The sequence below is a fragment of the Cornus florida genome, unplaced genomic scaffold (assembly GCF_030987335.1).
Source record: "Cornus florida cultivar Cherokee Brave unplaced genomic scaffold, ASM3098733v1 CherokeeBrave_3.0.0_Hap2_Chr07, whole genome shotgun sequence".
Classification (NCBI taxonomy): Eukaryota; Viridiplantae; Streptophyta; class Magnoliopsida; order Cornales; family Cornaceae; genus Cornus; species Cornus florida.
This window is the reverse complement of record NW_026775577.1, coordinates 72,135,753-72,207,841: the sequence shown is the minus strand read 5'-3', so window position 1 is coordinate 72,207,841 and position 72,089 is coordinate 72,135,753.

Here is a 72,089-nt window from a genome sequence, read left to right as displayed (position 1 = left end):
CCAAATGCACTATTCACTCCATTAGATTTCTGAGTTGATATTCTTGATATGCATGCCATATACATTCATATATATTATTTTGAGAATTTTTGGACAACTTTAATTTCTAGAGAAATTAATTAATCAGGTTAATCAATTTATACTTAGTGTTCTAATGAGTTAGACTTGTATTTCATGGAGCTTTTGTCTTTTTATCATGTATCATGACTTGTTGCAACTTAGCTTCATTAATGTAATTGATGAACTTACACCCTTACATTAGAGTGATTTAATTTTTCAAGTGTTGTTAAACAAATCATTAAATCATTAATCTTATATTAGTGGTGTGTTTACATAATGGATTCTATGTGCTATATATTCTAGTTTGTAGTCTATGTAGATGCATACTATGATTCCTTGACATTTCACATGCCATAATAGTTGAGAACTTAGGCAAGACTTGTGTGTTTCGAAAATCTTGGTTGTGCATGAAACGTGTTTAATGCATTACTTGTCTCTTAATGCTATCTTGACTTCTATAACTTGTTGATTTTGGAAACTCGGTGATATCAATCAAGAAGTGACATGGCTAGGACTTGATTCTAGTACAGGTGATGAGCGCTGAAAAGTGCGTATTTAAACCCCTTAAGCTTAGGCATTCTAGCACCTTTATCTATTTTACTTTACCATTTTAGATTGATTTCATATTATTTCCATTTTCAGGCACTTATTCCAAAAATAAGCTAACTCAGCCAAATAAGAGCTTAATTGAAGCAATTCTGGGATTAAACAAAGAAAGTAGCAAAGTAGAGAAAGAAGAAAGCAATGAAGCCAAAGGTGGGAAGCAGCAAAGTTCGATCGATCGAACAATGATCGATGTCAGCACTTCAAGATAGATCTAAGCCTTGGCCCAAAAGCATAAAGTCCAAAAGTTAGATCGATCCAACACCACCCTTCGATCGATCGAACATTATTGTCCTTATTCAAATGATTGATCCTATCCACAGCTGTACCACCCACTAACCACTTTTGTCCTTTTCCTAAAAATATCTCCCCAAAATATCTCAGATTTGTCTTTTCCCAAAAAGCTCAACCAGTTGGATCAATCCAGCCTAAGTTCGATGGATCTCAGCCAGTTCGATCGATCCAAGTCTAAGGTTCGATCGATCAAACTTCCTCCAGTGCGAAAAGGTTAAATTCCCATCTAATTGAAAGTTGTCCTTTATCCAATCATTAGGGAATATTGTGTGCACGACCCCAATTCATTTTGGGTGTCATTTGACCTACTTATATAAGGATAAGGATTGCTTTTTACAAAAGGAGGCTAATATCATTTTTCATATCATCTCTTGGAGAGCAAGCTTAGAGGAGGAGGAGGCTAGAGACACCATTGAAGACTCTTCATCAACCAAGGAGTAGATCTCTTCCATGGAGTTAGCCCTTGAGGGTTGGAGCAACATCACCATGAGTGGCTAGACATCCTCTTGGGGCTAGAGTTAGCCCCAAACATACTTTTTATATCTTAATCTTGTGTATTATTGAGGGATTATTTTTATAATACATGTTTTGACACTTTTATATTTATAGATCTTGTTTATTCAATGATTTGTGTGGTTTAATGCTTCTAATTGATCATTTCATTCTATCCATATGTCTATGTATGCTAGAATAGATGTTCATGTGCTTGTCTCTAGATTTTGTGTTATTGATGGATGTCTATGTGTATTGATGCTATAGATTTGGAGATTATCAAAACATAGTGCTTAAAGGAATGCTCTTGTGATTCTCTTGATGGTTCATACTTATTGGTTGATGGATTGTGTCTCTCCCCTAGTTTATTTTCATGCTAGTAGTGTAGCTGTAGTGTAGTGTTAAATGGGAGGACAATCCATGCTTGTTGTTTGATGATCCAAGCTTTTGAATACAAGTAGCATATGTCTCTATCCTTGTGTTGTATTTGGATTGTGAGCTTAATGAAAGGATTAATGACTTGTTTTGATCTATTGTGCCTTTTACATGTTGTTTAGATAATATATGCTTCATTGCTTAGATATATTGTGCCTTTCATATGATGTTTAGACAATACATGCTTAACTAGTCATCCTTGCTTGTTGAATCAACCAAACACACACACACACCAATATTGCAACACACCATTTGCCCTCATTAGTCACTTGTCAAAGGTATAGAAGTGCATTGCTTGGTGGTGATCTCTAAACCCCAAGATCTCTCTCTCTCTCACTTACTCTTAATTACATTCTTTTGTTATCACTTAGTTTAATTTAGTTGTTCTCTAATCAACCAACCAACCAATTGTTTGATCACTCAACCTACTAGCCCTAATTGCAATTCCACAACCAAGTACAACTCCAATCCCTTGGGACGATCCCTACTCACCCTTGCTATATTTTTAGTGAAGGTAGTAATGGCTTCTATAAATGTAAAACTCCTGGCCCTTGCCTAAAATGCACACTCTTAAGCTTATGGTGCGGCGACACACCATAGTTTTTGGCGTCGTTGCCGGGGATTAGGTAAAGTCGGATTTGTGGAATCGATTAGGATTAGTACTCTTTTGATCGTGTCTTTACTTTACTTTTATTTTTCTTTTTGGTTACTTATTGTGTTTTTCTTACTTAACTAGGTGTATTGTTGGAGAGGTAGCAAGTAAAGGAGCATTCAAGCAAGCAAAGAAAGTAAAAAGCCAAAATTTAAAAAAATTTGCTAAGCTAAGCTTTAAATTTAAAGTTGAAGTGCTAAAGGACCTTTGTGAGACTTTCTTTACTCAATCCCTTAGTTAAATCGTCGGCCCACGTGGAGGCTTGTTTTTAATTGTTCTTTGCATTATTGTTGTTAAAGCATGAGAGTATGAATTAAATGTTTGTGGAAGAAGTTTAATTGAAATTGTTGTGAAGGCATAGTGTTTGTCATTCTTTGTGTTTGTTGTGTTTTGCATTATGCATGCATGGACGTCATTCATTGAGACCAACTCTGGTCCCTTTAGATTTGCATCTTGAATCCATCGTTAGAAATCCTAGGGGAAGAGGAAGTTCAAATAGAACCAATCTATCAATGGATGACCATAATAATGATCATGTTAAGGACCTTAGTCACATAGACCAACAAGGTATCCTTCATCCTAATGTGCACAATGAGAACATACAAGTACCATTAGGCATACCTAGGCCATTCATTAACCAACCACCACAACAATAAGACCAAGTTCCATATGAAATGCCAAGGCCAATGTATGCTCCACAACCTCCCATCATCAATTAAGGAATTCAAAACCAAGGTGTTCATGTTCCACCTCAAGTAGCTAATCCACCTCTTGCTGTAAGAGACCATTATGTGCCTAACGAGTATAATGCACCTACATGCATCCAATTGCCTCCATTTAGAGCACATTATTATGAAATTAAGCCACAAACCATTCAAATGCTTCCTAACTATCATGGGCTTCCAAGTGAAGAACCTTACAAGTATTTGGATGAGTTTCTTGAAGTATGTTCCACCGTAAAATATACGGACATGCCGGAAGAGGTTTTAAGACTCAAACTTTTTCCATTCACCTTAAAAGACAAGGTAAAGTATTGGTTTAACAATCTTAGGCCTTTTTCAATCACTTCTTAGGCAGAAATGCAACAAGAGTTCTTGAAGAAGTACTATCCGGTTTCTAAGACCAATGCCATGAGAACCTCAATTCGAGAATTTTCACATGGGGATGGAGAAACGTTTCATGAGGTATGTGAACGATTCAATGAATTGCCTAGGAAGTTTCCACATCATGACATGCCCAAATGGCAATTAGTTCAATACTTCTTTGAGAACTTATCGGACAACTATACGGATATGGTTGATGCTTCCATGGGTGGCTCATACATTGATAGGCATGAGGATGACGTATGGCATCTTTATGAGAGCATGAGTGAAAATTCTTTGCATAGAACACTGTTGACCTTAAGGATTTCATCCAATGACAATCTAGGTGTTTTGATGATAACAAACCATTAATGGTGTTTAAGGACTAATGTTTACATTGAGTGTTATATAGATTATTCACATTCAAAGAATGACCTCAATGAAGCACTAAAGATCATTCAAAGTATTCCATTATTCAAGATCACATCAAGGAAAGAAATGGATACAATGAAGACCTGAAGTTGCAAGGAACAAAATGCAATGTCCAAAGATAGCTTGAACTTCAATGAGCAAGAAAGCAACTCAAAGGAAGAAAGAAAGCAATACTACCTCAAGCCTAAACGATCATGGACAATGCATGAAGAAAAGGGGTAGATAGGATGGTGAGTGTTTTGGATTCAATGTCAAAGTATTTATGAATCCATTTGAAGCTCATCTCTATAGGATCATGCATATTATCATCATTCACATATTCCTATATCCTTAGTAATAGACTTTGCACTTCATTCATAGATATTGTCATATGAAGTCTTTGCTAAGAAAGGGTTAGTTCAAGCTTGTATAAGCTTTGAAAGAACTCACAACTTAAGCTAGAAATGCTAGGACCATGCACATTAATCATAAGATTTACTTTGGTGTCTAGAAAGAAAAGGAAAAGGCATTGAACTTAATATTTCATCTTTAAAGCCTTTGTTGCCATAATTTGGTAAATGACTCTAGGACACAATGCACTTGAAATTTATCATCTCCATATGTCCCTAGACTCTTATAAATAGGTCTTGAACAAAATTGAATCATTCATCAAAGTCCTAGGTGCTAGAAAGATGGATATCTCAAAAGAAGCTATTTTCAGCCTAGAAAATTTCAGACCAGCTTGCACTAAAACTGCTATAACTATTTGTGTAGTTGGAATTTTTACACAAGGTCAGTGGCATTGGAAAGCTGACTTCGAGCCCTTGAGTTTAGACTCAAATTTTACCTAAATTGGATTAAAAATGACTGAGATATGAGCTTCACAAAATACATAATTCTGCTCTGCAAAAATTCTGACCAGGTTGCACTTAAATAGCCATAACTTCTTCTGTGTTTGGAATTTTTGAGCAAGGCCAGTGGATTTAGAAAGCTGACTTCAAGGCAATAAATTTAGACTTAAATTTCACCTCATTTGGAGTTTCATGGACTGAGTTATGTCCATTTGAAGTCATGCCATTTTCTGTCAAAATCCAAAACAAGGTGTTGCCTCCATGAAAACTAAAGCAAGCACATTTTAAATTGGAGCCGCCTCCCATTTTTATTGGAGCCGCCTCCCAATTATTGGAGCCGCCTCTCATTTTTATAGGAGCCGCCTCTTTGCACTCCAGTAGCCAAAACTTATGTCGTAGAATGCATTTCATGGATTGGAGCCGCCTCCCAGTTATTAGATCCGCCTCCCATTTATTGGAGCCTCCTCCAATTTTTTGTAGAGCCGGCTCTTCTAAGATATTTGAATCTACAACGGCACTTTTCTGCATTTAAGTCTTCCAACTACTTCTAACAGACATATTAAGCTACGGCTGTCTATATAAGGAAGGCTCATTTTGCTGAAGCATACAGACCACCATTTTAAGAGACATAATATTACATTTCAAGAGAGCTTTTGTTCTCTCATCTTCTCATCTCTCTCATTCACTCTTATTCTATCTTGAGAGATTCTAGCAAAGATTAAAAGGGCTTTTGCTCTTACTTTAATCTTCATAGAGTTTTTGCTCTATTATTCACTTGAGAGATTATAAAAGCTTACATTGTTCACTTATATCATCTTCTCTCATTCATATCATTTATAGAGTTTGAGCTTCACTTATATTCATATATATTCTAGTTGAGAGCTAAAGTTTGTACATCAATCTTTGAGAGATATTTCTTGTGAGCTTGCACTTGTATATCTATCTTGAGAGAGATTCAATCTTGTATTTCAATTACAATCTTTTCTACAAACTTGTAAGGGTTGGTGTGACCCAAAAGAAGCCTAGGAGAAGGGTGTTCTCCTAGCAAGGAAAAGAAGCAAGGTCTTGCTTCATGTAAAGGTTTGCTCTCCACCCGCAAGGAGAAGCTATATTGGATTGGGAAGTCTCAAGAGGGATCTTGAGCCGAGGAGTAGGAGTTTCCGAACCTCGCAAAAATCGCCGTGTTGTTGTTTGCAATTTCTCTTCCCTTATCTCTCTTATAATTATGCTTTAATTGCTTATTCCATATCTTGATCTCATATCTTGATTATTGCATAATTACTTAAATTGTTGAATAGAAATTGTATTTCTATATATTGCGAAAATTATCCATTGTTTGGCATTGACTCTATTCACCCCCCCTCTAGAGTCAATTCTTGGGCAACAAACACTATCATCCAAGAATGGTAGAAATTCACAAGGTAGGAAGAGTGTTGGCTTACATCAAGTTGACCATTCAAATGAAATAGCCGCCGAAATAAAGTCTTTATCTCAAAGGTTTGATTAATTTTTTATTAACCAAAACTCGGCGAACCAAGTATCTTCCTTCCCTAACCATTCTCATCGTGCATCAAATGAAACATGTATGACTTATTCTAGTGTTCTTCATTCTACTTCTCATTGTCCTCACGGACAAATGCAAAATGAACCTAATGAACAAGTCAATGCAGCTTTTGTGAACCAAGGGAACAATCCTTATGGTACTCATTATAATCCAAGTTGGAGGAATCATCCGAATTTCTCTTGGAAAAGCAAAAGAGAGGGCTCAAACCCTTCCCAAGGTGGTTTTCAAGGCAAGTATATTCCACCTCCACTTCAAAACCAAGGATCCCAAGGTTATAAACCTTATCAATCATAAGGGAATCAATTTACTAATTCTCATTTTCCCAACCAATCTTATTCCCAAGGAAATACTAGAAGTCCTGCCTTTGAAGAAAAAGTTTTGAATGCTTTAGGCACTTTAGAGGCTAACACTCAATTACTTCATTCTCACTCTCAATCTATTGCGAAGCTAGAAACCCAAGTAGGGTAAATAGCAATCACTCTCAAAGCAAGAGAGAAGGGAAAGATGCCCATTAATACCCCACCTAAGCAACAATGTGTTGTGGAAACCCATTCCTCATCGGAAGGCCACACCATTGAACATGTTAATGAGGTGACTACCTTGCGGAGTGGAAGGATTGTGGACAATCAAGTTGGAATGTCCAATGAAGAGAGTGAACCGGTGCAACCTCAAGTTGTCACCCGTCCTGTTTCACCATCCATTCCTCCTTCATTACATGTACATGATCTTGTAAATGAGAAAGTTTTGAAAAATGTGTTTGAAAAGAAGTTTTGAAAAATGATGTTGAAAAAGTTTTGTTGAAAAATGATTTGAAAACTTCTTGTGTTGAAGAGAGTTCAAAAGAAAATTCTGAAAAAGTATTTGAACCAAAAGTTCCATTTTCGGATGCCTTAAAAGGATCCATTTCAAAAGACAAGCAAAAGGCAAAAACCAATGAAATTATGGAAATGTTTAGGCAAGTGAAAGTTAATCTTCCACTATTGGATACAATCAAGCAAATTCCGGCTTATGCCAAATTCTTGAAAGACTTGTGCAACCAAAAGCGGAAGAACAAGAGCCAAGCACCAAGAAAAGTGGTTTTGACCGAGCAAGTAAGCTTAATTTTGCAACATAACATTCTTCCAAAGTTTAAGGACCCTGGTTCACCCACTACATCATGCATTATTGGTGATCAAATCATTAATCGGGCGCTTCTTGACTTAGGAGCAAGTGTTAACCTTCTTCCATACTCGGTTTATGTCAAATTAGGCCTAGGTGAATTGAAACTGACGTCGGTAGTTTTGCAACTTGCCGACCGATCTATTAAGAAGCCTAGGGGTATAATTGAGGATATTTTGATTAAAATTGACAAATTATTCTTTCCCGTTGATTTCGTTGTCATAGACACGGAACCGGTCCCCAATCCTAAGAGCCAAATTCCCGTTATCCTTGGCCGTCCTTTCTTGGCAACCGCTAATGCCAACATCAATTGTAGGACGGGGATAATGAAGATCTCATTTGGCCACATGAAGGTGAAGTTGAATATCTTTAATCCCACACTCAAGTCATTTGACAAATATGAAGGAGAGGTTAATGTTGTAGATAAATGTCATGATCTTCAATGTTAAGGACATGAGCTTTTGTGTAAGACCAAAACTTCAAAGGAATCATCTTCAACCTTGCATTCTAAAAGTCTTGTTTCGAATTCTTGCTTTGAAAGGGCATGGAAGCCCAAAGGTTGAAATTGCATAGACAAAGGAACAAAAGTTTATTTTAAGCTTAATCCAACAAGTTCTTCAAAGAACCATTTGTTGGGTGGAGTTTAAAGCATCTATCACCCCAATAAGGAGGGGATGCATTATAAGATCTTTGATCCGGGCTAAAAGAGCCCAACGTCTTGCTAGAGACGTTAAAGACTAGCAAAAAGCATTCGTAGGGTGTCAAAACCCTATTCCTCCCTCATTTCTATCTTTCATTTCATTTCTTGTGAAGTCTAGATACTTGTTTCTGGTTCATATGCATTGAAAGGAACTTTGGTGAAGATTGCATGAGCTTCCATGTCATTATTGAGCATTCTACATAGTTTGATCGATCGAACTCCATTCTGCATTCAACACTTAGAAAATTTTTCGACCTGCAGAAACCTGCATCCAAATCACCTCTCTGTCCCATCGTTCGAACTTATTCTTAGATCGATCAAGAGATCTTCGATCGATCCAACTTCAAAGTTTGATCGATCTCATGATTCAACACTTAGAAAAATTTTGAGCCTGTATCAACCTGCATATTTCACCTCTTTGTCTCATCGATCGAAACATTACAAGATCGATCAAGAAGCTCTTCGATTGATCCAACTCTCAAGTTTGATCGATCTTCAAGTTCCAACACTTAGCCAAATTTTCTGAGCCAAAATCCTGCATATTTTTGCTCTCTGTCTGATCGATCGAACTCTTGTTTCGATCGATCTCAGTTCTTCATTTCATTATTTTGACTTTGTTTTGACTTTTCGAATTTCAAAAATCCAAAAATATTTTCATTTTTATTTTATTTTCATTTTATTTTATTTTTCAAAAAGTTTTCAAAAATTCAAAAATATTTTAATTAGTTTTTTAATTATTATTACTTATTCAATTAAATTTAAAAAAAAAAAAAAAAAAAAAAAACCAAAAATATTTTATTCTATTTTATTTTTATTTTACAATTTTTAATTTTAATTCCAATTTTTAATTTTAATTTTGCAATTTTCAAAAATTTCAAAAATCCAAAAATACTTTGAAGAGAGTTCATCAAAGTTCGATCGATCTCAGTTGAAGTTCGATCGATCGAACTCTGTCGGGAATGTTTTTAAAATAGACCTGGAGGGTCTCAAGATCGATCATTTTGATTGATCTAACCCTCCAAACCCTTACTCCCCTCATCGCCGCCGCATCCAATCTCATCTTCCTCATCTCCGGCGAGATCCAAGCTCACATCTACCTCTCTCATCTCAGATTTCTCACCCACTTTTCGCATCCACTTCTCTCACATCGATTTGGGTAAGATCCGAGATCTCACTTATGATTTAAGCTTCAATATGATGATTAAATGCTTCATATGTTGCATCCTTGCTTTATACATGATTAAATCTCCATTTTTGAAGCTTCGAAGCATTGAGTTTCCATGTATATATATATGTGTGTGTGTATATGCTTCGTATATATGTGTATATGTTTGATCTATTTTGGGAGTATGGGCCATGATTGGGTGATGGAATTGATTGATGTGTTGTGTTGATGGGTCCATGAACACGTTCGTGTGGGCCCCATGCTTCCAAAGTCACAGATCTATAACTATTTACATTCGTCGCACAGTTCGATCGATCGAACTTGTATCTCAGATCAATCTTAAGAGATCGATCGAACTCATATCTCAGATCGATCGAAGTTGTGAGATCAATCTCACTTATTTTCGATCGATCCAACTTTTGTGATCGATCTCACTTCTTTTTTTGATCGAACAAACTTCACAGATCTCACACACACACTTCATTCATCATATCTTATGTTCATGCTATCTCATATAGGCCCAATGCCTGTGATATTCCACATTGGATGCATTTCATACTTACATTGTTTAGCATGTTTCATATCCTGCCACTTGCGTAGATTCATGTCATATCTGTTTTGTCTATTTTTACTTGACATACATGTTTCTATATCGTGCTTAAAATTTCTTATTCTAGCACTAACTCCCATTGCAAGTTTTTTTTTTTCTTTTTGCAGGCCATGGTTAAGAGGAAGACCATTGCCAACAGGTAACACGGGCCCCACCGACACATTAGACCACGTACAGAGGAGCCAGCAGAGCCCTCTCATGCATAGGAGGAGCCAGCACAGGCTACCCCACCGCAGTCACCATCTTATGAGGCTGAGGATGACCATATACCATCCACCTCTGCGGCTCATCCTGCGTTCACTCCAACACCATCTCCACCGCATGCTGGAGCTAAGCATTCACCTATACAAGCACAGCCAGCTCATCTGGAGCGTGATAGGCCCGCACCTAGATATGCGCATATGATGGTCGATCATGCTTCAGTGTTACACACAGCCTTTTTCTCCCAATCGGTGCTGACCCGATCCGCTTACTATGACATCATTTAGAGGGGCCTGGCAGCTATTCTTGCCCCAGTCATAGAGCTGATCTACCCGCGGCTGGTACGGTTGTTCTACCAGAACCTCCGACCATCCCCGCGTACCACAGCCAAGCTGGTCACTTATGTAGATGGCCATTAGATCACCATTACAGTGGACTTGCTAGCCTGCTCTTGCCACTGCCCACACCGCTATCCGCCGGAGCTTCAGGACACATATCCGAGGCTATACAGGCCTTCATATACCGATATGGAAGTCTTTCTTATAGGTCACCATGCTAATGGCGAGACCTTCGCCACTCAGACATTCCTTTCAAATGACCTTTGGTTTATCGATTCCGTGCTCTTCCGGAACATATACATGGCGGGGCACAAGATTCAGCGGAGGGGTGAATTATCTGACTGCCCTCTACGCCTTCTATACCGGGCACTGGGTGTCCATTCCCACGCTCATCTGGAGCGTGATAAAGAAGCTATATGACGAGTACATTAGCAAGGAGATGCTCGGACGAGCTAAGTCTCTTCCATTCAGCCACCTCATCACCCAGATTTTGATTGACCAGCGCTACCCCATCCATCCTCAGGAGCACCCCGAGAGAGGTTCATGTCACTTTCTGAAGAAGGACTGGACCAAGAGCTACAACGCTATTATTTCTAGACTGTAGGACCACGCAGTTGTAGCTGTAGAGGAGCTAGAGGCATAGGTAGAGGCAGAGGCAACAGCAACAAATCTCACAGCGGATGACACACCAGTCAATTTAACTGCCGATCATATAAATATTGACTTAGAGCGCCCTGCAGATGACACAGAGCAGTACTCTCCAGCTGGGTTACTCATTCATGAGCAGGAGTAGGCTCAGGAGTTTTCTTCTAATTCATCTATGCTTGAGGCTCCATATCTGACCCCCAGCTTTGGAGTACGTCTGCAGATGCTTGAGGATGCTGTTGTTGCCATACGAGCTGATCTCACAGCACATAGAGCTAATTTTGCTACCTTCTGCACAGATGTCACGACCATGTTTTGAGATCTATCCAGAGATATCCGCGGAGCCCGACCTGCCTGTCCTACCTCATCCTCCTGAGTTCCCAGTTCCTTCTATCTCATGATCCCTCTCTCCTATTGATACTTTACTTTTGTTACTGTACATTATTATTTTTACAGCCAGTCTGTCAGCTTTGATATTTTTGTTGTACCTGCACTTTATCTATTATATATCTATTTTTGCTGTGGATGTCATATATTATATTCTCATATCTGTATATTTAACTCCATCAGGTGCATCACAGTGACTTCAGTGAGAGAGTGCTACCCAATTTTCAGGACCACCCTTATACCTCTCTCATTTCTTTATTTGTTTATCCCATTTACACTTGCATGTCCACTGTGCACTGATTATCCCATTTTGTTATCTAATAAGTTTATCCAAGTGCCAATTTTTAGGACCACAGTTCATCTAAAGTTTGGGGGGGCCATGCCACCCACTTCAGATACTTCAATCTCGATCATTCTATGCCTTAGTTGCACTGGTATACTCTTTCCTTTGTTCTCTTGCACATTGAGGACATTGTGCCATTTAAGTTTGGGGGGAATGGTGTTTTGCAGTGTTACTTTTAAATTCAAAATTTTGAGCATGACTTGTGTATTTGAGGGATATTTCTATGATTGGTCCATATCTAGATATGATTTTGATCTTTTGAGGACTATATTGCTTAAAATTTAAAAATTGCTTGACTTGAGAGTCCAATACTCCTTGTATGCCTTATGGATGCCATTTAGGAGTAAATTTTTCGAAAGATTGATATCTTGCTTGCACTTGTGGTCCACATCATCTTGATTTTGTGATTGTTTTGAGATTCATTCTAGGATTCTACACTAGCACCGGTGCACATTAGCATTCATTTGTAGGGTACATGCTTTGTTGATTATTGAAATGGTTATATCCCAATTGAGCTAGTAGTGCATTGAAAGCTTTCATTCTTGATAAAGGTGGATAACAACCCCTTTTCACTAAGTAGCCAGGATTCTAGCCTCATCAAGCATTGAATTTCTTGCGCCGAAAGGTGAAGGGCCCAAACTCGAGGTTAATAATTGAACTTGCTTACAAAAAAAAAAATAAATAAATAAAAAAATAAAAAAAAATAAAAAAAAGAAGAAGAAGAAGAAGTTGCAAAAGCAATAAAAAGTGAGGACTTCTCCCAAAAGGTGAGAAGTGGGAAATGATTAGATGGTTGTTGTCTTAATTTGTAGCCTAGTTGATTTGAGCTTGTAAGTCCGTAGGGGTATTTGAATGCCTAATGCCCTAAAGTCGTTTGGTTTGGGAGTCATTGACCTAACGCTCGACCTCATGAATCGCTAGAAAGCTTAATAGATCAACACATTGCACTATGCTTCCATCTTTGATCCTTAATAAAAATAAAAATAAAAATAATAATAAAAAAAAAATGAGTGAAAAGAATAAGTGCACCTAGAACAATAAAGCTTTAATAAAAGGTCCACTTTTTGTCTTGATGATCAATACTAGATTTGTGTGCTAGTTTGAGGGTAAGGATGTGATTAATTTTTTAGTTAGCTTAGATAGCAACACATTTGATGCCGATCCACTCAAAAAGGATTCTAGAGTTGTTTTGATTTTCATGATCATTTTCTTGATGTGTGGAGGACCATACTTGCTTACTTGATGTTGAGATTTTGGGAGATTGCTTGGAAATGTTTGAAACATTGCATACTTGAGGTAGTTTTCTCCCAATGCTTGTTTGCAATATTGGTGCCTCTTTTGAAAGAATGAGCTTAATGTTTGTGGGTACCATTTCTGGAAACCCTCACGAGACTTCACTCGTCCACTAGCGGTAACCTAGGGGTCTAAAAGGCTTGTTGCATATGCTAAGTGCAATCGTGTTCCCTACGAAAGTGGCGTTATCCATTTATTGTTTTCTAGTTCATAGTTGTATAGTTGTTCATTTCATTCCTTTACTTTCTAGTTCATTGCTAGGGACTAGCAATATTTAAGTTTGGGGGTGTGATAAGCGCTGAAAAGTGCGTCTTTAAACCCCTTAAGCTTAGGCATTCTAGCACCTTTATCTATCTTACTTTACCATTTTAGATTGATTTCATATTATTTCCATTTCAGGCACTTATCCCAAAAATAAGCTAACTCAGCCAAATAAGAGCTTAATTGAAGAAATTCTGGTATTAAACAAAGAAAGGAGCAAAGTGGAGAAAGAAGAAAGCAAATGAAGCCAAAGGTGGGAAGCAGCAAAGTTCGATCAATCCAACTTCAAGGTTCGATCGATCGAACAATGATCGATCTCAGCACTTTAAGATAGATCCAAGCCTTGGCCCAAAAGCACAAAGTCCAAAAGTTCGATCGATCCAACACCACCCTTCGATTGATTGAACACTTTTGTCCTTATTCAAATGATTGATCCTATCCACAGCTGTACCACCCACTAACCACTTTTGTCCTTTGCCCAAAAATATCTCCCCAAAATATCTCAGATTTGTCTTTTCCCAAAAAGCTTAACCAGTTGGATCGATTCAGCCTAAGTTCGATGGATCTCAGCCAGTTTGATCGATCCAAGTCCAAGGTTCGATCGATCGAACTTCCTCCAGTGCAAAAAAGTTAAATTCCCATCTCATTGAAAGTTGTCCTTTATCCAATCAATAGGGAATACTGTGTGCACGACCCCAATTCATTTTGGGTGTCATTTGACCTACTTATATAAGGATAAGTATTACTTTTTACAAAAGGAGGCAAATATCATTTTTCATATCATCTCTTGGAGAGCAAGCTTAGAGGAAGAGGAGGCTAGAGACACCATTGGAGACTCTTCATCAACCAAGGAGCGGATCTCTTCCATGGAGTTAGCCCTTGAGGGTTGGAGCAACATCACCATGAGTGGCTAGACATCCTCTTGGGGCTAGAGTTAGCCCCAAGCATGCTTTTTATATCTTAATCTTGTGTATTATTGAGGGATTATTGTTGTAATACATGTTTTGACACTTTTATATTTATAGATCTTGTTTATTCAATGATTTGTGTGGTTTAATGCTTCCAATTGATCATTTCATTCTATCTATATGTCTATGTATGCTAGAATAGATGTTCATGTGCTTGTCTCTAGATTTTATGTTATTGATGGATGTCTATGTGTATTGATGCTATAGATTTGGAGATTATCAAGACATAATGCTTAAAGGAATGCCCTTGTGATTCTCTTGATGGTTCATACTTATTGCTTGATGGATTGTGCCTCTCCCCTAGTTTATTTTCATGCTAGTAGTGTAGTTGTAGTGTAGTGTTAAATGGGAGGACAATCCATGCTTGTTGTTTGATGATCCAAGCTTTTGAATACAAGTAGCATATGTCTCTATCCTTGTGTTGTATTTGGATTGTGAGCTTAATGAAAGGATTAATGACTTGTTTTGATCTATTGTGCCTTTCACATGTTGTTTAGACAATATATGCTTCATTGCTTAGATATATTGTGCCTTTCATATGATGTTTAGACAATACATGCTTAACTAATCATCCTTGCTTGTTGAATCAACCAAACACACACACACACCAATATTGCAACACACCATTTGCCCTCATTAGTCATTTGTCAAAGGTATAGAAGTGCATTGCTTAGTGGTGATCTCTAAACCCCAAGATCTCTCTCTCTCTCTCACTTACCCTTAATTGCATTCTTTTGTTATCACTTGGTTTAATTTAGTTGCTCTCTAATCAATCAACCATCCAATTGTTTGATCACTCAACCTATTAGCCCTAATTGTGATTCCACAACCAAGTACAACTCTAATCCCTTGGGACAATCCCTACTCAACCTTGCTATATTTTTAGTGAAGGTAGTAGTGGCTTCTATAAGTGTAAAACTCTTGGCCCTCGCCTAAAATGCACACTCTTAAGCTTATGGTACGGCGACACACCAACAGGAGATAGAGAGCTCCCTACACTATCTTGCGCATTAGGGGAAGGTACCCTTGGGTTAGTAGCCCTAAAGTGATCCCAAGGGAGCAATTTTCTATCGTGCGCACTAAGGGAAGGTACCCATGGGTTAGTAGCCCTAAAGTGATCCCAAGAGTACGGTTTTAATCCGGGCGATATCTGAGTATCCACATTGGTTGATTTCACTCTTTAAATTTTAAGTTGTTATTTCTTGAAGATTTAAAACTTGTCGTGTTATGTGAAATGCCCCACTCTTATTAATTGCATAGATATTATGCCTTGTTCTTGATTTCTTGTATAACTCTTGCTATGTTAATTGGAATGTCCCAATTATGTTAATTGCATTGATAATGTAATTCTTGTAAATTTACATCCGAGTATTCTTCTTGTCGTGTTCTATGGATTATTTCAAACCATGTTCAATTACATTGATAATGTGATTCATGTTTACTTTTAAACTTGTCATATTCCTTGGATTATCCCAAACTTGTTCAATTTCATAGACATCGTGATTCATGTTGCTTCATGTTGATATGACTTAGGAAGGATCCTATGTAAGCATCTTGACTTAGATTCTAGGTGGAATGAACCTCTTAAGTAGTTATCGCATTCTAGGTTAAAAGTTGATAACTTTGGATACCTATGTCTTGTTGCGTTACACTATGTGCCCCTATGTCGTTTAAATTGCATGAGTAATGTGGTTTATGCTAGAAATACTCTAAGGTAGCTTAGGATGCTCCTTGAGTCTCACTTCGACATAGACATTAAGTGCTATGTCCCTTTTCAATTGTTTCAAGTTAATGTAAAAATCTCAATAGACTTTGAGTCTATATATGCTCATTCTCTACAAGTATAATTGTTTACTCACCCCGAAGTTACTGGGGGTTTTGTTCAGGTACGAAGACTTGGTTTGTGATGCTCATCATTCCTTAGAAGATTTGTAGACTTGAAGGTTTCAATTCTTGTAAAGGTTGGCTTGAAATGCCATTTGTAGCCATTTTTGTCAAATGTGTATATTTGATTCCAAATTGTAATGTGTGCCTAAGCACACTTTTTAATGCTTATTTCATGTATATGATATGTGGCCAAGGGCCGAACTTCATTTGAAATCCATGTATATTGAGAAATGTAGAATTTTGCCTTTAATGAGAAAAGTATGAAAATTAGGTTTTAACATGTCATTTTTGCACCGGAGTGTGCATTGTGTATGAAATTCATTATTTTTCATTCATTTACCATATATGAGGTGTGACCAGGGGCCAAACACCATTTTTTTTCCACTTTTGTATTCTTGTTTCACATATTGCATTTTTGGGGCTAAATAATAAAATCCGAGCCTTTATGGGTTCAATTTCAAATCGGGTAGCATAGAGTGTGTTCTGGCATATCCACTAGGACCTATTTTATATGCATGAAGTGTGGCCAAGGGCCAAATGGTCATTTAGAACTGTTTCATAATTTTGGTTTTCACATTTTCCCATTTTAAGTTCATTTTTCCCTTTTTAGCCGTTGGGGGGTCGGATTTTGACTCGGCCATTTTTGGGAGCTGCGGACCATTCCTACACACTTAAAATCACCATTTACATCTACGTGCATGATCGTTTTCAAGAAAAACCTCTTCCTTGGTGAAATGAGCCTCCGGTGGACTCGTTTCACACTTTTTTTGAAAAATCATGTTCAATGGAATTTTGGGAATTTCCTTTGGAAAATAAATTCCATTCTTGACTTTGTCACATAGAAAATGTGATTTTAGGGGTGGTTTCTTCACAACATTTTCCCGAAAAATGTCATCTTGATCTCAAAAACTGCGTTGCAAATTCATTTTTCTGTATTTTTACTATTTCTGCTGCATTTCACTGTTTCTATCAAGGCTGAACTAGTTTAAGATGTCAATTTTGGTCTAGCATGGGCGTACTACCCATGTTGAACTGGTTCAAGGAGGTTGAACTGGTTCAAGTCCTCCAGGTCCTATTTGCAAGTTCATCTTTGGTCTTCCAACTTTGAATTATTGTAACTCCTTTGTTTTAACTCTTAATTGGTGCATTCTTAAGTCTAAATTGACCGCGATAAAGTAAGCTCTCCAATGGTACCAATTTCAACTTCAGATTCTTCTCCTAGCTTAAGATATCCTTGTTTTTGTGAGAGGGTGTCAGATTTGGTTCAAACCGAGATAAGGTTCGTTTTGGGATTTCTCTTCCTTTGGCCTTGGGGCCTCATGTGAAGTTATCAAAGGATTTTTTTTGGATGTTTTTGACCTTATTTGACTTTTTGGAAGTTAAATTTCTTCCTTTTGGGGAAAAATGACCATTTTACCCTTGGTCCTCTTTTCGGTAGGATTTTTATACCTTTGTCTTCATTTTGTTTCTGTTAAGCCTTGAAACTCTTTGAAAGTCCATTCTTGTGTCCTAGAGATAATGTACATCTCTATGGACTCGTTTCTGATCTCTTGCTTCCGCACTTTTTTCCCTTGGGTTCCGTGACCTCATAGAAGGTCATCTTAGGTTCTTAGAGGTGTGTTGTGCCTTGGGAAACCGTTGTCTTGATTCTTAATTTCGTATTCTGGATCCACTTCGAGTCATCATAGGACACACTGGGTTGAAAAATCCAGGGTCGTCACAATCTTGAGGTTTAATATACCTGCAGCAAAGATCCTATCAATGGAAGAAGGGCTTGATCTAGTATTGCTCCTGTCTTAGATAATTCAAACTATGGGCATTGGAAGTTTGGAATGGAGGCTTACTTAATGTCTCTATCTTATGATGTTTGGGATGCGGCTATCAATGGTATAAAATTTCAAAGCATAGAAGATTTTTTCAGCAATGATCTCAGGGCAAGACAAGTGTTGATTAATGGTCCTAATCAACTTGACTTCATAACAGTCAAGGATTACAAATCTTCTAAGGATATGTGGGATACTTTTAAGACAATTTATGAATCTGCTAATAACCTTAAAGAATCAGAAACAACCTATATTGTAAGAAATGTTATGGACACTCAGTGTACCAAGGCTTTTAGTTCCAAGGGATGAGGTTGAAGATGATATATGCATTAAAGTATTCAAGCTTTAACTTTTAATTCTAGTTTCATTCTCTCTTATGGTGTTCAACATAGTGAAGATTAGATCAAAGGAAATCTTAAAGAAAATTACAAAAGAAGGTATAAGTCTCGCACTGCCTTTTACCTATGAAAGTGATCTTAAACTCGAGACTACCCAAGAAGGTTGGAAGACTGTGAATCCTCATATTACAGAAAATCCACTCCTTATTATAAGGTTCAACAAGTATTTCTCTTCTATTTCTTTCTTGCATCATCCTAGTATCCTACAAGTTAGTGTCAACAAGAAGTTAAGTATGCCCTGGTTATTGAAGTACAAAGACAAGAAACTCTACATCAAGATTAAAATGATGAGACCTTCCTTGAGGTTCTTCTCAATAGGTATATTAATATGCACAACTCCCAGGATCTGTAATTTAAATGTTAAAAGAATTTGGGATGATAATGGTTTACATCTTTTGAAGTTAAGGATTGAAGCTCAAAATCAATATATTGGTGAACATAACTCAAGGCTATCAAAAACTAAAGTTTCATACCAAATGAAGTTCTAGACTCAAGTCTCCATCAATTCAATAACTCCCAAGTTTGGAACTGTCAAAGTATGCTCACAATTTGGTCTTTAAGAATGTGTCAATTCTGAAAGTGCTGTTAAATCAAATTGTCTCATTAAGTTCCAGCTTCAAAGCTCTACAAGACCACCTCTTCTCAGAGATATGATCTTTTATAGTCCTTATTTATCTTTGGTTATTAGCTTCAGTTCAATATAAGGCCACTCCCTTTCAGGGATAAACTATCTCATATTCATTAAAAGTATCTTGTTGTTGTTGCTGAATCTGAGGCTTGCTGTGAAGGATTAAATGCACTTGATGTAATTTCTAAAGTTTCTCATTGTAAATTCAAGTATTATTCATCATTTGACATCTATATTCTACATTTATTGAACCAGGTTCAAGGTAAAGGTAGCTTCATTATCTCAGACATGCTATTTTGATCTTTATCTATTTTTCAATCTGAGTTTGGGACTTATCCTTTATAATCATATTTCATGGTGTTTTCTCAACATTTGAGCATCAATATGTCACTGATGAAAACCCACAAAGAGTGATAGAACCTCTGAAAATTGCCAGTAGCTCATTTAGGTCCTTTTTGAATCAAAAAACACTTAGAATTTTCTGCAAAAGTGGTTTGGATTGAAGTTATGGGTCTTCATCTATTAATTTTTATGCCTATACATCATCTAATAATGGGCTCAGTCGTGAATCAATGTGTAAGAATTGAAGTCAATAAGAGATTTCATGAAATCCCCTTTCTTATCCTTCAGATCAGTGCTGTTTCTTATGAAGCACAATACAACCTATGATAGTGAGTTTAAGCACTGGTTTTAAGCATTCACCACTATTCTCTTAAGGGTCCCCCTAAATAACTGAATGTTCTTAAAGTATTCATCATATATATGCTTGGGAGAGTATTGTCCAAGTCTACAATGGTGTAAAATCCCAAACTTACCATCTAAATAGTTTTTCAGAAACCCTTTGACTGAAGTCTATTATGAGCTACTTTACAATTTGTCTTTGTTATACCTTGTCTTACTTCTTGATGTTATTTAATGAATAAGTATATAATGACTATTGAAGATTGAGTAAATCAAGGTTAAGCCCATTTGGAAGCTGTTTCACCATGACAAAGTATCTTCTTGACTTAAAATCTTAATTTCAGACTGTTCAGTACTGAAATCAGCTCTGATATTGCACTCCAATTGATGTTCACCCTAACTCCAACTTATGTGATAATGCTCTACTCTTAAAGGAATTTACTAGAAGCTGAATTGGATATGTACAATGGTGTTCTCATCTTGTAATCTAAGTTATGGCAAAGTAACTTCCTATCTTAACTCCTGAATTCAGGCTGTTTGTTGATGAAGTCAGCTCTGATAATGTTCTTCAATTGACAAGGATATACTCAAGAAGCTATTTATCACAGTGCTCATTATTGATCCCTTGACCCTTTTGAATTTCAATGTCAAAAAGGGCAGAATGTCATGGTTTTTGTCATTAAAAGGCAAAGGGGGAGATTATTGATCTAAGATAACTATCTTATGGTTTGTTCTTTTAATGGCAAAATGCAAGCTAAAGGCTCAAAGCAATTGGATATTGGAATTTTGATATATTTGGGTTTGATCAAGTGTATACAAGTTGTTATAAGCTCAATTATTAAGATCATTGCTCACTGAAATATCAAGGAAGTCAATGTAGCCCTTGTATGTTGTGAATTATGTGACAACACTTATATTCTGCCTACAGCACTTGTCAAGGGCATTTTGGTCTAGATACATATTTCAATATTTATACTTCATTTGTCTAAGAAGCTACATTGGTCATTTGAGCTCAATTATTCAATATGACAGAGTTATTCAATGTGATAGCAGTATTTTTAACCTTTCTGTCGAAAGGAATCTACAAGGGCAGTAGTGTAATTTTGTGTAATGCTACACGGTCCTGTCACGTACACAGTGGTCCTAGAGTGAGAGAATATGGCCAGATTTACATTTCTTGGAGCTCAAGATCAAAAAGGCACTTCTGATATTCACATATTCATTGATATTGTGAGCTATAAATGAAGGCTGTTCAAGGTGAGTTAACAAGGGGTAAAGTAGTACAATCATCACCACAATGTCAGAATACCTTCCCTCAAGGATTAGAAGAGCCCAGCTCAATCCTGTCCATTGATTTTAGGGCTGCATCATCAAGGGTTTGAATATAAAGGTAATGTTATAGTTGCTGCAAGACTTAAGCCCTAAGAATAGATTTTCATATGTGTGTTGTTCTTGAGTGAAATGTGAAGAGGACCTAAATGTTTAATTCTGAGCAGTGATTTAATCATGTAAACTCAGTTTAAATCTCAAAAATTAACTGTGTGTGCAATATCTCTTCAAGACCTGTAAAGAATTAAGTGTTGCTAGTGTAATTTGGCTATTGTCAAGGCTGGACTGAGGTATCAAATGTTGCTCTAGAGGTTGAAGGAGCTAGAAAAAGGTTGAATCAAGTTTAATTCTCTTATTTACATCTGCTGAACTCAGGTATTGACTCAAACACATACTACAGCAGAATATGATATCTCAAAGCTTGTTATTTGAGTATTTGTGATGAATTAGCTACAGTACTGATCTATATTGAATTAAGTTGCTATAAACCTTGTTTTTATCCACTAAGCAAGTTTAATCTGATGAAAATGAGCTATTGAAGTTGGCCTTATTTTAAAATATTGGTTATTTGCTGTCAAGACCTTATAGACCACACTAAGCTGAGTTTTTAACTTATTAAGCTGTGACTGGAGAACTGAATTAACATACCATGGTTTTACCACTGTGATTCACAATGGTACATGAGTATAATTGTTATATAAGATTGTGTGAACTTTGAAAAGTACTGAGCAAAGTCAAATTTTCATAACTGCCCTTAGAAACAAGTTGATGTGCGTACCTTGGTAGAAGGGGGACTCTGGACCACCTCGTGTGCGATTTTTCCAAGAGATACCCACTACACGATTGAGACTACCCTATTATCCAGTGAAAGTCTTAGTGTGTATATATGTATTGACTATGTAGTTATAACATGAGTTTAACTAAGGATGTATTGATTGTCAGTTCTCTGATTTGGTCGTAGTAGAAGGAACTTATTTGTGGGTCTGACCCACTATTTATTTTTTAAGTCCTCGGCAGTACCAGTCTTAGAGTTATTCGTGCAGATCAGAGATCATTCATCTTCACTCTTCCGTATCATTAATGTATGACATTACTTCAGATTATTCTTTTATCTATTAGACTTACTAGATATTCATTTGCTTCAATTATGGGATTTTATTAGGGGTCCTTGATATATGAATTCCCGAGTTGTATTATGGAAGTTTATGTATTATTGGATTTATTTGGAATATTGGTATCAGAGGATTATTAATCATTTGTTATTTAGTTTTCTTTTTAGTATTATTTATTTATTTATTTATTTTATTCCATTTTGTATTCCGTATTCGTTTATTATTTAATTGTTTGATATCCCCTAGTTTTGGGCTTGGACTTGATTAACCCATGGCTTTGAAATTAAGGGATATCACACCACCCTCTTTTGTTTGTTTACTTTCAATGCTTAAACCATGATCATGGACTTGTATGAGCGAGCTTACACAGCTGAGACCAACTTCCTTAAGAAAAAATAGGAATTTAACTCCGAGATGGACTCCCGTAGAGCCGCACATAACTTGGGTGAGACGGTGATTGAGAACGAGAGGAGCCGGCGAACTAGATCATAGGCTGCTGAAACATCCCTAATATAAGAGCTTGCAATGACCAAGGCAAACTCGACCTAATAACTGGCTCTTCTTGATGGGTATAAATTGTTACCACTTAAAATACCACTTGCAAGAGCACAATTCATTGTAGAATAAGGCTATAGTAAGGGTTGTCGAACCACAAGGATTGCTAATTTATGATAACCAAAATTGTAAAATTGCTTTTTAATTTAATAAAAAAGATGATAGTTTGATTGATTTGTCACTTAAAACTATGGAATGGAATTGTAAAAAAATAGTAAATAAAATGAATTCAAAAGGATTAAGCTTAGAGATAAAGGCGAAGGAATTGATTTCACCAAAACCTTATAAATATGCTAACTTGCACTCAACTTAGGGATAAACAACTATGTATATAAAATGTTGTGTAGAAGTATAAAATAACCACAACATCTTCTAGAAAATCGTACATTTCAGGACTAAGTATAACCCATCTTTGGTTAGCATGGTTCATCCACCTAAATTAGGTTGTGGTATGAACCATCTTTCCTAGGCAAGGCCTATCAAGGTCTTTCAATTGTATGTTGAAGCACATGAAACTCAATTATATATCATAAATTATCTTCAGTTGGCATGGACCATCTACCTAACTAAATTAATCTAAAAGTGTAGCATGGTCCATCTTCCTTAGGTATAATCTATACAAATCCTCAATTAACATGCCAACAAAACCATTTCATAAATTCATTCCCATTGTCACTATAGGAAATCAAGTGCATAATTAGGCCAATATGATTTCTAAGACAAGATAAACATATCAACATAACTATATATCCAAAAGAAAATCACATATATTAATTCAATGTAAAAACACATCAATTCAATGTAAACAACTTCTACTTTATGAATTAACTAATATATACAAGATGAATCCCCAAATTGAAATAATAATTACAACATATTTACTTGGTCTAGGTTACATCAAAGTTAGTTCCTCGTGGATATGGTAGTAATATCAAGGATTGAAGAAGAAGAAGATTCCCCTTTCAGCCCCATTGTTACAAAACTCAGCATAAACCCTAGGAAAAACTCTTTCCCTCTCTCTATATTTTTAAAATCCAAAACTCTCCCTTCAAATCCAAGCCTCTGCCCCCTCTTAATCCCAAAATGACTTTCAAAACAAAACAACTCGTCAAAATTCAAATTCCCACTTAAAAAGGAACAAACTTTGACTTATCCAAAATGGGGACCCGTAGGCTAGCATCTGGACTCAAAGCATAGCGTCTGGACGCGAGGTGTAGCTGGATGGCGTCCGGACGCGGGAAGTGGCATCCGGACACGAGACTGATGCTTTGCTTGGCTTTCTTCTTCTGCAATGTTGAATACATCCATTGAATATTTGGGCATCTCTTCTTGGAAAACAGTTGATATTTAGGCCCGATATGACTTGTTCTTCAAAAATCTTTAAAACCTTATTCTTATTTCTTTTTAGCAAATAAACCTGCAAAAACACAAAAACACAAAAATGAAGAAAATCTATATACAAAAATCAAATAATAGGCTTAACTAATGCAATTAAGGGCACTTGAATATGCAATATTTGGCGCTTATCACACCCCCAAACTTACATTTTGCTAGTCCCTTAGCAAAAATAAAATGAAACACATAATTATTTATCCACATTTCTCCTCTTCCGTGGGAGTGAGGATTGCATTTAGCATATGCAACAAGCCTTTTAAACCCCTAAGTATCCTTAGAGGATGAGTGAAGTCTTGTGAGGCTTTACCAGAAATGATACCCATAAACATTAAGCAACAAGGCTCATTCTAGTATAAATTGAAACATTTGACTTTGGGGGAAAGACTCTATCATGAAGACTACAACAAGTATGTATACAATGACGTCTTAAAACAATATTCAATTTCCAGCATTCATGCATCAACAACTAGTCCACATACATGAACTTCAACATTACATTTATAATAGAATTTCATCTCAAGTTCCTTAGAAGTGAACCAAAATTTCATTTTCTTTTAAAATGCACTTTTAACCCTTTTATGGCTCATTCAATGTCTTCTACATTCTTAATTTATCTTTTGAAATCATAATCTAAGGCATAAATTTATTTGAACACATTTTGTGTTTTTTTTTTCTTTTTTTTTTTTATTTATTATGTATGACCATGTGCAATGTTTAAGTTCCTTAAGCTCTCTAATCACCCCATGTAACAAGTGTTGAGCCAATGACTCCCAAACCAGATGGTCCTAGGGCGTTAAGTGTAAAAACACTCCTAAGGGTGAAATGACTCAGAATGGTTAGGCTACAATCTCAAACTAATTATACATCTTACATTTTTTCCTTGTCTTCCTTTTTAATCAATTAACATGTTGAAAGAATGCAATTTTATTCATTTTTTTTTTGTCAATGCCAAGGATCATTTCATTCATCCGACTTACTAATTCAAGAAGCCAATTAACTAAAACCACAAGGAAGGGAATGCATTTTTCGGTGAGTTCAATGTGCATTGTGAAGTTACTTAGAGATAAAAGACTCCAAAACAAAACATTTAAATCATGCAATGGACCTTTTTCATTTGAACAATCATGCTAGTAACTTTCAATCATTCCTTGATATCCTATATAAGCATACAAGTTGTATTAATCACATAGACCCTCCCCCAAACTTAGTACTAGCAACACCAAAAATCATTTGCCTAAACATACGATATTTTTATTTTTTATTATTATTATTATTATTATTTTATTTTTTTATTTTACAATTCAACCACATTCAATAATGACAATATGCATATGTAACTCTCAACACCCCCAAACTTACATGATACATTGTCCTCAATGTATAAAAACAAGTATAGAAAGATTAAGCATGCATATAAGCGTAAAAAAGAGAGAGACTACCGGGTGCAAAACAGTAACTCCAGTGCAACCAGTCGCATTGAAAATGCCAAAGTTCTATCCCCAAAAACTTGTACCTGATAATCTGTCCAAATACACTAGGCACCAAGCATAAAAGCATAGACATAGATAAAGATATAAATATGAAATAATATGTCATGCTTTATTAAAATACTATGAAAAAAATTAAAATCTTCGCACATCAAAAAGTGCACCCACAATTGTCATGCCAAACATGGCCCAAAATAGTAGCGAAATTCAAGACAGAAACAAATAGCATGAAATAAAAGTAGCAAATATAAAATCAACCGCCCTCAGAGTGGAGGACGAAGTGCTTTTTCCCCCAGGAGTGTAATCAATCAGTGACTGCATCATTGCGGGCAATAAGTGACTCCCTCTAGTTTTTGAAATTGTAAACCTTTTTTGAGGTTGCCCACTATTCATTGCATGGAATAACAAACCCTTGGTCCTTAATCATCTTTGTGATTAGATAGGGGAATGGGAAGGACCAAGTCAATGAGCCTGTGGTTTGTCTAACAATCAATTTTTTATAAACCTTCAAAATTTGATTCATAATCAAAGTGGGAACTGAAAACCAAAATTCATTCTCCGCTGAATAGAGAGAATCCAATAGTACACTGTTATGTTCCGTAGGTTTGCTAATTGGAAAAACATTCTTAGCTAGTATAACCTCGATGAACCAAATTTGGGGTGGCAAAAAGGACTTTTTAGTCAAGGTGCTCTCGACGTTTATGAGATTACTATTTACCATTTCTTTCAAAATTTTTGCTACGCCATCCAATAATTCATGTCTAGTAGTGGAGCATGGAGAGGTTGACTATTCACATCCACTGGGGAGTTAATAGGACAACCACATGCATTTGCAAAATCATCCAATGTAAATGTAAGCACGATGCCAGCAATTGTAGTTGAAATTACGGTTTGTTTCTCACATTTATATGAAAGATTCTAGTAGAACTGCCGAACTAAGCAAGGATGAACCACATTATGACATAGCTGAAATAGAGAAGAAAGGCCACGTTCCTTGAGATTTTTCATTGCCATTTTGTGTCAGGACGCCTTCGAAAAACATTCCTAACATCAAATCTAGTCTCGAATTAAAAGGGCTATTCATTCCAATTCAGAGTGAGAGCCTCCTTAGAAGACCCTTCAGAAGTGCTAAGATACTTGGAAGCAGAACCAGAAGCCATTTGAGTGAAGAAATTTGGTTCAGGACTTTTGTCAAACATGTGGTGTGCAAGACTAAAAAGAAGGGAACATGCATAAAGATTAGAATGATCTGAACCCAAAATTCATTAACCTAGAAAGGAAGCACAACAAATCCCCACACAATAGATAAATCCTCCATAAAATTAAGCCCTAACCTCCATGAAATACTCAAGAATTGAAAGATGAAAGAGAAAAGAACTTACCTCAAGTTGGAGTTCCAAACTTTGCCCTTTTTTATGGAATAATGATGATGAGAGGTGAAGAATAGGAAAAGATGGAGATGTAGATGGTGAAAGAGAAGATTGAGAAGGTGGGGAAGGTAGGGAAAGGATGTGGGAGTTTTAGAGATAAAATTCATGGGCTCGGATTCATAATTGGGCCGTGGCATCCGAACGCGAAGCATGGGGTCCGGATGCGAAATGATGGAATGGGGCACGTTGGTGATTCATGCGCGTAGCTGGTGGCACGAATGGAGATGGCGTCCGAACGCGGGTAGTGGCATCTAGATGCGAGAGTGCCCAGGGGTTGGCGTCCGGACGCGGGTATTCTCTAAAATTGGCGTCTGGACATGGGAGTGCCCAGTGGTTGGCGTCCAGACGCGAATTTACCCAGATATTTACTAGAGATGAGCCCGAAAAGTCCCGAAGATGTTATCAAAACCATAATAGGACTATAGAAACCCACGATGACCACTAAAATGGAAATCTAGATGATTCCAAGTGGAGTCTCTACTTAGTCATTTTCTGAAAAATTTGGTTTACAGTAACAAAGATATAAGGAAGCTTGGAATAGAAAGAATAGGGTCTTGCAACTCAACTGCACCATGAGGGAAGACAGAAATTATAAGGAAAGGACCTTCCCACCGTGAACGAAGTTTCCCAGGAAAGAATTACAAACAAGAATTGAAAAGCCAAACTTTTTGACCCGAAGCAAAAGACTTCTTGACGATATGCTTATCATGGAATGCTTTAGTCTTTTCTTTGTTTTTGGCACTTTCGTAAGCCTCATTCCGGATTTCCTCTAGCTTATTGAGCTATAATTTTCGGTCAGAGCCGACCTGATCAAGATTGAAATTGAACCTTTTTATGGCCCAAAAGGCACGATGCTCTAATTCAACCAGGAGGTGAAATGCCTTACCATAGATGAGCCAGTATGGTGACATGCCAATTGGTGTCTTAAACACAGTTCAGTAAGCCCAAAGTGCATCGTTTAGTCGTAATAACCAATCTTTGCGGTCCGGTCTGACAGTCTTTTCAAGAATATTTTTGATTTCCCGATTTGAGACTTCCACTTGACTACTCGATTGAGGATGGTAAGGCGTGGAAACCTTATAAGTGATAGAGTACTTAAGGAGGACGGATCGACGATAGTGATTACATAAATGAGATCCTCCGTCACTCAAGAGTGCTCTAGGTGTACCAAACTGACTGAATATGTTCGTTTGAATGAACTTAACCATTGTATCATGGTTATTGGTTATGGTTGCCTCAGCCTCTATCCATTTAGATACATAATCCACCACTAAGAAAATGTAGAAATAGCCATAGGAAGATGGGAATGGTCCCATAAAATCTATTTCCCATACATCAAAGATTTTACATGTCTCTTTTAGACAAGATGCTAAGCTTTTGACATCCCTCACAAGACTTGCAAAAATTGTAAGCATCCCTGATTAATGAAGGCCAATAAAATCCACTTTGAAGGACTTTAGATGATGTCTTTTTAGCACTGAAATGTTCTCCACATTCGAGAGTGTGATAGAATTTTAGAATGTTTTGGACATCATTTTTAGGAATGCATCACTAGATTATTTGATCCAGGTAATACTTGAACAATTCCAGGTCTTCCCAAAAGAAATTTTTGATTTAAGTGAAGAACCGGTCTTTCTCTTGCTTAGACCATTGGGATGGAATTTTTCCAACTGTAAGATAGTTAACAATGTTAGCAAACCAAGGAGGTGACACATGAGAAATCTGAAATAGTTACTCATCCGGAAAGGAATCATGAACTGGAGAAAAATCAGAAGTGTTCTCAATGAGAAGCTGAGAGAGATAATCTGCTACAACATTGTCTATGCCTTTTTTTTCCTTAATCTCAATGTTGAACTCTTGCAGTAAGAGTTGTAACGACCCGGTCATTTGTCTTCCTTTCCTTTTTCCTGAAATTTTACGAATGAATTTTTTTCGTTTAATTTTCTTTTCTGAGTTCGGTTTTATCTCACTTAGTGTCATCTTGAGTGCTCGGAATTGGTTCCTAAGACTCTTTTCTGTGGATTGACAACTTCCTTTGATGACCGAGTCATTTTCACATTTTTCGTTTTTCGACACTATGCGTTATTTCGTCATTTTCCTTATTCTGTCTTATCTCCATTTGTCAGTTTTTGGCACAACCTCACTTCTCAAGCTCGGAGTTGGTTTTTGACTTCACGTGCCTTCATCTTGAGTGGTTTCCTTGAAATACGTATCTTTACTTTTGCAAGAAAGTACTCTGGTTGCTCCCGGTGCCCACAGGGGCATGGATGCACAATTCTTTAGAATCTTTTTCATTTCTTGGCGTGTTTTTCGTAAATATCTTCTGAAGATATTTTATTTTAGGGGTATCTAAGAAAATATCTTTTGGAAGACATTTTCATTCTAGGGCAGTTCGCAGTTAACCCTTTTTGTAGGGGTCATTGTGCGATTAATAAAAGTTATTGCAAAATGTCTCGTCTGGAGCCTAGATCCTCGTACGGGATTCATTTTCAAATTTCGTCGAGTCATGGACTCTTAGAATTCCGTTCTGGTAATTTTTCTCCAGTTTCAGAATTTCTGGACCTGGTTGCCGCCGAACTTGTTCGGAGCAAAACTTTCTGTTCGAGACTCAATCTTTTACGTCGTTTCTTCCGTTGTTCATATTTTCTCATTTTAAATCTTTTTTGTTCATGAAGTTTTACTGTTTGAGTGCGTCTAATCAAAATCCACTTTTCCAGACCCGGCCGGGCCCTTTCGGGGCAGTTTTTGAGACTTACTATAAATAGGATGCCTTAAAGTGAAAAATCAGATTTTCACTCTTCTTCTCCACCTCTTGGCCGGCAGCCATGGAAGCTCCTTGGTTGCCACCCTTTGACCTTCTCCTCCACTTGATTTCCTAAGTGAAATCTCTTCGGCCTTTTCGTTTATCGCTCCCCTCGACGTGCTCTACCATTCCCCCTTATTAGAATTCATTTCCTACCATTTCTTAAGTTTGGGTTAAGAGTCAAATTTGGATTTTCATGGGGCTTCTTGGAGATTCATATAGATCGTGTTGTCCCCGACAAAACCTAGGAGTTTCATTGGATTCAGAGTCGTTTCAATTCGGTAGGGATTTGGGATTTTCATCCCAAATTGAGGTAGGAGGTATTATAGGTTTAATTCTTGTTATATAACATGTTATTGATGCTTATACAACCTGATTGCATGCTTAAATATGAAATCTAGAGATTTTATTATTTAATTTTCTTGTATTGGATTTGATTTTCCCGGTTGCTTAAGACTTGTTGTAAACATGTAGCATGGTAATATAATGCTCTATAATATGGTCATTGACATGTATTAAATTGGGGGAATTTGAACAAGTATTAAAGATTTTATTTAATATATATCTTGAATAAAATATTAAATCATATGGCCTTAACTAACTTAAAATCAATATGTGTTAGCATATTAAATTAGGCCTTAGCATGCTCTCCAACATACTTGAATTTGAAAGTGATTGGAGGTGTTTTAAAAATTAGTAATTATTAATTAATTGGCCCCGGGTGCACTATTCACTCTATTTGAATTCCGACTTGATATTCTTGATTTACATGCCATAGAGCTTCACATATATTTGATTTGGAATATTCGGTTTGGTTTTGAAACCTTTTATTTAATTAAATTCCATGTTTAAGATTTAATCCTCATGGTGATATACAACTTTGCATTGAATTGTGGCATGCTAGAAAATTAAGCTTAGGTATAGTTGTTCACATATATTAAATTGGGATTAATTGCATGAAAATTGCAACTTTTAATTTATATTTAACTTTAGTGAAAGGTTAAGTCACATGCTCTTAAATTGAATGAAATAAAATTGTAATGTGATATTACATTAGTCCTTGGCATATTCTCTAAGATATGTTAAATTCAGAGCATTTGGTTAAGTTTGAAAATCTAGAGATTTTAATTAAAAGAATTAATTAAAATCTATTTCGTGGTCCCATTAGCTTAATTAAGATTTTAACTTGATATTTGTATAGGCCATGACTTGTTTACTAGTACATATTAATTTGGAACTATCTGAAGTTGTTTTAGAACCTTGGGATTTAAATTAGCATGATTTAATTAAAGTTCTACTTTGTTGTTCCAACAACCTAATTGAGTTTTAGAATGGATAGAGGTGATGACCTTTCCATGTCCTTTAACATGTATTAAATTGAGGTTAATTGGAATTGAATCGGAATCTAGAGAATTTAATTGTGTTTATCTATTTAAATTCTATCAATTTGCTCCATGATCTAGTTGTGTTTTAGAAGTGGTTTCTATATTCAAATCATGGACTTAGATTTGTTGTATATTCATTTGGTTATCTTTTGAACATTGGATAACATAGTTGCTATGTTTGTACTCATGAGAATATGTTTTCCTTATTGAATATATTGTTGCCTTGTGTAATGATTTGCACACTTCGTATTTAACATCTTTCATGCATAGCGTTTAACGAATCGCACACTGAAGATTCGATATTCATCATATCATATTAGATGTGGATTTAGAGCATGTGTTGTATAGGTTTCCAAATTTGGTTGTGATTAGTAGATAGTTGATTATCTTGCATATTCCTGTTGATATATGTGTTGTTACACAACTTGTTGATTTTGGAAACTTGGGGATGTCGTTTTTTGACTATGGCTAGGATGTGATTCTAGTACGGGGGATAGTCCCTCTATATAGTCTAGTGCATACATAGGGAGGTTAACCATGGGCTAGTAACCCTAAAGTAACTATGTTGTCGGTCTGATCCGACGTGACGTACGAGTATTCACTTTATTTCATTTTGCATTTTATTTTCAAGTTGATAACTAGATGATGTTGTAACTTATTGTTCCTTATTTGTCGTTCCATTTTAAGTTATATGATGTTAACTTTGCGAAATTATGCTCTATGCGTCGTATTGGAAGTTCCAATGTTGGTTAAATTGTATCGATATTGAAAAATCGTGTTTTGACGTTCTAACAAAGCTTAGGATTGATCCTATTGATTCGTTTATAATTTAGACGTTAGGTGGCATGATCCACTTCTGTTATTTTCGTGCAGTAGATTTCAAACTGATAGCTTTAAGAAAATGTATTTTGTTGCCTGTATAATATGCTTTTATGTGGTTTGACTGCATTGAAGTTCTAATTTGCGTTTTGATTGTTCAGCATGGCCTAGGATGATTCCTTAGACTTATTTAGAACATAGACGTTATGTGACATGATCACTTTAGTTGTTTCTGTATTCGAGATTGCAAGTTAATACCTTTAAGAACCCATATCTTGTTACTTTGTATAACGTGCTTCCATATTATTTAAATGGCATAGATGATGTGATTTATGCTAGAAACACTCTAAGGTAGCTTAGGATGCTCCCTGAGTCTCATTTCGATATAGACGTTAAGTGGCATGAACCCCTTTAACATGTTTTACCTTAAGGTGATAAATTTATAAAATGCTAGGTCGATGCATACTCATCTCCTATGAGTAGCTTTATGTTACTCACCCCTACGATACTGGGGCATATTTCAGGTATGAAGAGTTGGTTCGTGAAGCCTAGCATTCCTTGGATGTCGTGTAGCTTTCAAGTTTCCATTTCATGCAAATATTAGCATGAAATGTCATTTTGTAGACTTATATGTCAAAATATTTATATTTGATTCCACGTATGTAATGTGTACTTAAGTACAAACCTTTCAATGTAATTGATATGTATGAGAAGAGGTCGGAGGCCAATGACCATTATATTGTATTCTATGTACTTTTTAACTTCATGAAATATTGTGAAAATCTTGAAAAATCGCAAGTCATTGCTTCACCATGGTTGCATCGGGTGTGGGAATTCCATTCTCATTCTCTCATAGGGTCTCATAAATCATGTTGGAAGTGTGGCCAAGGGCTAAATGGACATTTGATCCCATTTTGAATTTTTGGATTCCGAGTTTTCATTCCAAGTTCCATTTTTGCCTTTTTTTTTCCGTTGGGGGGTCGGATTTTGCATCGGCTATATTTTTAAGCCATGGACCATTGTAGCGCGTCTAAATAGGTAAGTTACGTTTGCGTGCATGGTTATTTCCGAGTTACGTTTGCGTACATGGTTGTTTCCGGACAAAACTTCATCGTTTGTGTTTCGAGCCTCCTACGGATTCATCTCAGCTATTTATTGAAAATTCTATCTTAAGGGAATTTTGGGTTTTTCCTTTGAAAAATAAATTCCGTTCTTGACTTTGTCACATAGAAAATGTGATTTTAGGGGGAATTTCTTCTTCGTGTTTTTCCGAAAAATGTCATCTTGGTCTCGAAAACGGCATCGCAAACTCAAATTTCTGCTGAAACACTGTTTCTGCTGTCTAGGGTTGCTTCTACCCATTTGGGCGGGCGCCCACGGGTTTTGGGTGGGCCCCCACCATGCATAGGGCTGCTCCGCACCATTTCCCATGGTTCTGCCCAGTTGGGCTGGCGCCCGCGGATACTGTTCCTGCACTAGACACTCTTCTTCAACGGGCCATATCGCACTTGTTTTAACTCAGAATTGGTCCGTACTTATGTCTAAACTGACCGCGTCGAAATAACCTTTCCAATGGTACCAATTATAGATTCAGATTCCATTTGTAGCTCAAGTTAGTCAAGTTTTAGTGAAGTAGTGTCAGTATTTGGTTCGAACCGGGATAGGGTTTCCCTTCCTTCGACTTCGGGACTTGATATCTTTACCATCCAGACTCCGAATTATGCGATTCTTGAGTCTATCTTTGTTAATTTTTCATTGTCTATCCAATGGTGTACACGGGGGTATTCAATTCAGTTTAGAATTACCATTTTATCCTTTTAGCCTCAGGTGCTCATTCTTCTTCATCTTGCCGTTTCTCATTCGTCCGGACTCCGAATCATGTGATTCTTTAGTCCATCTTGATTTTTTTTCATTGTTTCTCCAGCGGTGTGCTCGGTGGCACCCAAATCTATATTCTCATAAATGACCATTTTGCCCCTGGGGGCTTAATTGTTATCCTTCCGATCTCTTGCTTCCACACTTGTTCCTTTAGGTTCTGTGACCTCATGGAAGGTTATCTTAGGGTCTTAGAGGTGTGTTGTGCCTTGGGAGACCATTGTCTTGTTTCTAGCTTCCGCATCTTGGATCCAGTTCGGGTCATCACAGGACACACTGGGTTGAAAAACCCAGGGTCGTTACAGGTGGTATCAGAGCGTCCGGGTTCGAAAACCTTAGGACGATGGGTTTTTGATGCATATCATGCTTTTATTGGTGTACCTTGATTTATTTATGTGCCTATGATAACATGTTTTGGTATTATAACAGGTTTACATGCTTTGATTGATAACATGCTCGGTGTGATGACTTATTTTCTGTACTTATATGCTTATGTGTTTAAAAGCATCTTTGTTTGACATGTTTGCTTATGTGGCACCTTGAGTAGATAGTCCATTGCTATGTTGCATGCTAGCTACTTCTTTTATGTTTGGTTTTGACAGTGTCTCTTAGGATCTGTCATATCCTTTGGATGCCTTCTTGTTTCACGAGTTTCTTCCTTGGATTGGAGGAATTCATTCTGTAGGGACCCATGTAGGGAATCTTCTTATCTATTCTGTCGGTTGATGCGAGTAAGGCTCATGTGAGCGTAGAATCGCAATCCTTGTCTGGAGGAGTTAGACGTGTGAAAAGGAGACACCGTTTCATTTCCTTTTCCTTTGTGGCTTCTAGATCTAAGGCCTTAAGCGTAGCGGTGCCTAGGGCGTTGTTGTCAGAGTTTTGGGATTGGCCAAGATAGTCTAGCCAGACATTATTAGACCATACCCCACTCTCGCAGATTCTTGGTTTTCGCAGTGCTTTTGGTAATGATCATTCTGACATTGATGTCATCCATATCAAAAGTTTTCTCAAAGTTGACCTGGTTTGGGGTATGTTACGGACTAGTGCCTTATACCGTCATGCTACCTTCCTGACCAGTAAGTGTGGGCAGGTTCTGGTTGCTTTCGCACTGCCTTGTCATTCTCCTTTCATCGTGATTCAACGTTCCCTTGTCTTGGGATTCTCTCGGTGGTTGACATTGAGTTAACGTGCCGGTTCGTATCAGGTGTTGTCTCAGGTCATGGTTTCGCGTTCCTTTTGTTGATCTTTAGACTCAGGATTTGTCCTTCAGTACGTTGTGAACTGTCCTTTGATTTGACCTTTTGCTCGGTCATTATTCTGTTCTCTCTGGTATGTTCCTAATTTCGGGGATGAAATTCCTTTAAGGATGGTAGGTTGTAACAACCCGGTCATTTGCCTTCCTTTCCTTTTTCCTGAAATTTTATGAATGAATTTTTTTCGTTTAATTTTCTTTTCTGAGTTCTGTTTCGTGTCGCTTAGTGTTATCATGAGTGCTCGGAATTGGTTCCTGAGACTCTTTTCCGTGGATTGATAACTTCCTTTGAGGACCGAGTCATTTTCACATTTTTCGTTTTTAGACACTATGCGCTATTTCGTCATTTTCCTTATTCTGTCTTATCTCCGGTTGTCAGTTTTTAGCACAACCTCACTTCTCATTCTCAGAGTTGGTTTTTAACTTCACGTACCTTCATCTTGAGTGGTTTCCTCGAAATACGTATCTTTACTTTTGTAATAAAGTACTCTGGTTGTTCCTTGTGCCCACAGGGGCATGGATGCACAATTCTTTAGAATCTTTTTCATTTCTTGGGGTGTTTTTTGTAAATATCTTTTGAAGATATTTTATTTCATGGGTATCTAAGAAAATATCTTTTAGAAGATATTTTCATTCTGGGGCAGTTTCGCAGTTAACCCTTTTTGTAGGGGTCATTGTGCGATTAACGAAAGTTATTGCAAAATATCTCGTCTGGAGCCTGGATCCTCGTACAGGATTTATTTTCACATTCCGTTGAGTCGTGGACTCTTAGAATTCCGTTATGGTCATTTTTCTCCAGTTTCAGAGTTTCTGGACCTAATTGCCGCCGAACTTGTTCGGGGCATAACTTTCTGTTCGGGACTCAGTTTTAAACGTCGTTTCTTCCGTTGTTCATATTTTCTCATTTTGAATCTTTTTTGTTCATAGAGTTTTGCTGTTTGAGCGCGTCTACTCAAAATCCACTTTTCCAAACCCGGCTAGGCCCTTTCGGGGTAGTTTTTGAGACTTACTATAAATAGGATGCCCTAAAGTGAAAAATTAGATTTTCACTCTTCTTCTCCACCTCTTGGCCGGCAGACATGGAAGCTCCTTGGTTGCCACCCTTTGACCTTCTCCTCCACTTGATTTCCTAACTGAAATCTCTTCGGCATTTACGTTTATCGCTCCCCTCGACGTGCTCTACCATTCCCCCTTATTAGAATTCATTTCCTACCATTTCTTGAGTTTGGGTTAAGAGTCAAGTTTGGATTTCATGGGGCTTCTTGGAGATTCATATAGATCGTGTTGTCCCCGACAAAACCTAGGAGTTTCGTTGGATTCGGAGCCGTTTCAATTCGGTAGGGATTTGGGATTTTCATCCCAAATTGAGGTAGGAGGTATTATAGGTTTAATTCTTGTTATATAACATGCTATTGATGCTTATACAACCTTATTGCATGCTTAAATGTGACATCTAGAGATTTTATTATTTAATTTTCTTGTATTGGATTTGATTTTCCCGGTTGCTTATGACATGTTTTAAATATGTAGCATGGTAATATAATGCTCTATAATATGGTCATTGACATATATTAAATTGGGGGAATTTGAACAAGTATTAAAGATTTTATTTAATATATATCTTGAATAAAATATTAAATCATATGGCCTTAACTAACTTAAAATCAATATGTGTTAGCATATTAAATTAGGCCTTAACATGCTCTCCAACATACTTGAATTTGAAAGTGATTGGAGGTGTTTAGAAAATTAGTAATTATTAATTAATTGGTCCCGAGTGCACTATTCACTCTATTTGAATTCCGACTTGATATTCTTGATTTACATGCCATATAGCTTCACATATATTTGATTTGGAATATTCGGTTTGGTTTTGAAAACTTTTATTTAATTAAATTCCATATTTAAAATTTAATCCTCATGGTGATATACAACTTTGAATTGAATTGTGGCCTGCTAGAAAATTAAGTTTAGGTATAGTTGTTCACATATATTAAATTGGGATTAATTGCATGAGAATTGCAACTTTTAATTTATATTTAACTTTAGTGAAAGGTTAAGTCACATGGTCTTAAATTGAATGAAATAAACTTGTAATGTGATATTACATTAGTCCTTGGCATATTCTCTAAGATATGTTAAATTGAGAGCATTTGGTTAAATTTGAAAATCTAGAGATTTTAATTAAAAGAATTAATTAAAATCTAATTCATGGTCCATTAGCTTAATTAAGATTTTAACTTGATATTTGTATTGGCCATGACTTGTTTACTAGTATATATTAATTTGGGACTATCTGAAGTTGCATTAAAACCTTGGGATTTAAATTAGCATGATTTAATTAAAGTTCTACTTTGTTGTTCTAACAACCTAATTGAGTTTTAGAATAGATATAGGTGATGACCTTTCCATGTCCTTTAATATGTATTAAATTGAGGTTAATTAGAATTAAATCGGAATCTAGAGAATTTAATTGTGTTTATCTATTTAAATTCTATCAATTTGCTCCATGATCTAGTTGTGTTTTAGAAGTGGTTTCTATATTCAAATCATGGACTTAGACTTGTTGTATATTCATTTGGTTATCTTTTGAACATTGGATAACATAGTTGCTATGTTTGTACTCATGAGAATATGTTTTCCTTATTGAATATATTGTTGCCTTGTGTAATGATTTGCACACTTCGTATTTAACATCTTTCATGCATAGCGTGTAACGAATCGCACACTGAAGATTCGATATTCATCATATCATATTAGATGTGGATTTAGAGCATGTATTGTATAGGTTTTCAAATTTGGTTGTGATTAATAGATAGTTGATTATCCTGCATATTCCTGTTGATATATGCGTTGTTACACAACTTGTTGATTTTGGAAACTTGGGGATGTCATTTTTTGACAATGGCTAGGACGTGGTTCTAGTACGGAGGATAGTCCCTCTATATAGTCTAGTGCACACATAGGGAGGTTACCCATGGGCTAGTAACCCTAAAGTAACTATGTTGTCGGTCTGATCCGACGTGACGTCCGAGTATTCACTTTGTTTCATTTTGAATTTTATTTTCAAGTTGATAACTAGATGATGTTGTAACTTGTTCCTTATTTGTCGTTCCATTTTAAGTTACATGACGTTAACTTTGCGAAATTATGCTCTATGCGTTGTATTGGAAGTTCCAATGTTGATTAAATTGCATCGATATTGAAAAATCGTGTTTTAACGTTCTAATAAAGCTTAGGATTGATCCTATTGATTCGTTTATAATTTAGACGTTAGGTGGCGTGACCCACTTCTGTTATTTTCGTGCAGTAGATTTCAAGCTGATAGCTTTAAGAAATTGTATTTTGTTGCTCATATAATATGCTTTTATGTGGTTTGACTACATTGAAGTTATAATTTGCGTTTTGATTGTTCAGCATGGCCTAGAATGATTCCTTAGTCTTATTTAGAACATAGACGTTACGTGACATGATCACTTTAGTTGTTTCTGTATTCGAGATTGCAAGTTAATACCTTTAAGAACCCATATCTTGTTTCTTTGTATAACGTGCTTCCATATTGTTTAAATAGCATAGATGATGTGATTTATGCTAGAAACACTCTAAGGTAGCTTAAGATGCTCCCTGAGTCTCATTTCGATATAGACGTTAGGTGGCATGAACCCCTTTAACATGTTTTACCTTAAGGTGATAAATTTGTAAAATGCTAGGTCGATGCATGCTCATCTCCTACGAGTAGCTTTATGTTACTCACCCCTACGATACTGGGGCATATTTCAGGTACGAAGACTTGGTTCATGAAGCCTAGCATTCCTTGGATGTCGTGTAGCTTTCAAGTTTCCATTTCATGCAAATGTTAGCATGAAATGTCATTTTGTAGACTTATATGTCAAAATATGTATATTTGATTCCATGTATGTAATGTGTACTTAAGTACACTCCTTTCAATGTAATTGAGATGTATGAGATGAGGTCGGAGGCCAATGACCATTATATTGTATTCTATGTACTTTTTAACTTCATGAAATATTTTGAAAATCTTGAAAAATCGCAAGTCATTGCTTCACCATGGTTGCATCGGGTGTGGGAATTCCATTCTCATTCGCTCATAGGGTCTCATAAATCATGTTTGATGTGTGGCCAATGGCCAAACGGACATTTGATCCCATTTTGTATTTTTGGACTCCGAGTTTTCATTCCAAGTTCCTTTTTTGCCTTTTTTTTCCGTTGGGGGGTCGGATTTTGCATCGGCTATATTTTTAAGCCATGGACCATTATAGCGCGTCTAAATAGGTAAGTTACGTTTACGTGCATGGTTGTTTCTGGACAAAACCTCATCGTTTGTGTTTCTAGCCTCCTACGGATTCATCTCACCTATTTATTGAAAATTCTAGCTTAAGGGCATTTTGGGTATTTCCTTTGGAAAATAAATTCCGTTCTTCACTTTGTCACATAGAAAATGCGATTTTAGGGGGAGTTTCTTCTTCGTGTTTTTCCGAAAATTGTTATCTTGGTCTCGAAAACGGCATCGTAAAATCAAATTTCTGCTGAAACACTGTTTCTGCTGTCTAGGGTTGCTTCTGCCCATTTGGGCGGGCGCCCACGGGTCTTGGGTGGGCCCCCGCCATGCACAGGGCTGCTCTGCACCATTTCCCATGGTTCTGCCTAGTCAGGCAGACGCCCGAGGGTTTTGGTCGGGCGCCCGCGGGTTTTAGGCAGGCGCCCGCAGATACTATTCCTGCACTGGACACTCTTCTTCAACGGGCTATATCGCACTTGTTTTAACTTAGAATTGGTCCATACTTGTGTCTAAACTGACCGCGTCGAAATAACCTTTCCAATGGTACCAATTATAGATTCAGATTCCATTTGTAGCTCAAGTTAGTCAAGTTTTAGTGAAGTAGTGTCAGTATTTGGTTCGAACCGGGATAGGGTTTCCCTTTCTTCTACTTCGGGACTTGATATCTTTACCATCCAGACTCCGATTTATGCGATTCTTGAGTCCATCTTTGTTAATTTTTCATTGTTTATCAAATGGTGTACACGGGGGTATTTTGGAATTACCATTTTATCCTTTTAGCCTTAGGTGCTCATTCTTCTTCATCTTGCCGTTTCTCATTCGTTTGGACTCCGAATCATGTGATTCTTGAGTCCATCTTGATTTTTTTTCATTGTTTCTCCAGCGGTGTGCTCGGTGGCACCCGAATCTATATTATCATAAATGACCATTTTGCCTCTAGGGGCTTAATTGTTATCCTTCCGATCTCTTGCTTCCACACTTGTTCCTTTAGGTTCTGTGACCTCATGGAAGGTCATCTTAGGCTCTTAGAGTTGTGTTGTGCCTTAAGAGACCATTGTCTTTTTTCTAGCTTCCGCATCTTGGATCCAGTTCGGGTCATCACAGGACACACTGGGTTGAAAAACCCAAGGTCGTCACAGGTGGTATCAAAGCGTCCGAGTTCGAAAACCTTAGGACGACGGGTTTTCAGTGCATATCATGCTTTTATTGGCGTACCTTGATTTATTTATGTGCCTATGATAACATGTTTTGGTATTATAATATGTTTACATGCTTTGTTTGATAACATGCTCGGTGTGATGACATGTTTACTGTACTTATATGCATATGTGTTTAAAAGCATCTTTGTTTGACATGTTTGCTTATGTGACACCTTGAGTAGATAGTCCGTTGCTATGTTGCATGCTAGCTACTTCTTTTATGTCTGGTTTTAACAGTGTCTCTTAGGATCTGTCGTATCCCTTGGATGCCTTCTTGTTTCACGAGTTTCTTCCTTGGATTGGAGGAATTCATTCCGTAATGTAGGGAATCTTCTTGTCTATTCTGTCGGTTGATGCGAGTAAGGCTCATGTGAGCGTAGAATCGCAATCCTTGTCTGGAGGAGTGAGACGTGTGACAGGGAGACACCGTTTCATTTCCTTTTCCTTTGTGGCTTCTAGATCTAAGGCCTTAAGCGTAGTGGTGCCTAGGGCGTTGTTGTCAGAGTTTTGGGATTGGCCAAAATGGTCTGGCCAGACATTATTAGACCATACCCCACTCTCGCAAATGCCTGGTTTTCGCAGTGCTTTTGGTAATGATCATTCTGACATTGATGTCATCCATATCAAAAGTTTTCTCAAAGTTAACCTGGTTTGGGGTATGTTACAGACTAGTACCTTATACCGTTATGCTACCTTCCTGACCAGTAAGTGTGGGCAGGTTCTGGTTGCTGTTCGTACTACCTTGTCACTCTCTCCTTTCATCGTGATTCAACGTTCCTTTGTCTTGGGATTCTCTCGGTGGTTGACGTTGAGTTAACGTGCCGGTTCATGTGAGGTGTTGTCTCAGTTCATGGTTTCGCGTTCCTTCTGTTGATCTTTAGACTTCAGGATTTGTCCTTCAGTGCATTGTGAGTTGTCCTTTGATTTGACCTTTTGTTCAGTCATTATTCTATTCTCTCTGGTATGTTCCTAATTTCGGGGATGAAATTCCTTTAAGAAGGGTAGGTTGTAACGACCCGGTCATTTGCCTTCTTTTCTTTATTCCTGAAATTTTACGAATGAATTTTTTTCGTTTAATTTTCTTTTCTGAGCTTTGTTTCATGTCGCTTAGTGTCATCTCTAGTGCTCGGAATTGGTTCCTGAGACTCTTTTCAGTGGATTGACAACTTCCTTTGAGGATCGAGTCATTTTCATATTTTTCGTTTTTTGACACTATGCGCTATTTCGTCATTTTCCTTATTCTATCTTATCTCCGTTTGTCAGTTTTTGGCACAACCTCACTTCTCATGCTCAGAGTTGGTTTTTGACTTCACGTACCTTCATCTTGAGTGGTTTCCTCGAAATACGTATCTTTACTTTTGCAAGAAAGTACTCTAGTTGTTCCCAGTGCCCATAGGGGCATGGATGCACAATTCTTTAGAATCTTTTTCATTTCTTGGGGTACTTTTCATAAATATCTTCTGAAGATATTTTATTTCAGGGGTATCTAAGAAAATATCTTTAGGAAGATATTTTCATTCTGGGGCAGTTCGTAGTTAACCCTTTTTGTAGGGGTCATTGTGCGATTAAGAAAGTTATTGCAAAATGTCTCATCTGGAGCCTGGATCCTCATACAGGATTCATTTTCACATTTCGTCGAGTCGTGGACTCTTAGAATTCTGTTCTAGTCATTTTTCTCAAGTTTCAGAGTTTCTAGACCCGGTTGCCGCCGAATTTGTTTAAGGCATAACTTTCTATTCAAGACTTAGTTTTTGACGTTGTTTCTTCTGTTGTTCATATTTTCTTATTTTGAATCTTTTTCATTCATGGAGTTTTGTCATTTGAGCGCATTTGCTCAAAATCCACTTTTCCAGACCCGGCGGGGCCCTTTCGGGGACAGTTTTTGAGACTTACTATAAATAGGATGCCCTAAAGTGAAAAATTAGATTTTCACTCTTCTTCTCCACCTCTTAGCCTGCAGCCATGGAAGCTCCTTGGCTGCCACCCTTTGACCTTCTCCTCCACTTGATTTCCTAAGTGAAATCTCTTCGGCCTTTACGTTATCGCTCCCCTCAATTTGCTCTACCATTCCCCCTTATTAGAATTCATTTCCTACCATTTCTTGAGTTTGGGTTAAGAGTCAAGTTTGAATTTTCATGGGGCTTCTTGGAGATTCATAGAGATCGTGTTGTCCCCGACAAAACCTAGGAGTTTCGTTGGATTCGGAGCCGTTTCAATTCAGTGGGGATTTGGGATTTTAATCCCAAATTGAGGTAGGAGGTGTTATAGGTTTAATTCTTGTTATATAACATGCTATTGATGCTTATACATCTTGATCGCATGCTTCAATATGAAATCTAGAGATTTTATTATTTAATTTTCTTGTATTAAATTTGATTTTCCCGGTTGCTTATGACTTGTTTTAAACTTGTAGCATGGTAATATAATGCTCTATAATATGGTCATTGGCATATATTAAATTGAGGGAATTTGAACAAGTATTAAAGATTTTATTTAATATTTATCTTGAATAAAATATTAAATCATATGGCCTTATCTAGCTTAAAATCAATATGTGTTAGCATATTAAATTAGGCCTTAGCATGCTCTCCAACATACTTGAATTTGAAAGTGATTGGAGGTGTTTTGAAAATTAGTAATTATTAATTAATTTGCCCCGAGTGCACTATTCACTCAATTTGAATTCCGACTTGATATTCTTGATTTACATGCTATATAGCTTCACATATATTTGATTTGGAATATTTGATTAGGTTTTGAAACCTTTTATTTAATTAAATTCCATGTTTAAGATTTAATCCTCATGGTGATATACAACTTTGAATTGAATTGTGGCTTGCTAGAAAATTAAGCTTTGGTATAGTTGTTCACATATATTAAATTGGGATTAATTGCATGAAAATTACAACTTTTAATTTATATTTAACTTTAGTGAAAGGTTAAGTCACATGGTCTTAAATTGAATGAAATAAACTTGTAATGTGATATTACATTAGTCATTGGCATATTCTCTAAGATATGTTAAATTGAGAGCATTTGGTTAAGTTTGAAAATCTAGAGATTTTAATTAAAAGAATTAATTAAAATCTATTTCGTGGTCCTATTAGCTTAATTAAGGTTTTAACTTGATATTTGTATTGGCCATGACTTGTTTACTAGTATATATTAATTTGGGACTATCTGAAGTTGCTTTAGAACCTTGGGATTTAAATTAGCATGATTTAATTAAAGTTCTACTTTGTTGTTCTAACAACCTAATTGAGTTTTAGAATGGATATAGGTGATGACCTTGCCATGTCCTTTAACATGTATTAAATTGAGGTTAATTAGAATTGAATCGGAATCTAGAGAATTTAATTGTGTTTATCTATTTAAATTCTATCAATTTGCTCCATGATCTACTTGTGTTTTAGAAGTGGTTTCTATAGTCAAATCATGGACTTAGACTTGTTGTATATTCATTTGGTTATGTTTTGAACATTGGATAACATAATTGCTATGTTTGTACTCATGAGAATATATTTTCCTTATTGAATATATTGTAGTCTTGTGTAATAATTTGTACACTTCGTATTTAATATCTTTCATGCATAGCGTGTAACGAATCACACACTGAAGATTCGACATTCATCATATCATATTAGATGTAGAGTTAGAGCGTGTATTGTATAGGTTTCCAAATTTGGTTGTGCTTAGTAGATAGTTGATTATCTTGCATATTCCTGTTGATATATGCGTTGTTGCATAACTTGTTGATTTTGGAAACTTGGGGATGTCATTGTTTAACTATGGCTAGGACGTGGTCTAGTACGGGGGATAGTCCCTCTATATAGTCTAATGCGCACATAGGGAGGTTACCCATGGGCTAGTAACCCTAAAGTAACTATGTTGTCGGTCTATTCCGACGTGACGTCCAAGTATCCACTTTGTTTGATTTCGCTTTTCATTTTCAAGTTGATAACTAGATGATGTTGTAACTTGTTGTTCCTTATTTGTCGTTCCATTTTAAGTTATATGATGTTAACTTTGTGAAATTATGCTCTATGCGTTGTATTGGAAGTTCCAATGTTGGTTAAATTGCATCGATATTGAAAAATCATGTTTTGACGTTCTAACAATGCTTAGGATTGATCCTATTGATTCGTTTATAATTTAGATGTTAGGTGGCATGACCCACTTCTGTTATTTTCGTGCTGTAGATTTCAAGCTGATAGTTTTAAGAAATTGTATTTTGTTGCTTGTATAATATGCTTTTATGTGGTTTGACTGCATTGAAGTTGTAATTTGCATTTTGATTGTTCAGCATGGCTTAGGATGATTCCTTAGACTTATTCAGAACATAGATGTTAGGTGACATGATCACTTTGGTTGTTTCTGTATTCGATATTGCAAGTTAATACCTTTAGGAACCCATATCTTGTTGCTTTGTATAACGTGCTTCCATATTGTTTAAATGGCATAGATGACGTGATTTATGCAAGAAACACTCTAAGGTAGCTGAGGATGCTCCCTGAGTCTCATTTTGATATAGACGTTAGGTGGCATGAACCCCTTTAACATGTTTTACCTTAAGGTGATAAATTTGTAAAATGCTAGGTCGATGCATGCTCATCTCCTACGAGTAGCTTATGTTACTCACCCCTACGATACTGGGGCATATTTCAGGTACGAAGACTTAGTTCGTGAAGCCTAGCATTCCTTGGATGTCGTGTAGCTTTCAAGTTTCCATTTCATGCAAATGTTAGCATGAAATGTCATTTTGTAGACTTATATGTCAAAATATGTATATGTGATTCCATGTATGTAATGTGTACTTAAGTACACTCCTTTCAATGTAATTGATATGTATGAGATGAGGCCGGAGGCCAATGACCATTATATTGTATTCTATGTACTTTTTAACTTCATGAAATATTGTGAAAATCTTGAAAAATCGCAAGTCATTGCTTCACCATGGTTTCATCGGGTGTGAGAATTCCATTCTCATTCTCTCATAGGGTCTGATAAATAATATTTGAAGTGTGGCCAAGGGCCAAATGGTTATTTGATCCCGTTTTGTATTTTTGGATTCTGAGTTTTCATTCCAAGTTCCATTTTTGCCTTTTTTTTCTGTTAGGGGGTCGGATTTTGCACCGGCTATATTTTTAAGCCATGGACTATTGTAGCGCGTCTAAATAGGTAAGTTACATTTGCGTGCATGGTTGTTTCCGGACAAAACCTCATCGTTTATGTTTCGAGCCTCTTACGGATTCGTCTCGCCTATTTATTGAAAATTCTAGCTTAAAGGCATTTTGGGTATTTCCTTTGGAAAATAAATTCCATTCTTGATTTCCTCATATAGAAAATGTGATTTTAGGGGGAGTTTCTTCTTCGTGTTTTTCCGAAAAATGTCATCTTGGTCTCGAAAACCGCATCGTAAACTCAAATTTCTGCTAAAACACTATTTCTGCTATCTAAGGTTGCTTCTGCCCATTTGGGCAGGCACCCGCCGGTCTTGGGTAGGCCCCCGCCATGCACAAGGCTTCTCCGCACCATTTCCAATGGTTCTGCCCAGTTGGGCGGGCGCCCGCAGCTATTGTTACTACATTAGACACTCTTCTTCAGCGGGCCATATCTCACTCGTTTTAACTCGGAATTGGTCCACTCTTATATCTAAACTGACCGTATCGAAGTAAGCTTTCCAATGGTACCAATTAGAGATTCATATTCCATTTTCAGCTCAAGTTATTCAAGTTTTAATGAACTAGTGTCAGTATTTGGTTCGAACCGGGATAGGGTTTCCCTTCCTTCGACTTCGGGACTTGATATCTTTACCATCCGGACTCCGAATTATGCGATTCTTGAGTTCATATTTGTTAATTTTTCATTGTCTATCCAATGGTGTAAACGGGGGTATTCAATTCAATTTGGAATTACCATTTTATCCTTTTAGTCTCAGGTGTTCGTTCTTCTTCATCTTGCCGTTTCTCATTCGTTCGGACTCCGAATCATGTGATTCTTGAGTCCATCTTGATTGTTTTTCATTGTTTCTCCAGTGGTGTGCTCGGTGGCACCTGAATCTATATAGAAATGACCATTTTGCCCCTGGGGGCTTAATTGTTATCCTTCCAATCTCTTGCTTCCACACTTGTTCCTTTAGGTTCCGTGACCTCATAGAAGGTCATCTTAGGGTCTTAGAGGTGTGTTGTGCCTTGGGAGACCATTGTCTTGTTTCTAGCTTCCGCATCTTGGATCCAGTTCGGGTCATCACAGGACACACTGGGTTGAAAAACCCAGGGTCGTCACAAGAGTATCCAACAAATGAGTTGAGGTTTAGTCTCTTTCTTTGCATGCAGATGCCTTAACGCGGCATGATCCATGAAGATAACGACCTTGGATCCAAGAAGATATGAACGAAATTTATCGAAGGCATAAACAACAGCTAGTAACTCTTTCTCAGTTGTTGTATAATCCAATTAAGCATCTGAGAGGGTCTTGCTAGCATAATAAATGGTATGAGGAGCTTTATCCACATTCTGGCCCAAAACAACACCTAATACATAATCGGATGCATCACATATGATCTCAAAGGGAAAAGACCAGTTAAGTGGTTTTATGATTAGGGCAGAAGAGAGTAATGAACGGAGCTCCTTAAAAGCTTCTAAACATGCTTCATCAAAGTTGAAAGTAATATCCTTGGCAAGAAGATGGCACAAAGGCCGAGATATCTTGCAAAAGTCTTTGATAAAGCGGTGATAAAAGCCAACATAGCCAAGAAAAGATCAAATTTGTCTCACCGAAGAAGGACGAGGAAGATTGTGAATTAATTCAACTTTTTCCTTATCTACCTCGATCCCTCTTTTAGAAAATAATATGTCCTAAGACAATCCCTTCTTGTACCATGAAATGACTCTTTTTCCAACTTAAGATCAAATTTGTTTCTTTACATCTTTTAAACACAAAAGATAGATTATGGAGACAAGAGTCAAAGGAAGATCCAAAGACGAAGAAATCGTCCATGAACACTTCAAGAAATTTTTCGACCATATCAAAAAATATGGACATCATGCATCTCTGAAAAGTGGCTGGTGCATTACATAACCAAAAGGGCATGCGACGATAAACGAAAGTTCCAAAAGGACAAGTGAAGGTGGTCTTCTCTTGATCTTGAAGATCTACAGCCACTTGGTTATAGCTGAAATAACCATCAAGAAAATAATAATAACTTTGGCCAGCTAACCTTTCTAGGATTTGATCAATGAATGGAAGTGGAAAATGATCTTTCCTAGTTGTAGAGTTTAGTTTCCGGTAATCTATGCACACACGCCAACTAGTGGTGGTGCGTTGTGGCATAAGTTCCCTCATCGAAATTTTAACTTTAGTGAGTTCGGATTTATTTGGAACAACTTGAGTGGGGCTTACCTACTTGCTATCTGAGATGGGATAAATGATTCCTGTATCTAATAGCTTGATTACCTCTTTCATGACAACCTCCTTCATGTTAGGATTCAACCGGCGCTGGACCTCTCGGGAAGGTGTCGCATCTTCCTCCAAAAGAATGTGGTGCATGCAAATGGAGGGGTCAATTCCTTTTAAATCAGCCACCAACCAACCAATAGCTTCTTTATGCTCTTATAGCACAACTGAAAGGTAGTTTCTTGGTCTTTGGAAAGATCCGATGCAATAATGACTGGAAGAGAATTATTTGTACCAAGAAATACATACTTGAGATTAACCGAGAGTGGCTTTAACTTAAGTTGAGGTGGATATTTCAGCGAAGGAATAGGAGGAGTGCTGGAAATTAATGGAAGAGGTTCCTTTAGCAACTTTCAAGAAGGGAAGTCCGATATTGCATTGGCCTCAAGCAAAGAGTTAACTTCACGAATGGATTGATCAATATCATAATCTTCGAAACCAAAATGACCCAAGCAAGTTTCAAAAGGATCTTGACCAAGAATGAATGGGAAAGATTCTTCGACCATTTCATCTATGATGTCAAGAGAGAAACACTCCTATTCTTTCGAAGGATGATGAGAAGCACTAAAGATGTTGAGTTTCACCTTTATATTTCCAAAAGAAACGTCCATCACCCCGGTTCAGCAATTAATTGAAGTATTAGCCGTGGCTAAAAAGGGCCGACCAAGGATCACAAGAATGTGTCTTTTGGGATCGTGAACTGGTTCAGTATCTAGAACCAAGAAGTCTACTAGAAAGTAGAACTTATCCACCTGAATAAGTACATCCTCTATGATACCATGAGGTTGTTTGACAGATCTATCTACAAGTTGTAAGACAACCGTGGTTGGTTTGAGTTCTTTTAAGCGAAGTTGCAAGTATACTGATGTAAGGAATTAGATTTACACTTGATCCTAAGTCAAGGAGGGCCTTTTCTATCTCATTGTCTCCAATGACACACTAGATTGTCGGGGCACCCGGATCCTTAAACTTTGGAGGTGTATTATGCTGAATGATAGCACTTGCTTGCTTATTTAACCTCACCTTTTTGGGAGTATTACTCCCAGAAATGTGTTTTTGAGTACATAAATCTTTGAGAAATTTAGCATAAGGTGGAATTTTCTTAAAGGCAACAAGGAGAGGAATGTTGATCTTTACTTGCTTAAAGACTTCAAACATTTCTTGAATTTTATTGCCCTTTTTCCCAAAGTGTGTAGACTTTGAGGCATTGAGGAAAAGGAGCCTTAGGCTCATAAGATGTCTCAACATTTGGGATTAGCGAATTTGGAATTTCTGGACTCACATTCAGATTTTTGGGTGAAAAACTTGAATACTTGGGAGCAATAGTTTCAGTTCTTTTATCAACCTTATTGTCCACAATTCTTCCACTCCGAAGTGTGGTGATTGCTTGAACTTGCTCAAGATTTAAACAACTCGGAGGAGTGATTTCATCAATCATATATTGCCCTTTCGGGTTCACCACAGATTGAACTGGAAGTTTTCCCGTGTCCCTCTTATGAAACTGGTTCACAGAAGTAACCAATTGTCCCAATTGGGTTTTAATGTTGGCTATTGATTGGGAATGAGTATTAACCAATTGCACAGTTGATTACATACCACTCATGGTAGCCATTATTTGCTTATTGAAATTCAATATCTCGTCCAATTGAGACAGAGAAGGAGTAGCAGGACTTTGATTAGAAGAGCTCGCATTATAGGAAGGAGGACAGTAGCTTGAAGAAACTTGGAATGGCTGGTTCATGTGCTGAGAATTAGACTGAGTTGATTGCCCATAACCTTGAAATGATGAATTTTGTGGGGCTTGGTACCTCTATGAGAAATTTGGATGATCTCTCCAACTCGGATTATAAGTATTAGAATAAGGATTATTTCTAGGGTGAGAGAATATAGCATTAGCATGTTCTGGCATACTTTCAGAAAATTGCTCTGGTGTGGGGCAATTTTTTGCATTATGAAAAGTGCTTGTGCAATGTGCACACACAGCACTAGATGGAGAATTCTGAGAAGATGTGAGATATGGTGCCACAAGCTGAAAAACTTTGTGGGCTATGGCATCCACTTGAGAAGCTTCTTCCCTAAGAGTCCGTGGTTGGCACAAATTTGAGGGTTTTATAACATTTGAAGTAGAAGCTCTACGAGAACTATGTTGCATAGAATTTTCACTTATATTCTCAAGTAGAGTCCAAGCATCATTAGGATTTTTAGACATGAACATACCCCCACATGAAGAATCGATTAATTGTCTATGTGGTTCTGTTATACCATCATAAAAGGCTTGCACAAATTGCCACTTTGGAATTTGGTGGTGTGGACACTTCCTTAGAAAATCTTAAAGTCTTTCCCATGTCTCATAAAATTGTTCCCCATCAATTTAGGAAAAGCTAAGAATGGATCGACGCATTTGATTGGTCTTATTCACAGGATAGTACTTTTTAAGAAATTCTTGTTGCAATTGGACCCACGAAGTGATGGATTTTGTAACAAGAGTGTTCAACCAACACTTTGCCCTTTCTTTTAGAGAAAATGGGAAGAGAAACACATGAAGTGCATCTTGGGAGAAATCCCTCATCTTGATGGTGGAGCAGATTTCCAAGAACTCATCGAGATGTTTATAAGGATCTTTATTATCAAAGCCATGACAGATTGGAAGCATTTGGATTGTGAAAGATTTGATCTCATAATGATGAGCCTCAACGTTGGGCATAACAATACATGATGGAGATGTATATGTGGAGGGTACAAAGTGATCTATTAGAGTCATTGGGGCTAAATTTTCATTTTTAGCTCTAGCATTATCGAGATTAGCTTGTTCGAAATTATTTTGTTCATCAGCCATATTGTCTACTTCAATTTCAAGTTCTCTTATAGTTTCAGGTTCCATAAGGTTCCTTCTTTGTTACTTAAGAGTCCTTTCAAGTAAAACAATATCAATTGATTCCTCAAGATTTGGTAAAGACAATGACCTATGACTTACCATCAACTAACAAACACAACAATAACAACAACCCTTCACCAATACATCCATATACATTGATCCCTTTCTCCTCAATTCAACAATAATGAAAAATATATTTAAATGGCCATGACAAGGACCTATGCTCTAAATAACATAGAAAAATTCGCCTCAATAAGGGCCAAACAATGAATACACTAGAAACTTCAAAAACTTACCCAAAGTCCTCAAGCTTCAAATTTTGCAATTAGATCACCTGGAAAGTCTTCAATTGCTAGTAACACAAAAACACACTAAAAACATAAACACACCAAAATAAATAAAATATATACAATCAAACATAAAGCAATTTTTAAACTTTGATTACAAAACCGTATGCAATCCCCGACAGCAGCGCCAAAAGTTGATGGGTATAAATTGTTACCACTTAAAATACCACTTACAATAGCACAATTCAATGTAAAATAAGGCTATGGTAAGGGTTGTCGAACCACAAGGATTGCTAGTTTATGGCAACCAAAATTGTAAAATTGCTTTTTAGTTTAATAAAAGAGATGATAGTTTGATTGATTTGTCACTTAAAACTACAGAACGGAATTGCATAAAAATAGTAAATAAAATGAATTCGGATGGATTAAACTTATAGAGATAAAGGTTAAGGAATTGACTTCACCAAAACCTTATAAATATGCGTACTTGCAATCAACTTGGGGATAAACAACTATGTATATAAAATGATGTGTAGAAGTATAAAACAACCACAACATCTTCTAGAAAATCATATATTTCAGGACAAGGCATAACCCATCTTTGGTTAGGATAGTTCATCCACCTAAACTAGGTTGTGGTATGAATCATCTTCCCTAGGCATGGCCTATCAAGGTCCTTAAATTGTATGTTGAAGCACATGAAATTCGATTATCTATCATAAATTATCTTCAGTTGGCATGGACCATCTACTTAACTAAATTAATCTAAAGGTGTAACATGGTCCATCTTCCTTAAGTATAATCTATACAAATCCTTGATTAACATGCCAAAAAAACCATTTCATAAATTCATTCCCATTGTCACTATAGGAAATCAAGTGCATAATTGGGCCAATATGATTTCTAAGACAAGATAAACATATTAACATAACTATATATTCAAATGAAAATCACATACATTAATTCAATGTAAAAACACATCAATTCAATGTAAACAACTTCTAATTTATGAAACTAATATATACAAGATGAATCCCCAAATTAAAATAGCAATTACAACATATTTACTTGGTCTAGGTTACATCAACTCCCAAGGAATAGAGTTAGTTCCTTATGGATATGGTAGAAACATCAAGGATTGAAGAAGAAGAAGATTCCCTTTTCAGCCCCATTGTTACAAAAATCAGCATAAACCCTAGGAAAATCTCTCTCCCTCTCTCTATATTTTTAGAATCCAAGACTCTCCCTTCAAATCCGGGCCTCTGCCTCCTCTTAATCCCAAAATGAGTTTCAAAATAAAACAACTCGTCAAAATTCAAATTCCCACTTTAAAAGGAACAAACTTTGACTTATCCAAAATAGGGGCCCGTAGGCTGGCGTTCAGATGCAAAGCATGGCGTCCGGACGAGAGGTGTAGCTGAATGGCGTCCGGACGCAAGATTAATGCTTGGCTTGGCTTCCTTCTTCTGCAGTGCTGAATACATCCATTGAATATTTGGGCATTTCTTCTTGGAAAACACTTGATATTTAGGCCCGATATGACTTGTTCTTCAAAAACCTTTAAAACATTATTCTTATTTCTTTTTAGCAAATAAACCTATAAAAACACAGAAACACAAGACTGAAGAAAATCTATATACAAAGATCAAATAATGGGCTTAACTAATGCAATTAAGGGTGCTTGAATATGCAATATTCGGTGCTTATCACTTCTTAATGAAAAGTTTACCAACAAACTTGCATTGGAGGGATCGTATGCCTTCTAAGTTTCAAAGCCTCTCATGATTATGTGAACTTTGGAGTAGAATCATTGTTTCCAGTTTTGAGGTATTCAGGGGAAGGGCTTGTCATGAAATCCTGGAATTAATTTTCTGTTACTGACGTCTTCTATACCATTTCATTGACCTACTATGACCCATGGACACCAACGCTGCAGGAGACGATGAGGATTCCGATGACGAGGAATAGGTGGTGGCAAGTCTTTCTTTTATTGTGTTTTGTTATATTTTGATGTAACTGTATGGATAATTGATGGAGTAGTGAATGATCTATCTGTGGTTTATATCTTGTAGTAAGGTTAATTATGTTAACGATCTCTTTGTAACCCATGTAAAGGAACTGATGAGCACTAAATATTGCATATTCTATCCCCTAAATATGCGTATGTTAAAACCTTAAGTAGTACTTTTATCCAGTTTTAAACTGATTTGTGTTTACTTCGTGTTTGTAGGTACTTTCCCAAAGAATGGCATAAAATCAGGATTTTATGATGAAAAGATTGATATCGAAACTTATAGAGTCATTGCCAATCATCTAAAGCAAGCTTGGAGTCAAAATGGTGATTTTGGATAAATTCAAGTGCCAAAGCTTGAGCATAAGTGTAACGACTCAAATATATTGGTCTGAACCGTTAACCAGGTTCTTACCCGAACCCAAGGTCACCTAAGTCAATCCATATCATGTTTAAGGTCAACACATCATCCTTGTGTCCTATTTATGCTTCAAAAGGGCTTTAAACAACATTCCAAGACTCAGGGTTACTCGTATTAAAAGAAGGAACAAAGAAAAACACATATAGTTACAGCTTGGTCGACCAAAATAGAGCTCCGGTCGGCCGAAGTGAACCCCCCTGTACCGGTTGACCGAAATGGCCATTTCGGTCAGCTGGTTGTGACCCCCACAGTGAATACAGCTACTGGAATGATCGGTCGACCGAAATGCCCATTTTGGCTGACCGAAAAGGCTCTACAATCTGCAAAATTCCCAATAAACAGCTATGAACATGGAAATAAACAAAAATTTTATCATCGGACTTTAAACTGAAAGGATCCTGTCCAAATACACATAATTGATACATTTCAATCTCCATTGAGGTCAAAAAGCAACATGACCATACATAAATCTTTGTAATCCTATACTAAAGAACAAAGTTCTTATAAATTACAACCCATGAATTACATTTGCTACTACAACACTATACAAAACACTTAGTCACATTCCTATGCAAAGGACAGTAAAATGGAAGTTCCAGTCCAACCTAAAGTAGTGGAGGGTTGTCGTTCACCAATTCCTTTCCCGAACCTGAAAAATGTTTAAATAATAAGGTGAGCTAAAAGCTGAGTAGGAAGTGTCTAAGACACACTTCTTATGACCCTGTAAATCCATACAAGCATAGGAAAAACATAGGTGGGATCATGTCATAGGGAATATATATATATATATATATATATATATATATATATATATATCAACAACACAACAACAAGTACGTAAACAAGTGTCATCCAAATCACAATCACACCAAAAATGCTATTGAAATGCAATGTCATGCCAATGTCGCTCCCCACTTTCCAAAACAAATCCTCTTTACCATTCCAAACCGTTAATGTAATCTGGCCCATAGCACCTCTATGGCGCCGCGAAGGATGGATTGGCTAGCTTTCCCCGACCACATTGCACCTCTATGGCGTCGTCTGGGCCTAGGTAGCTCAACCCCACTAGAGTCTCTCTCTAGCTCCCTCTAGATCACACTAACACCATGAACCACTAGGCGCTTCCTAGGCGTCCAAGTTTTTGCAAACACTTTTCAAAACCATTTTCTCAAAATGACTTCATTTGCTTCAAAAACACTTTTCCCTTTTTCTTTATTTCCTAATGGATGCATGAATGCTTCATGCTTCTAAACATAATTTAACTATAGAATTTCACACATGCTTTCCTTAATAAATCACTAAAATGCGTAATTCATGCTTTCATTCAACATTGATCAACATAGTAAACATACAAAGCATAAATTATATTCCACATAGGCATGCTTATACACAATACATTAACTAACACATAGTCACATTTCTCATATACATCATTTGAGCAATTTGCAAGAAATTCAAACTAATTAAGCATCCAAATCAGCAAATTATAGAGAAATAACTCACAAAAGCATAAGAAATCATGTATTAGAGACCCCTACCTCAAAATAGATGAAAAACTCCCAAAATCCCTAGACTTTTTAAAAATCCAATGGTGGCCAAATGGTGAAATTGCTGTTGAAGTTGTTCCGTTGCACTAAACTAACCTCACCCACGTGTAGATCTCACTGAGCTCTCTGTTTTGCCACAAACGGCAACAAAAATCTCCAAAAGGTTGGAGATAAATCAAAGATTGAAGCTTGTGAACAAGAAAAGAAAAAAAAATATATATATAGAGGAAAAGAGGGAGAAGAAGAGAATGTTGGGGAGAGAGAGGAAGAATGAAGCCAAAGTGGCCTCTTGGCCATAAAACAAAAGTTGGTGGTGGGCCCCACAACTAAAAATCCCACTTTTGACTTTTCTTTTCCTCCACACACACATATGCACACAAATCATATTAAAACCATATAAAACACATTAAACAAAAATAAATGATATGCAAATGGACCCAAACAAAACTCCCATACGCAACAATTTTGGTTGCGGGTCCCACCTGGGACTGTTTGGTCCGAAAAATGATAAAAGGCCTAAATGGAAACCGATGCATTTCCAAGAGTCCTGAACTCTATGAAATGTCCCAACCAACCCTCGGACACACCTGGCACACCCCACAGTGTCTGGCTTACAAAACTAAAAAAGACGAAAATACCCTTGCAAAAATAGAAAATTCCAAAAAATAGAAAATGACGAAAAATCGGAAGCATTACAACAAGTTCCACAGGTCGAGCACAAAGTCAAAACTGAAGCAAGAGAAGCAATTAAGGCCAAAAGGCTCGAGCAAAGATCTTTTTACTCGAGCAGACACTCAAGATGCTCGAGCCTTCGCAAAGGGGTCGAGCAAAAATTGCCTCGGAATATGAAAAGATGCTTCAGAAGTTCCATATTGCCAAACCTCGAGCAAAAGTCAAAAAGATTGAGTGGAAGTCTCAAGGCTCGAGCACCCAAGCATAATGATCGAGCACCATAAAGAAATACCCCAAAAATATTCTAAGTATTGATGAAAAAAACACTTTGGAAAATAATTGAAGAAAATTTACTCAGTACGGAATTCCTGCTCGAGCACCATCCAAAAGGCTTGAGCACATGTCAAAAAGCTCGAGCAGAAGCTTCTCTGCTCGAGCCTATGTTGTTAAGTCAGAATTCTAAGTTATGGTATTTATTCTAATTAAGTTATAATTCATCTCAGACGGGTATAGATGACCTAAAGCCCATCCAATCCTTATTAGAAGTCAGTTGCTTCTATAAAATAAGGCACAAGGCCACAGAAAAGCTCTCTCCTTACTCTCATTTTAGTTTTCATTATTCTAGATCTAGTGATGGCTTTTAGGGTTTTTAGTTAGTTGTTTTGAAGCATTGAAGGTGAAGATCCTCATAAGAGAGGTGCAGTCCATGATGATGAAGACCACAACAACACAGATGATATCTTTCGTCGTCATGAGCAGCTAATTCCTCTCTTTGGGCATTGATGTAACCTGAATCCGAGTATTATGATTTGATTGTTCTAACTTTGGGAATTTAACTGTTTATGTATCTTGATTGCATGATTATGAGTAATTGAACTATATTAATTGGTGTTTTAATGAAGTAATGGTTTTTGAATGATTAATACCTTATCTTAGATTTAATTGTTCTTAAATTATATTCAACCTATTCTTAATGTACGAGATTGGCGGTTAAGGGCTTTTCGGACAATAAGAATAGAGGTCATACAATAGTTTTCAAAAAAAATTCATGAATGAATGTTTTCATAGTCCATGCCTAGGGAAGACAAGTTATACTACAACATTAGTTAGAAGTAGGTAGGTAGATAATTTGTGCCAACCGAAGATAGGTTATTGTTAGTTGAAATTCATGAAGCATCTTTCTTTAAATCTGAATTAAATGAATGTTATTGAGTTTAGTTCTATATGATACATAATTATTGAAATCCCAAGGTTCAACAATTGACCATAATATGAGGTTTGTGGTGAAGTCAATCCCTAAGATTTTCTCTCTCTGATCTTAATCCCTTTACTTAATTTAATTTTATTTTATTTTATGTTTATGACACACACCAAAACAAATAATCTGTTATCTCTGAATAAAAATTGTATTAATTGAATGCTCAATAATCCACCATAGGCTCTGTGGTTCGACACCCTCTAAGTAGCCCTATCCTGCAAAGGATTTGTTCTACTGCGAGTGGTAATTTTATAGTTGACATTGTCACAACACAACAATTTTTGGCGCCGTTGTCAAGGACTGTGTAACGATTTATTGAGTTTACAGTTAGTTCTATTTTGATTTATAGTCTTTAGACATTTTAATATCACATCTTATTTCTTTTTCTTTTCAAGTGTAGGAATCTAGCATCGAGGATGAAGACGCCTAAGGAATAGAAGCTTTGGTTTCAAGACCTTTTGTGAGTTCTTGTTATTTTCTTTACTTGAAATTTTTCTTTTTGTTACTGCTTTTGCAATTAGATGTAGTTCATGTTAGGTCGTCGTTCTTTATCAGAACCAACACTTGGACCCTGAACTAGATAAAACACTTAGGCAAATTAGAAGACCTAAATAGAATTATGACTTGTTAGGAGAATCCTTTAGGACAGACATGACTGATGATACTAATTCACCAAGAGCACCTGTACCAGCTTCAGCTACTCACCCACAAATGAGGGATCATTACATTCCCACATCGTATACATCCCCTTCGTGCTTTCAATTTCCATAGTCTGACGCTACCCACTTTGAGATCTGATGTATGTCAATTGTAACCACTCGCAATAGCATGAATCCTTGTAGGATAGGGCTCTATAGAAAGTCTCAAACCATAGGGATTGTTGGTTATTCAAGTGTCCAATTAATATTCATTTGATTAAGGAGAAACTGATTTAATTGTTTGATTGTCATGAACATAAAAACAAAATAAACCATATTAAAGGAGAAGATCAGGGATAGAGATACTTAGGGATTGATTTCACCACAAATCTCGTATCATGTTCAACCATTCAACCTTAGGAATTCACAATTTATGTATCATATGGATTAAACTCAATAACATTCATTTAATCCAGGTTTTAAAGAAAGATGTTTCATTGAACTTAGCTAACTATAACCTATCTTCAGTTGGCACGAATTATCTACCTACCTACTTCTAACTAATGTTGCATCATAACTCGTCTTCCCTAGGCATAGATTACGAAAGAGTTACATTCATGAAAAATGTTGGAACACCATTGCATAATCTCCATCCTTATGTCCGATAGGCCTCCACCAATACCGTCTAATAAGGATGGGTTGAGAACAGTTTGAGAATAATAAAATCTAAGATAAGGTATTAATTCTTTAAAAATCATTAATTCATTACACCAACTGATCCATAATCAGTTGCTCATAACTATGTAATCAAGATACATAAATATGTAAATCCCAAAATTGAAAAAATCAAACCATAATACTTGAATTCGGGCTACATCAATGCCCTAAGAGAGGAATTAGCTACTCATGATGACACTAGAATTCATTGTGTTGGTGTAGTCTTCATCGTCAAGGTCTGCACTTCTCTCTTGGGGACTACCCTTCAAAACCCTAAAAGCCACGACAAATTGAGAAATCTGAAACTAAGAAGAAGAACTGGAAGATAACCCTTTTCTTTATGGCCTTTAGCTTTCTTTTATAGAAAACGAATAACTTCTGATAAGGATTGGAGAGACTTTAGGGTTTTTGGGCCCATCTGGGATGAAAAAGGACTTCAATAAGATAAATCCTACATCAATTAAGTCTGACTAAACAGCAAGGGCTAGAGCCTTGTGCCTCTGGGCTCGAGCTTTAGGGCTTGAGCTTGAGCATCATGAGGTAGGGCTCGAGCTTGACTTCAACACTTAGCCATTTTTCTTCAAATAATTTCTGAAGTGTCTTTTTTTTCAACACTTAGAATATTTTGGAGATGAATCTTTAATTGTGCTTGATCACTATGTATTAGGGCTTGAGCCTTAGGAGTTGGGCTCGAGCCTTGAGAACAAAGGCTCGATCTCTGGTAACCCTGGAGTTCTTTAAAGTGACTTTTCATAGTCTAACTTAATTTGGGTTCGAGCACTCTTGCTAGGGCTTAAGCACCTTAAATTTAGGCTCAAGCCTTAAGAGCTAGGCTCGAGCCTTGGCTGCCTTGGTTGGAATTCTTGTTTTTATTGGTTTAGGGCTCGAGCTTTAGAAACAAAGGCTCGAGCCTTGACACTTGAACTTCTCCAAAATCACCCTTTTTGACTCTTGGCTTGCTTTAAATGACCGATAACGACTTTATAGTCTTCAATGTCAGTCTTATATTTAATGAGTGCATACCTCTTGACAAATCCAGTTCGCCAATCAAGGTAATGTCAGTATTTTCAACATAAAAGCTCAGTTTTAACCATTTCTTTGGGAAAGTACCTAAAAATATGAAATAAACATAAATCAGTCTAAAACTGGATAGAAGTATCACTTTATGTCTTAACATATGCGTATTTTGATATGGCGTTTGGCTCTTGAGGCCTTCGCCTTTTGTTGTGATCAATTCTTATGGCCATTCGGCCTTTTTGGACTTGGCCAAATTTTGACATGTCATTGGCATGGTGTTCGGCTCTTAAAGCCTTTGCCTTTTGTTGCAATCGGCTTTTGTGGCCATTTGGCTTTTTTGGACTTGGCTAAATTTTGATATGGTGTTTGGCCTTCGAGGTCTTCGCCTTTTGTTGTAATCGGCTCTTGTAGCCGTTTGGCTTTTTTGGACTTGGCCAAATTTTGACATGGCGTTCGGCTCTTGAGACCTTCGTCTTTTGTTTCAATCGGCTCTTTTGGCCGTTCAACTTTTTTGGACTTGGCCAAATTTTGATATGGCGTTCGGCTCTTGAGGCCTTCGCCTTTTGTTGCAATCGTCTCTTGTGGCCGTTCGGCTTTTTTGGACTTGGCCAAATTTTGATATGGCATTCGGCTCTTGAGGCCTTCGCCTTTTGTTGCAATCGGCTCTTATAGCTATTCGGCTTCTTCTTTTTTCTTTTTTCTTTTTAGCATGAAAAATCAGCCCGACCCTAGTGAAAAAATGGGGGAGGGCATGCGAGGAGAGACACCTTATAATGGGCCACTAATATCAATGCGGGTCTCTCCCTTAATAATGGGCCGCCATTAATGGGCTTCCATTATTAAGCAGTTCCCCCCGCTGATTTTAAAGTCCAGTGGTTGTACTTTAATAATAGAGAAATAGTTTCCTTTTTAGTCAATGTGGGACGTTTATTTGAAAGAAAATAATTTCATTATTTGAAAAAAAAAAAAACACGGATTCAAAAGGAGCGGGGGAGGCCCTGAATTATGGATCTCTCGATAATGGGCTGTCACTATCCATTGATCGCATAATCAACGGCTCCCGCAGGCTAATTTTATACCCAATAGGTTGTATTTTAATAACAAAGAGGATTTTTCCTTTTTTGTCAATGTGGGACCTTGGTTTAAAAAAGGAAACAACTTTATCAAAAAGGTGGGGGGAATGTAGTGGAGACCTCTGACAATGGGGCATTTGAAAGTAAGTTTACCACCAATGGGTTCCCATTGTCATAAGGTCCCACTTGCTGACCTGTAAGTAAACCATATATGTTATAAAAATAGCATAGAGGTTTGTTTTTTTTATCGATGTGGGACATCGTTTGAAGATAGAATAGTTTTGTCTTTTGGAAACAAAACAAAAAGTGTGAAAGGGAGACCCCGAATAGTGGGTCCCTTTATGGGTTGCTTACTATCTGGGGCCCCCTTCAATGTTATAATTCGTATTATTTTTACTTAAATAATAGCTGGGAGTTTTATTTTCATTCGATGTGGGACTTTCGAAGAAAAGACAAAAGACAACTTCATTTATTTGCCAAAATAAAGTACTGGAAAATATTGTATGATTACTTTATTGAAAATACCTTTTCAATTGCATCGCGTTCCTTGGTTTAGCCATTTCAGTGCCATCTAGGTGTTAAAATCTGTATGCTCATTTCCCAATCACATCTAAGATCCCGTACGAACCTTCCCAATTAGGTTCTAACTTGCCGACATACTTATCTGAATTTAAAAGCACCAGGTCTCCTGGGTTGAAGCCTATATGTCTTGACCCTTTTGTTGTAGCTATTTGCCAGCTTCCGTTGGTATACAGCTAGCCGAATGGTTGCTACTTCTCTTTTCTCCTCTAAAAGATCTAGATTGTGCTCTAGAAGTTGATCATTTAACCCTTGTCCCCAAGCTAAGCTTCAGATGGTTGGTGCTACCACTTCAGTTAGGATTACGGCTTCAGTTCCGTAAGCTAAAGAGAAGGGGGTTTCGCCTGTGGGGTGTCTCGGAGTGGTTCTATATGCCCATATTGAAAATTCCTCTAGCCACTTTCCTTTCTTATTTTTGAGCATCTTTTTTATGCAAGTAAAGATTGTCTTATTAGTTATCTCTATCTGCCCATTGCCGTGTGGGTGGTACACAGCTGACATTTTTTGGTTGATCCCATATTTGTCGAAGAAACGCTGAACATGTTGATTGCTCAGATTTGTGCCATTATCCATAATGATGAATTCTGGGATTCCGAATATGCATATTAGATTGTTCTAGATGAACTTTCTCACCCCGAACGTTAGTTATACTTGCGTATGCTTCTGCCTCTACCCATTTGGTGAAATAGTTAGTGGCTAAAAGAACGTACCTTTTCTGTGATACGGCTAGCAGCAGAGGTCCCACTGTGTCCATCCCCCATTGAGCGAATGGCCAGGGGCTACTCATTGTGTGCAGCTCTTCTGGAGGTTGATGGACTAGGGGAGCATAACTCTGGCATTTATCGCATCTTCTGGAATACTCTTCGGCTTCGTCAGAGCTTTGTAAGCTAGTGCTTTGCCTCCAGAGTGATTTCCACATTTTCCTTCCTCCAGTTGTTTTAGAACTTCTTTGGATTCTATGGGAGTCAGGCATCTGAGGTAAGGCCCTAAGTACGATCGCCTAAAGAGTTGTCCTCCTATGATTGAGTATTTGGCAGCTTTTACTCTTAACTGTCGAGTTGCTTCTTTGGAATTGTGTAGTTCTCCTCTTTCGAGATATGTTAGAATAGGGTTTATCCAATTTGGTTCCTATGGAATGACTAGCACTGGTATCCCTTTTGCGATACTTGATGTATCCAGAATATCGATGGGGATGAACCTGATCAGCGACTCATCCGCTGAAGATGCTGCACAAGCCAGGCAATCAGTAATCGGGTTCTCTTCCCTCAGGATTTGCTGGAATTCTATTGTGTAAAAATGCTTTACAGCTTTTCCACTTCTTCTCTATATGCATTCATTCTTTCTTCTCAAGAGGTGTATTCACTTGTCACCTACCTGGTGATGAGTTGTGAGTCACTATGAGCTCCTAGGTGTTTTACCTGAAGCTCTTTGCCCAGCCTAAGCCCTGCCAACAATGCTTCGTATTCTACTTTGTTGTTTGTGGCTAGAAATTCTAGTCGAATTGCTTGTTGGAGTCTAGTCCCCTCAAGAGTTCTGATTTCTAATCCTGTTCCAGCTCCATTTTTTTGGCTTGAAGAGCCATCCACATATAATTCCCAGTAGGGATTTTCTGTGATTGGTTATTCTTCTCCTGAATCAGTATCCAAGAGGAAACCTGTAACCACCTGTCCCTTCTTTGCAGTGTGTGGCTCATACTTGATAAGTGCTCAAATGTTGCACATTTTAACACCTAAGCTAGGGTATTTTAGTCTATTCATATATCTTACTTTCCCATTTTAGTTCTAATTCTTATTTTTGTCTATTTCAAGTCAATAAGGTTCAATTGGGCTAAAAATAGCCTATTAAGCCCTTTTTAGAGTCAAGAAAAAATTCCAAAAAAAGTTTAAAATTTTGCCTTAGCGCATTGGCGATCGATTGAAGGTTGGCGATCCATCTAAGGCTACAACTTGAGCGGGTTGGGCGGGTTTGAGGTATAACTTGAACCAAACCCACCATATGAAATACTAAGCCCAAGCACAACCCTAACCCTATCCTCAACCTTAACTACTCAACCAGAGCCCAACCCATCGTTCTACTTTTAAATTCGGGCTTACAACTCAGGGTTAGATTCCAGGTTAAAACTTCAGGTTAATTCGGGTTACTTATATGGTTAATCTTTATGCTGAAAATTTAATATGATCCTGAATTAGTTTTAGATTAAATTACTCTTAAACAAGAAGAAATTTTAAAAAAAAATTGTAGATTTTTAATAAATTACAAACAATTTTTTAGAAATAAATTATCATAAACGTTAACATACAATAAGTAAAGATTTAACATAAAAAAATTGAAAAGAAAAAAAGTAATCAAAGTTTAAATATTATATATAATGCATTTAAAAGTAAAAATATATATATGAAAATAATATTGGAATTCGGGTTCGGGTTAGCTCGGGTTGCTAGCACTTCAGCCCAAGCCAAACCCTAATTAAATTCGAGTTGAGATTTTTAACCCAAGTCCAACCCTAATTATAAAACTGATTGCCCAAACCCATAAAAAATCGAGCTGTCGTCGGGTTGGGTTTGGGTTACCCAACCCAAGTTGCACCCCTAAATCCATCGCAGCCACATCAGCAAAAGGATAAGACTGCCACCTAATCATTCATCCAAAGTGGTGATCGATTGAAGCTTTTGGCGATCATTCGCAGTGCCATGTCATTTATGATCGATCGCAGCCATTGGCGATCCATCGAAGACTCTGGCGATTAATCAAAATCCTGCTGGCAGTGAGATATTTAATTCTTGAGCGCACCCAAACTCCACCTAACTTTTGGCTGCGGGATTAAACCAATTAGAAGGCCATTTTCTAACTTGTTGCCTACACAAAGGGGCTTGTATTTAAATCAAATTGAACCAATTGTATAGGGTTCCAACTTTTTGTTACATTTTTTTGTTACACTTTTTGTTCTACAATTTGTTACATTTTTACATAGCTAGACATAGTTTATCTCTCTAGAGATTAGGGTTCTTGAGCAAGAAAAGAGGCAAGACAAGGGGAAAAAGATGGAGCTAAACTTGAAGAAAGCCCTTTAGGGTTTCATTTCTACATCCATGAGTGGCTAAATCAACCTCTTCGGGCTTGGAAAAGCCCTAGGCTAGTCCTCTAAACCCTGGACTTTTGACATTTTTGGGGATTTTATGTTGTAATAAATGTTTTAATCATTTGAATATATAAATCTTGTCTTTGTCTATGATTTGAATGGATCAATTCTTCCAATTAATTCTCTAATTTATTTACATGTCTTTGTGTGATTAAATTGGGAATTATGTCTCTATACTAGTTTCTCTAGATTTGATGCATGTCTACATGCAATTAAATTATGAATTTAGTGATGGTTATACATAATTGTTCTTAATTGACACTCTTGTGAATTGATTTGATGGACTATGCTTATGCTTGATGGATTGTTCTACACCCTTAGTTAATTAGTTTAATTTCCTTGTCTTAGTGTAATTGTAGTGTAATTGTATTTCAATTCCTAGATTAGGTAAACAATCCATGCTTGAGTTTGATATTCCATGCTTTTTTGTTGCAAGATATATATTTCTCTAGATTAAAGTGTGCTACAATTGTGGGTTTATTGAATGGTTAGTGCTTTAATTTGATGATTTGTACTACCCTCTAGCTTAAGTAGACAATTTATGTTTGTTATTGACATCCATGCTCATTGTTTCAATTGTTAGCACACACACACCTTGGTTACAACATGAATTCCCCAAATTTGTTAAAGGCTAGATATTTAGAGGAAGAGCTTAGTGGTGATTCCTATCCCCTAAGACCTCTCTCCTATTCTCTACACCCTACTCTTTTTAAATTGTTTGCTATTGCATTGTTTCATTTAGTTAATTGTAGTTTAATTACACCAAACCAAACCACTCTTTTAATCATTTAACCTACTAATCCAACTTTTATTCCGAATACCCTTACAATTTCTTGGGACGATCCCTAATCCTATGCTACATTAGTAGTAGTAGTAGTAGTGGTGGTGGTGGTTTTATAAATTTAAATTTGACCGAAAAGGCTTCTTAAACCACACACAAAATTTGACATTTATGAAGCGACCTAAGAAAATGCGTGCCAATACTGAGTATCGAAGGATCTCAATTCAGTTGCCCATTTGTTTATTCTGCCTGAAATGTCTGGCTTACTGAGAATTGCTCTGATTGGGTGTGTTATGGGGACTATTATTCGATGAGCTTTCTTTTCACTTGGATCAAGGTGAGGATGACTTTATTTGCCATCGAGTACCTACTTTCTGAATCCGTTATGGTTTTGCTGGAATAGAAAGCCGGGTGTTGCTTTTTACCCACTTCTCTTACTAGGGTCAAACTGGTTGCCGACTGGGATACTGCTAGATATAGGAACAATGGTTCTTCAGGTTCAGGGGCAGATAGAATTGGGGGGTTTGTCATGTATTTTTTGAGTTTTATGAAAGCTTCTCGCTGCTCTGCCCCCCAAATGTCTCCCTTTCTTGCCTTGATGGTATCAAAGAATAGTTTACATTTGTCTAACAGTCTGGATATGAAACGGCTAAGAGCCGTTATTCGTCCAGTGAGGACTTGGACGTCCTTCATAGTTTGTTCTATAGCAGCTTTGTCAGTTGAGCAGGGCTAGCCTCTGTTCCTCTCTTATTCACCAAATGGCCTAGGAACTGGCCTAGGATACCCCGAATGAACATTTTGATGGATTTAGCCTCATTTTATTTTCCATGAGAGTATTGAATACATCTTGCAGGTGTTGTAGATGATCTTTCTTTTCCTTACTCTTTACAACCATGTCGTCTATGTAATCTTCAACTGTTTGGCCGATCTGCTTTTTAAACACTATATTAATTAGCCGCTGGTAAGTTGCTCCTGCGTTCTTCAGTCCGAAGGGCATTACCTTGTAATAGTAGGTTCCGCGTTCGGTAATGAAAGAAGTCTTCTCTTCATCCGATGGGTTCATTGGGATTTGGTTGTAACCTGAAAAAGCATTAAGGAAAGTTAGTTTCTCATACCCGATCATAGCGTCCACTATATGATCGATTTTTGGGAGTGGGAAGCTATCTTTTGGGTAGGCCTTGTTCAAGTTGGTGAACTCAATGCATACCCTTCACTTGTCATTTTTCTTCTGGACAACAACTACGTTTGATAACCATTGGGGGTATTGGACTTCTCGGATGAATCCTACTTCCAAAATTCGATCGACCTCTTCAGCCATGCTTTTATTCCTTTCTGGGGTGAATCTCCTCTGCTTTTGCTTTACTATGTGGTGGCTCGGGTCACGTTTAGGTTGTGACATGCTATCTCTGGGTCGATTCCTGGCCTGTTCCAGTGGTTCCAAGCAATGATGTCGATGTTCTGCCTTAAGACTTTTGTTAATTCTTCTTTTTCTTGGGCTGATTGGAGTGCCCTTATATAAGTTAATTTGTGTTCATCCCGTGCAACTATTTGCATAGCTTCTAGGGGTTCTTCAGTCGGGTGCTCTTCTTCTAGCTCCTTATTCAACCCGGGAGAAGAGGAGCCTAGTAATTGTTATTTCAGCAATTATTTTCCCTTATCGGTTAATCGGATAGTGGTATGGTAGCACTCTTTTGCTGCCACCTAATCTCCCTATATGTCAATAATCTCTCACCTGTTGGGACCAACGCATCTCATAACTTAATGCAAAGTCGATGGGACTCCTTCTATTCGATGGATCCATCCTCGACCCATTAACAGGTTATAGGTTGGGTGGATGTCTACAATCACAAAGTTTTCCTTCAAAGTTCTTTTGGCCGTAGTGATTGATAGCGTGATTACGCCTATGGGCTCTACCCTTCTTCTACCAAACCGTACCAAGGGGTTTCCGGTGGGGTGGACCTGATCTAAGGCCAGTTTTAGTTGGTCGAATGTCTATTTTGTTATGATATTGGCACTGCTACTAGGATTAATGAGCAAACGCCTGACTAAGCAATTTGCTGCTAGTAGGCTAATCACTAGTGGATGCTATACTCTCTTGAGGTCTCTTTCATGGAAGGAAAGCTGTGCAGAGCTCATCCTACATTCGACCACATTGATCTCACCTACCCTTCATAGTTTATGTGCTTACTTGAGTTGAATCATATAGGAATTTTATGGTTGTTCGTCCTCTTTCAGGTGGCCATGGATCATATTGATAACCCGAATAGGTTAATTATCTGCTGCATCCTTAGGGCTAGTCTGGCTCGCTCAGACTGTCTCTGCTGGCCTGAGTTAGCTAGATAATCAGCTAATTCCCCTTTGGTTATTAATGCCTCCGCCTATCTTCTCAAACTCCTGCAACAATTGGTTAGGTGCCCAAAATCACTATGGAATGCACAGTGCTTACTTTGGTCCCTCTGTTCCATTGGGCTGTCTAATTGGTGGAGGGATTTGAAAAATGTTCCTACCCTTAGTCTCCTAATACAATTTTGTCAGTGTTACTTTGAGAGGTGTTACCTTCTCAGCTATTTAAGATTTTTTCTCAGGAGCTTTTTCTTTAATGCTTGGGGATTCCCATTAGGCTCTTGAGGTGCTCGGGCGTTCCTTCGATCAGCTTTCCATCATAACCAGAATCGCTCTTTGCTACCTTATCGTTTCATTCTCTTCGAGTTTGATGTCATGTTGCGCTATTGAATTTAACTCCGACATGTTAGCTGGAGTCTTTTTCACTAGCGAAGAATGAAAGTGTGTACCTTGTACTATGGCTATTTTGAATGCTTTTATGGTAGTATCCTGGTTGCAATCCAGGATGCCTGAGGATTTCATGTTGAACCGAGTAAGAAAGGTTTGTAGGCCTTCCCCTTTCATTTGCCGAATTATGAAAAGACTGGCAATGGTCTTTTTCTATTTCTTATTTCTGCAGTACTAGGCTAAGAATACAATACACAATTTCTTGAAGTTTGAGATTGATTTGCATGGCCAGTTTTTGAACCATTCCAGGGCTACTCTTGTCAAACTAGACAAAATATTTTGCACATGAATGGATCATTTTGCGCCTCTAGGGTTCTCTCCTGAGTGTAAAGATCAAGATGCTATAGGGGGTTTCCAGTTCCATTGAACTTAATAAACTTCGACATCGTGAACTTTTTGGGCCTTGCAACCTATTCTATTTCATCCGTAAAGGGAGTTTTGACTATAGAGGTGGTGAACTCTCTCGCCATGTCCTCGGGTGTTTGGGCCTTCAACCCTTTGATACGTTCATCCATTTCCCTTCGAAATTTAGTGATGAAATCATTCCTTAGTGATTGCTGATCGCCAACTGGGACTCATGCATCTCTTTTTCCTAACTCAGCATGATCTTCTGAGGCTAGGACCTTGGTGGTTCGAGGTCCTCCTATCGTGGAGTTTCCCAGGATTCAGGAGTAGCTTACTGTTTCTTTAGCATCATTTCGATCCAAAATGTCATTTTTGACGTTGAGTGGCTGCCGTGGAACCCTCTGCTACAGAGGAGGGTTATTGAGTCCGAGCACCAAGGGTGGATCTGCTGGCTCGTTCTGGCGCTCGGGATGTGGGGTGATCGACGGATCACTTTGCCAAGCGTTAACTCAAAGTCCTTTATTTTCCTGATGCAGAGCATTGATTTGCGTTATGTTGTGGCTTTATTAGCTTGTTTCAGTGCATTGATCTGCTCGGTACTAGCTGCATTAGCTTGCCGAAGGACGTCAAACTACATTTGCATCTTTTCACGCATCTTCTGAATGATTTCCTGTTGTTATGCTCCTACATCATCTGATCCTATCGCCATCCCGGAGCGATGTCATATGCAAGTGATAGTGAAAAGGCTTTTTGTAAACGCTTCCTACAAATGGCACCAAAGTGTAGGTGCAATTTTTCACACTCGAACACTTAAGAAAACATATCAAAAAGATTATGAGTAAGAGAACAGAAGTAATAGACAAATTTGACAGTGAGAGTCGTGTAATTGGAATTCGATGTTTTTCTCTTCTCATTCATACTTTATTTATATGCCTGTATAGAGATTTACATAGAGCCATTGATGAGCGCTGAATATTGCATATTCGAGCCCCTAAATATGCGTACATTAAGACCTTAAGTAATACTTTTATCTAGTTTTAGACTGATTTATGTTTATTTTGTGTTTATAGGAACTTTCCCAAAGAAATGGTTAAAACCGAGACCTTAAGATGAAAAGACTGATATCAAAGCTTATAGATGTGTCAAGGGGTAAGCACTCATTGAATATGAGACCTTTGGAGTTGCACAGAGTCGTTACCAATCATTTGAATCAAGCTGAGAGTCAAAATGGTGAAATTTGGAAGAGTTTAATGCCAAGGCTCAAGCCTCTGTTCTAAGGCTCGAGCTCAGCAGAAATAAACAACAAATTCAACTATGGTAGTAAAGCTCGAGCTTTGATCTCAAGAGCTCGAGCTTAACCTAAGGGTGCTCGAACCTTTGCCTAAATGCTCAAGCCCATGATGCGTCGGAATATAAAAAGTTAATTCAAGTCCCATGGCCTCGTGCCAAACCTAAAGGGATCAAGCACCTTTACAAAGGGCTTGAGCCCAAGAGCTAAGGCTCGAGCACCATCAAAGGGAATCATTCACTATTGAAGACAACCCAAAAATATTCTAAGTGTTGATGGAAAAGACATTTCGGAAAATTTTTGAAGAAATTTGGCTAAGTATAGAAGTGAAGCTCGAGCACCATTCAATAAAGCTCGAGCCTGTGCCTGAAAGCTCGTGCTCAATCTTCTAAACTCAAGCTCTTGTTGCAAAGTCAGAATTATAAGTTACGGGATTTGTTCTAATTCAACCATACTTCATCCCATATGGGCCCAGATTACCCCAGAAGACCTAAAAGCCCATCCAACCCTTATTAGAAGTTAATTCATCTATAAAAGGAGGCACAAGGCCACAGATCATATATCTTTTTTCCTAGTTAAAATTATTCTCTCAATTGGTGGCAGTTTTTAGGGTTTTGAAGAAGAAGATCCAAAAGAGTTTTTGGTGGTCCATGGAGATGGCTTCTACAGCATCAATGAAGACATCTTTCCCTTCCATGAGTAGCTAAAATCCATCTTAGGGCATTAATGTAACCCGAATCTGAATATTATGGTTTGATTATTCTATACTTTAGGAATTTATATGTTTATATATCTTGATTGCATAATTATAAGCGATTGATTACGAATCAATTGGTGTTTTAATGAAATAATGGTTTTTGAATGATTAATACCTTTTCTTAGATTTAATTGTTATCAACCCATTCTTACTGGACGGCATTGATGGATGCCTATCAGATATAAGAATAGAGATTATGCAATAGTGTTCAAACGTTTTTTGTGAATGAATGTTTTCATAGTCTATATCTAAAAAAGACGAGTTATACTGCAACATTAGTTAGAAGTAGGTAGGTAGATAATTCGTGCCAACCGACGATATGTTATTATTAACTGAAATTCATGAAACATCTTTCTTTAAATCTGAATTAAACAAATGTTATTGAGTTTAATTCCTTATGATATATAATTATTGAAATCCCAAGGTTGAATAGTTGACCATAGTATGATGTTCGTGGTGAAGTCAATCCCTAAGTATTCATTCACTTTATCTAAATCCCTTTACTTTGTTTATTTTCTATTCATGTTGTTGTACCACAACAAATCAAATCATCTTCCTTCTTAATTAAAATAGTAATTAATTGAAGACTTGATAAACCACCATAATCCTTGAGGTTCGACACCTTCAATATAGCCCTATCCTATAAGGATTCGTTCTATTACAAGTGGTATTTGTTATTGATAAAATAAAAACACACATCAATTTTTGGCGCCGTTACCAGGGACTGTGTCACGGATTTGTTCAGTTCGAGATTAGTTCTAGTTTAATTTATAGTTATAGGACTTTCTAATATCTCACCTTATTTCTTTTTCTCTTCAAGTACAGGAATCAAAGAGAAAGGGCGACAAAGCTTAAGAAAAAGAAGTTATGGTTTCAAAACCTTTTGTTAATTCTTTTCAATTTATTTATTCGTTTGAAAATTTTCTTTTTATTTGTTACCATTGATCTTAGCCTAAAATTTTGTTAGGAGAATTCTCTAAATCAAACATGGTTAATGGTACTAATGCACCTGGAGCACAAGTGCCAGTGGCACCTGCTCCACCACCACCACAAATAAGGGATCATTACATTCCTATATCATATACATCCCCTTGTTGCTTTCAATTTTCAACATCTGATGCAACCCACTTTGAGATCAAGCCAGCTATAATCCAAATGCTTCCAACTTTCTATGGGTTTGCTACTAAAGATCCCTATAAGCACATAGATGAATTCTTGGAATTGTGTTCAACTACCAAGTTGACCACTCTCTCTAATGATGGTTTTAGGATGAGACTCTTCCAATTTTCTCTCAAGGACAAAGCAAGAACCTGGTTACATTCCCTTCCATCTAATTCTATATCTACTTAGGATATGATACAATAGGAATTCTTGAAGAAGTACTATACTGTGGGTAAAACCTCACAAATGAGAAGAGACATCATGGCGTTCTCCTAAATCCCGGGTGAACAACTTCATGATTCTTGGGAAAGATACAATGATCTTCTGAGAAAGTGTCCACACCATGATATTGTTAAATAGCATTTGGTGCAAATCTTCTATGATGGATTAGCTGATCCACATAGGAA